This window comes from Galeopterus variegatus, unplaced genomic scaffold (genome assembly GCF_000696425.1).
Source record: "Galeopterus variegatus unplaced genomic scaffold, G_variegatus-3.0.2 Scaffold902, whole genome shotgun sequence".
Taxonomy (NCBI): domain Eukaryota; kingdom Metazoa; phylum Chordata; class Mammalia; order Dermoptera; family Cynocephalidae; genus Galeopterus; species Galeopterus variegatus.
In genome coordinates this window covers 1-55,689 of record NW_007727013.1, presented here as the reverse complement: position 1 = coordinate 55,689, position 55,689 = coordinate 1, and the positions used below count along the sequence as shown (strand labels likewise).

General features: G+C 37.4%; 2 protein-coding genes across 5 annotated transcripts; one reads left to right on the top strand and one right to left on the bottom strand.

The window, feature by feature from the left end:
• Nucleotides 1-20,524: 20,524 nt before the first annotated feature.
• Nucleotides 20,525-31,298, bottom strand: ANKRA2 (ankyrin repeat, family A (RFXANK-like), 2). 3 transcript variants are annotated; one of them, XM_008573312.1, is made up of 9 exons: nucleotides 30,910-31,298; nucleotides 28,406-28,794; nucleotides 27,559-27,717; nucleotides 25,272-25,337; nucleotides 23,257-23,354; nucleotides 22,632-22,757; nucleotides 22,249-22,315; nucleotides 21,639-21,719; nucleotides 20,525-21,009 (listed from the first exon to the last, which is right to left on the bottom strand). In XM_008573312.1, the coding sequence occupies exons 2-9, from the start codon at nucleotides 28,692-28,694 to the stop codon at nucleotides 20,954-20,956; spliced, it is 942 nt and encodes a 313-aa protein (XP_008571534.1). In that variant the 5' UTR covers nucleotides 28,695-28,794; nucleotides 30,910-31,298; the 3' UTR covers nucleotides 20,525-20,953. The 3 variants fall into 3 exon arrangements, with proteins under 3 accessions (XP_008571534.1, XP_008571535.1, XP_008571536.1); XM_008573313.1 differs by having other exon boundaries at nucleotides 31,037-31,298; XM_008573314.1 differs by lacking the exon at nucleotides 30,910-31,298 and having other exon boundaries at nucleotides 28,393-28,564.
• Nucleotides 31,299-31,492: 194 nt separating this feature from the next.
• UTP15 (UTP15, U3 small nucleolar ribonucleoprotein, homolog (S. cerevisiae)) lies at nucleotides 31,493-49,570 on the top strand. 2 transcript variants are annotated; one of them, XM_008573310.1, is made up of 13 exons: nucleotides 31,524-31,660; nucleotides 35,815-35,990; nucleotides 37,408-37,500; nucleotides 37,593-37,777; nucleotides 38,936-39,114; nucleotides 39,725-39,850; nucleotides 41,429-41,564; nucleotides 43,182-43,266; nucleotides 44,191-44,340; nucleotides 45,055-45,156; nucleotides 45,327-45,460; nucleotides 45,629-45,687; nucleotides 46,448-49,570. In XM_008573310.1, exons 2-13 carry the CDS (start codon nucleotides 35,901-35,903, stop codon nucleotides 46,663-46,665), a joined length of 1,557 nt encoding a protein of 518 aa, XP_008571532.1. In that variant the 5' UTR covers nucleotides 31,524-31,660; nucleotides 35,815-35,900; the 3' UTR covers nucleotides 46,666-49,570. The 2 variants fall into 2 exon arrangements, with proteins under 2 accessions (XP_008571533.1, XP_008571532.1); XM_008573311.1 differs by lacking the exon at nucleotides 35,815-35,990 and having other exon boundaries at nucleotides 31,493-31,660.
• Nucleotides 49,571-55,689: the final 6,119 nt, after the last annotated feature.

Sequence of the window (55,689 nt, the reverse complement as noted above, 5' to 3'; positions counted from 1 at the left end):
AAAGACAAAAAAAGACAAAAAAAGACAAAAAAAAAAAAAAAAAAAAAGCTAGTAGGAATGAGAATTTCTTTCTGTTAAGCTAAGAAGCTGGCTGAGAAGAAGAACCATCCTTAGATAAATATAGATTTTTTTAAAGTGTAACTGAGATGCATACCAGGAGTCATCTGAAGATGGTACTCTAAAGTACTTATCTTGTCAAAGAAAGGTACATAACTTAGTGGACACTGAGAACTTGGAAACCCTGGGAACCGAGGAGGACTAGTGGTGTATCACCGTGGAGGATACTAATATTTATAAAACAAATGTATTTCACAGGGCCTAGCTTCCAAAGCCCTGTAGTTTCAAGTATAACCTAACTTTTTAGAATTACATATAGAAATGTTAAGCTTGCAAAAGACAGGAAACTTTCCCCAGGCTAAAGTCTCTGTTGTAGATGAAGAATTGTAACACAGCAAAATTGCTGGCTCAAGGACAGATGTCCTTGGTGCAGGTTAACCTACTGATTGATATGTTAAGAAAGTTGCTTGATTTTTGTGTAAAAATACTAAGGAAATTGCTGTAGGAAAAGACAGTGTTTGCTAAGAACAAGCTTTTGTTGGTGGATCAACTTAACCTTTTACTAATTACATTATGGAATGTTGCTTTGTTTATTTCACTGATGTTGCTAGTTTCCATTTGTTAAAACTATACTTAGCCATAATTCTGCCCATATCCTTGTATTCTTTGTAATGATTAAATCAACTGAATTTTCTTGTGAAACTTCCTTGTCTTTACAATAAAAGGGAGAAGCTAACTTTGAATCGGGGCTGTCACACTCAGCTTTCTCCTCCTAATGGGGAAATTACTGAAGTGAAGTCCTTCTGGGCCTCTCAATGCATACATAGTGCTTTAAGTAATAAAGTAATTCTTTTTTTTGGTCTTCATTACACAGAGGGAAGTGTAACATATCACATAGACTTCCTTAGGGTGTCAATATCCTGGGATTACTGAGTGGCTAAAGGCCACTGGTTGAGGTAGTAGAAAAACAGAGAGCTTGCAACTTGCTTGTGGAGGAGATTCCGTCCCCAGGCTGCTGTCTGTGGTGATACTACAGCCTGTTCCTGGAAATGCACCATTGATTTAAACACCCAAAGAGCTAGAAATATTAAGAGCTACTCCAAATCATCAGAGTGGTTGGCTCTAACTCTAGCAAAAAATAAGCAAGACCTTTCTACACTGAAAAATGGTTCAGGATTTTTTTTCTTTCCAGCTCATCAAAGATCAGCTTTCAACACCAGAATGTTTTATTAAAATTTTTCTAATAGGCTTCATTGTTCTGTTAATCAAGCTTATCACAGGCACAGCATCTTTATTTCTGTATTGCTAATTGGCCTTTTCAAACCATGTCGACACTTCAGTTGCTTTTGAAATGCCTGCCTGCTTTTTTCTCCATGGAATAGGTCATGTCTTATTAGCTTCTTGGAAAATTGGTTGCCTTTATAGGGATGTTTTTATCATACTGATTTGTATGCTTATAAAACATGAAGTGAGGACAGATGGACAGAAGGCTGAAGTGGAAAAGAAGGAAATAATTCTTTGCCTCATGCTAAGTGTGTACTCGCAAGTTTCTAGGTATGCCACAGACTATGAAGGGGCATGAAATAATGGTGTGAGCCATTTAAGGTAACATAGTAGATAAATGTAAGGGGTTGCACATTTGTTTGTTATGAAAAACAGTGTCTGGCAATCAACTTCAGAAAGGTGGTTCAGCTTTGATTTTAAGAATGCCAAGTAAAGACTTCTATGCCTCCCTTCTTTCAGATATTAACCTGAAGAACAAGGAAAACACAAAACAGAAATGTGACTTCATTGTTAACGAAACTGGGTGACATGCATAAACATTAGTCACAACACATAAAGCATCTCAACCTGCCTCCTGAGAAAACCTCTGCCCTCAGCCTTCTTAGAGTGTCATCACCACCTTTACTTTCTCTCTGTCCCTCTGGTTTATGGGAAGTCTTTTGACTAAAAGACAATAATCTGCTTTCATTTTTTAAGCTGATTCAGTTTCCCCCTGAATTTCTGATTATCTTCACACTTCCACTGTGGTTTTTCCAGTCAGAGAGTTCCAGGAACAGGACTTTTCCCCAGGCTCTCAGGCTTGTCAATATTCTACTGAGTTATATTTCTCCACATCAATCCAAGAAGAAGATACAATCTTTGTAGCATATTTGGTTTTTATAAGGTTGGGGCAATGATGGGTACTTATAACTTATGGCAAATTAAAATTAAAATTAAAATTTGCCAAGACTGGAAATAAGTGGAAGTGCCTTCAAAAAGCTGTAGATAGGGAGACAGAAATGAACTCAGAGCCTCTCCTTGAAGACTGTGGCATCTTTTCAAGAAGGGCTATACCAAGGGTTAAAAGGAAGGAGAAATGGTCACTTTTTTAAAACCTGGGCTTTGTGATTCATTCTAAGGATTGTAGACAGCAGAGAGAGACTTTAGTAGGCAGATGAATGGGCCCCCAAAGATGTCCACATCCTAATTCTCAGAACCTGTGAATATGTTAGGTAGATGGCAACGGGGAGTTAAAGTTGCTAATCAGTTGACCTTTAAATAGGAAGGTTGTCCTGGATTTCCTGTGTGGGTCCAATGTAATCACAAGGGCTCTTAAAAAGTCAAAGAGGGAGGTTGAAGAGAGGAAGCTGTGATGACAGAATCAGGGCCAGAGGAAAGTAGTGCTGTTGGCTTTGGAGACGGAGGAGGGACCACAAGCCAAGGGCGTGGCAGCTCTAGCGGCTGGAAAAGGCAAGGAAGCGGGTTCTACCCTAGACCTCCCAGAAAGGAGCACAGCCCTGCAGACATCTTGATTTTAGCCCAGTGAGGCCCCTGTCAGATGTCTAACCTACAGAACTGTAAGGAAAAAAATTTGTGTGTCTTAAGCCACTATGTGAGGTAATCTGTAAAGGCATCAGTAGGAAACTAATACAGGGACTGAAAGTGATAAATTTGTAATGCTGACCCCACTGTCCAGTCTAGTAGAGATTTGTCCTACAAACTAATAGCTAAAATGTTTTGATTATAAACGGTATTGCCACTGATAAAAATGAACTCTAGGTTCTATGTGTTGGTTGATGATTTCTTCATAGCCTATTTTTCCCTCAATTCCTTTTCTTGCAGCAAGGCTTGAAAAAATATGTATGAAGGGCAGATGTCCATCATTAAATAATATTCAGTGAGGCTTCTAAAGCTAGGATTAAAAATAACTAGGGCCCTGGCATTATTATCTAAGCCTCATTTAAAATCAACTCTTGCTTTAGTTGTATCTTGCTTCAAGAAAGTCGTTATGTACTTCATAAAATCAAAGGTGCTTTGACGTTGATAATTTCTTGATCCTAACAGGTGTTAGTGGAAGATTTTCACATTACTACCTCATGACTGTCACCTGCTGGACAGTCATTGTATGACCACATGGACTGCACCCTGCCTTCAGAGCTGCATCCTGATTTCAGAGAGGTTGAAGCAAGGGGGAAAAAAGCACACGAGAATTACTGAAATAGAGCATATTTGCATAAAAGAAAACTTAGGAACTAATTGTTTATTTCCCGTAAATTTTATAGTAAGCCTTACACAATGATCCTGGTTCTTTAAAATATAATTTGACTTACTAAATCCTAGTTGATACACAATGTTGATGGAACAGCACTGTTGCACAAAGCAGGTGGCAATCATGCAGTTCAACCTCCTGGGAGCAGCACATATTGTCTGCTTTAACCTGCTGAGAGAAGGCTCTCATGTCAGTACATAAATTTAGTTATGTTATTCTTTTTTATCCCCCCCTTCTGGAAAATGTAGCTAGCATTCTCTCTTTCAAATAAAAGAATTAAAAGTGGATCTTATAAGAAAGGCTTACTGTTTTTTGAGTGTGTGCCTCAGTATCTCAGCTTGGAAAATGCTGAAATATAGTCCTCTATTTGTTTCTATTTTCGGTGTGAACAGAGCACAGTGTGGGAGGCCTGGGTGTTAGCTGTGCAAGTCTTCTGACTCCTTGGGCCTTGGTCTCCTCACTTGTCAAATCATTTCCTTCAAGTCCCACCAACTGAGGGAATCAAAAGAGGCCATAGGTGGAAGCATTTTGGTAACTATTAAAACTGTTTTACAAATGTATAATGAGAATCTCTAGAATAATATTTGGAGAGTGTTTTGGCAAGTGTCTGTGGCAGTTGAAACGAATCTTTAGTTAATTTTTTTTTTGATTTGTAAAATAACTAGGAAAAAAAATTAAAAGTTGGATCTAAATCTGTGTAAAGAACTTAGCCTATTTTTAGGGTTTAAAAATGATGACAAACTGTTATCCTAAGGGACTGCCATCAGGCCACTGGCAAGGACTTTAAAGTCCTGCTCAGTGAGTGGATTAAGGGATACAGTTTGGTGTACAGGCCTCTGGGAAGTTACCCAAGAACAGCTTCAACTTTCTCCCAGGCATGTGGGGACCTTCTAAGCTACAGCAGATACCCCTCTGAGAATTTTAGGCAGTTAAACCTCAGATCCTCCCGTAGTTTCCGAAATGGGCCCTTCTAGAGACTGAAAGGAAGCTTGTGCTTTTGAGATATCAAAACTGGGTCTGCACAAAACAGGTGAACACAGAGGCTTCCTTGAACTGGTGTGTGGCATTGTCATTCAAGAATCCCTTGCTCCTTTTCCTTTTGATGGGCCTGATTTGGAATAATGCCTTCCAGGTCCTGACTTGCTAGGATTATAAATCAGTATGACCTTGACACCTGTAGACACAGAAACCTAATGCTCCTGTCCTGTGGCCTGTGAAAAGTTTGCTCAGGTGAAAGATCACAGAAAGTGGTCTTCAGCAGGAATAAGGATTGTTGCTGGATTTTATTCTTTCAAGAATTGTTAAGCCTATTTATAACTTCCAAGGCAAAAATTAAACAGTTTAACTATATATTTACTTTAATTGGAGATGGCATGTGTTTAATTAAGTATGTTGATAACTATATTAAAATATGTTTTTTTAATGAAAACTGTGTGTGTGTGTGAAATGTCAGTATATGCATATTGACATTTACAGAAAGTTGATTATTGGAAGTGACTAGCAGTGGATGTGACTGTGCTATTCTTGTACATAATTTCTGGTCCCTGGGAATCCTAAAGGACTAAGTGTGACACACGCATCAGGTTTGACTCCCACCAGCTTGGTCACATGGAGTTTACCTGCAACTGTCCTCCAGGTGAACCTCCCCAAGAGACAGAGTCTGGGAAATCCCTACTGATACTTTAGGTGGCCTTATGCCATTGTCTGAAATAGAGAAAAGTTGTTATGGGATGGCTTCTGGAACATGACTGAACTATTTCTGTTTGGCAAGGCTCTCATTTATTTCTGAAAAAAAAAAGTAGAAATGTCACCTTTTTTGTGATTCAGATCTGAAGGCATTTCTGCGTTGGAAAGAGAAGAGACTCCTGTCACCTACAAGAGAAGGAACAGCCTCGACTACACTGATGCACAGTGACTCATTTTGGGTTACAGAGCATACTGGAGTAAACATGTATACACCCACATAACCACCGCCCAGGCCCTGATATAGAACATTTCCATTATCCAGGAGCCTCTCTCATGCTCTCTTTTATTCAACACACCACCCGCCTCTTGGAGGTAACCACTATTCTGACATCTATCCTCATATATTAAATTTGCCTGTTCTTGGATTTCATGTAAATGAAAGAATATGGTATGCATCTTTTATGGCTGACGTCTTTTGCTCCACATAATATCTGAGCTTCATTCGTGTTGCTGAGTGTGTCTGTAGTTCTTTCTTAATGTTCATTTTACTACTAACGGTTAGTTGGGTTGCTTCCATTTGAGGATTATCATGAATAAAGATGTTATGAATGTTCTTGTATACCCTTTGGTGGAGTATACACTCATTTCCCTTGGGAAGCAAATACCCAGGAAGTGAATTATTTGGTCATAGGGTAGGCATATGTTTAGCTTTAATAGCTATTACCAAATGGTTTTCCAAAGTACTTGCACACTTACCAACAATGTATGGGAGTTCCAGTTGCTCCACATCTTCACCAACACTTCATAATGACAGTCTTAATTTTAGCCATTCTGTTGTGTATGTAGTGGTATTTTCTTTCTTTTTTTTTTTTTTTTTTTTTTTTTTTTGTCTTTTTCCGTGTCCGGCAACAGATCGCAACCCTCAGTGTTGCCCCCGCACCGGACCGGGGACCGGCAACGGGATTGCAACCCTTGGTGTCGCTCCCGCGCCTCGCTCAGCCAGTGAGTGGGAACCGGTCTGTATGTGGGATCCGAACCCTCGGGCGGGAGCGCCGCTGCACTTCCCAAGTGGCGCACTTATCCAGTGCGCCACCGGGCCGGCCCTGTAGTGGTATTTTCACTGGTTTTAATTTGTATTTTCATATTGACTTTTAGGTTGAGCACATTTTTATATGCTTATTGGCCATTTCTTATCATTTGTGTGTGTGTGTGTGTGTGTGCACATGTGCTTGTGTGAACTGCCTAAGTCTTTTGCTCATTTCTAAATTGGGTTGATTGCTTTTTTCTATTGATTTGTAGCAGGTGTTTATATATTCTGGGTACAAGTACTTTGTTGGATATATGCATTAAAAATATCTCCTCTAGTCAATGAATTGCCTTTTTACTCTTTTAATAATGTCTTTTATTTAATTTATTTATTTTTTATAATTTTTTCCCCAGCTTCGTTTGGGTTTTCCCCAGTTTTCATTACTATATTTTTTATTTTTATTTTTTTGGTGGCTGGCTGGTACGAGGATCTGAACCCTTGACCTTGGTGTTACAAGGCTGTGCTCTAACCAACTGAACTAACCAGCCTAATGATGTCTTTTAATGATGTCTTTTAAAGAGCAGAACTTCTTAGTTTTAGTGGATTCCAATTTATAAATCTTTTCTTTTGTGTTAGTGCTTTTTTTATACCCTGTTTAAGAAATCTTTGCCTATCAAAGATCATAAAGGTATCATTCTATGTTTTCCTCTAAAAACTTCATGGTTTTCGGTTTTTATATTTAGGTCTATGTCTATAATCCATTCTAATTAATTTTTGAATAAGATGTAAAGCTCTAATTTAATTTTTTCCTACATTGACATCCAATTGACCCAGAACCATTTTTTGAAAAAAACATTGCTGTCCCCACTGAAATATGGTGCTGCCTTTGTTGTAGGTCAGTAACACATACATGCAGGCTTGTTTCTAAACTCTCCATTCGGTTCCACTGGTTTACCTGGTAATTTAGGTCCTCTAACTTTGTTCTTCTTCAAGTTTTGGCTATTCTAGGTCCCCACATTTTCAGATACCAATATTAATGTGGCCACACCAGCATTCTTTTGGTTTGTGTTTACATAATATCTTTTTCAATTTTTTTACTTTCAATCTATCTGCCCTGTTATATTTAAAGCTTGTTTCTTTCAAATATCATAGAGGGCCGGCCCGTGGCTCACTCGGGAGAGTGCAGTGCTGGTAACACCAAGGCCACGGGTTCGGATCCCATATAGGGATGGCCGGTTTGCTCGCTGGCTGAGCGTGGTGCTGACAACACCAAGTCAAGGGTTGAGATCCCCTTACCAGTCATCTTTTTAAAAAACAAACAAACAAATATCATATAGGTGATTCTTGCTTAGCTTCTTTAGTCCAGTCTCTCAACCTTTGTCTGTTAATTGGAATGTTTAGTTTTTGTACATTTAGTGTTGGGTTTAAGTCTACCATCTTTCTACTTGTTTTCTATTTGTCCCATCTGTTCTTTTTTTCCCATATTCTTCATTTACTGCCTTCTTTTGAACCAATCAAGTATTTTTTTTAATTATTTCATTTTATCTCCTCTATAAGATTTTGCTTATCTGTTTAAGTTGCCTTGTCAGGGCTCTCCAAAGTGAATTTTATATATATTGTATTTGTCCCTCTCCTTCTTTCTTATTGAAATGCCAATGCCTCTCTCCACATAGCTCAAGTGCCCCAGAAGAAGCTGACCCTTAGCAGAATGTGTATGCTTGGTGGGTCTAAGTGTCATCTCATTCTCCATAAACTAGTTCAGAAATGAGCCTATGACCCAATGGCAGTCAATGAGACTAGAGGAGAAGTTTTCTGGATGCTTCTGGGGAAGCTCTTCCTCACTCTCCTGGAAGGTGTATGGGGTACTTCTTTCTCTCACTGGATGGGAATGAGGAAGCAAATGGCCAATTGTTGTTGGAAGCCACACTATGACCCTGAGGGGAACTAGACTTAGGATATAGTTAAACTGTGGTCTGCGGAGTGAAGAAACCCAGGTTCACATTGTTGGTCTGTTCAATCAACCAGCCCTGAAGTTCACCTCACTGGACTTCCCCCTATGTGAGCAAATACATTTACTTATTTAAGACATCTTAAGTGGGGTTTTTTGTTTGTTTGTTTTTTATAGCTGACACCACCCTAACAAATACAACAAGTATGTATTGCCTTTGTATTCAGAAAAGTAACAAAAACAAATTTTTAAAAATGTCTTAGTACCAGGGATTCTGACTTTGGCTTCCTGAGGCCACAGAGATAATTTTCTTCCCTAAATTCATTCCTTTTTGACATTAACTTTAGTTACTTATTACCTCATATTTCTTTGTGGTTAGCTAATTTGTGTTGTCTTCTCTCCCTAACTAGCTCCCTCAACCACAGTGGCCATGACTCCAGCACCTACTCGAAGCTTGACATTTGTGCTAGGTTCTTTCCTGTAAGACAACATTGGTTGATATATTGGATTTTTCCCCAAGTAGGGTGCTGTGTGAAGGCTGACCAAGCACATGATGCTCTCTTTGGGAGGGCCTTTTAGCATCTCATTAATGTAGGCAAGGGAACATTATTTTTCAAAGAAGAATCTAGAATGACACAGAGAGAGTGGCTTATTCTCTTTAGAGGGCAGTGAGGCCAAACTCTGGCTCCATTGGGTAGGCAAGTTCTTTAAATACTGACAATATGTTCCTGAAGCAGCCAAGGGACCTCTGAGGCAGGGGCACAAGCAATGGACCTTGTTGTTGTTGACAGTCTGCCTGGCAGAGGGGCAAACACTGGGACATGCAAGTAAGAGGAGAGAGAAGAGCTCATAACACGTGTCATGGAGGAGGGGTCACCTGGCCTCGTGGATGGACCCTGTGAGCTGGCATGAGTCCTGCAGTGCTGGTGCTTCAGTCAACACTGTGTCTGTGTTGTAGGAAATCCTGGAACAAAGGAATGACAAGACAAGCTCTTTAGTGTTTGTTGGCACAAATTATTGTACTGGATGTTCAGGACTCCTTTTCACCTGAAAAGTAAGCAAGGTAGGCAATCATGGGCATTAGACGTGAGCTCTGCTTTTCAGATGCAGATGAACAAAGGATGTTCCGCCATACTTAACACCTCATCCAGAGACAAAAGGTGAATTATTCACTGACAAAAGGTAAGATTAGTGTTTCAAAATTCTTTATTTTTTCACATAGGCTTAAAGGGGAACATGTTTATCTTTACAAAAGATCGTAGCAGGTACCAACAGACCAGAGATAAAGGATAAACAACTAAGTTCTTTCACAAGGTTCTTCCACAGGCAGGGTGGCAATGTGAGAGGCAAATGTTAGAATGTGATTTGGACTATACTGGTTTCACCTGCCTGGAGCTAAATGCCCCTAGAGCAGTGGTTCTCAGCTCTGACCGTACGTTAGATTCACCTGGAAAGCTACTGTAAGTCCTCATGCTAATTAAATCAGACCCTTTGGGGGTGACACCCAGGCCTCAATAACTTCAAGCCTCTCCAGATGATTCCACTGTGCATCTTAGGCTGAGAACCAATTGCCCTTGGAGTGGAACTTTCTCCCACTACTCCAAGGGCCTCAAGTCCTCTCATTCTCAGAGGCTTCTGTTGGTTCCATAAAGAGGACTGATACTGGTGACTCAGAAAAACAATTAGCATATGAGAAACTCAATAATGGGCAGATTAGAGCTGCAAACACACCTTGGTTGACATGTGATAAAATGATGATATGGACTCAAGCAGGCTGTATAGAAATTGCCTTGGGGAAAAGTCTTATGTTCCAATGTTGATATCCTATTCCTAAGTAAAAAATTTGTGTACATTCCTAAAATTGTTGATATACCAGTTAATGTATAACCTACTGATTTTAAGTAAAATAATGAACTGTTTTCGAGAGTAACTCAAGCAGGAAGCTCACTGCCTATTCTGCATGTAGACATTATTAGCCTAAATGTTGTAACCTGTTGCCAATAATTATAACTTTTGTATTTTACCCACCAATGAAAATGGGACAACCCTGGTATGAGGTGTTCCCTTCCCCTTTCTATAAAATCTTTCCAGCCTGTATGGACTTTGGAACACCTCCCAAATCTGTAGGCTTGTGTTTCCTAGGTTGATCCTCAGGCTTGGCTTTCAATAAACCTTTATAAAATTATCTTGGCCTTGACAACCTTGATTTTGATCCACACGTGACATGTTTAACTGGCCCCCAGGATGTATGAGTTAAGGGGAGATCTTTCTGAGACAGGCCAAACTCTCCTGGGTGGCAGATTAACTCTTAGGTCCTTAGGGCAGGGAACAGAGTCTGTGTGGGTCTCCACTGTGTCCCCAGGGCCCAGCCCAGCCTCTGCACAGAGTACATGCTCCATAAATGTGTGTTAAAGGATTGAATGCTTTTTAGGAGAAATCTCCTGTTTCCAACATTTAACCTTTTGAAAAAGAGATAGTCAACAAATCAACTCAGTGCCAAGAAGGCATTCATGACACTTTCTACAAATTGATTCTAGAGGATGTAATATAACTGATTGGAACCCATCTACAGTGGGTGTGAAGAGGGAAAATGTCAGAACATCTAAAAATTTAAGATGCTTTCCGGGCTTATAAAGTAATATGAGTGAATCTGTCACACGGAGAACAATTTCACTGAATTTATGAATCAAAAATAAAACATGGGGAAGAAATATGACATAGTGATTTGTACTCCATTTCACAGAGAACTCAGCAGGCCATGAGTTTGCAACAGTCTATTCCCAGTTTAATAATTATGTATCTGATTCTAATTTCAATTCTATAGAACATAAAATCACAAACAATAAATTTCTTGTGTCCATTCACTGATGTGATAATAAGGCAGGTGGAGGTGTTGCTGTGCATGCAGTTGGTATCACATGGCTCTTACTCTTAACAGAAAGGGCTTGACCATCTGAAGAGGAAAATCTATACAAAAGAATAAACCTCTGAAGTTTACTTTAATTGAAGTATATTTGCGTAATTATCTTTGGATTGTACCTCTTTTCTTAAATGGTTGTACTTCCTGTCTAAATGCACATCTAAAAAAGTGTCAGTCATATTACGGTCCTTTTTTGTATCTTTATATTGTTATTTTTATTATAAAACCAATATACACATACTGTAAAAATTTCCAAACAATAAAAAATAGAAAAAGTTAATGCTACCATTTTGAATTTTATCACTACAGAAGAGTAAGTTGGTAAATTTTTTTTTTTTTTTTGTCTTTTGTCTTTTTCCATGTCCGGCAACGGATCGCAACCCTCAGTGTTGCCCCCGTACCGGACCAGGACCAGCAATGGGATCGCAACCCTCGGTGTTGCCCCTGCGCCTCGCTCAGCCAGTGAGCAGGAACCGGTCTGTATGTGGGATCCTCGGTGTTGCCCCCGCGCCTCGCTCAGCCAGTGAGCGGGAACCGGTCTGTATGTGGGATCCGAACCCTTGGGTGGGAGCGCCACCGCGCTTCCCAAGCGGCGCACTTATCCAGTGCGCCACCAGGCCGGCCCCAAGTTGGTAAACTTTTGAAGCTCTCATTAGGTATGTAAATATTAGAAGGCCTGTTACAGAAAAAATTTAAATATCAAAGAGGAAGAACACTTAATTTAAGAATTTTATAATAGCCAGAGTTTATCCTGCCTTTCATTTTTTAAATTCAGCTTAAAACTGTCAGATTTGTAACTCATTATATTTATTACACAACAAATCACTTAGCTATAAATACATTCATTGCTACCTATTGGACATATATTCAATGATAACTTGCATAGTCTCTCTCTATATATATTATTTATGTCTTTATTGCCAGTTTGTTCTAACATGAGAATTTCAATTTTTAACTTTATGTATATATAAAGATAAAAAGGTATGGTAATGAAATCTTACAGAGTGTTTTCTAAAAATCAGGAGGCTAACTGATATTTTAAAGATTTCAATACTACAAACTTTAAAATCTTTATAGTTTAGTGGTTAAAATAATCCACTATATTTTCCTTAAAAACATATGCATTTATCCAAGCTACTGGCAATATTTTTATAAAGATCAAGAATATTAAAAATATTAACCTTTTTCATTCAGATGTCCTGTCTGCAGCTTCTTTCACTGTGGGTAACTCTGGAGTGAATTGTGTAGTCTAGTTAGAGGGTGATGTAATAAAAGTGTTGTCACCAACACTTCAGGACACCTATATTAGTTTACGTCTCAGCTGATGAAAGAAAGGAGATTAAGTACAAGGGTGATTACCTTAACCCCAGCCTGGCTCTCGCTGAAATACTAAAAGGTCATGTCACTCAATGTCATATGGGACAAAAGCCACCCAAGGATTATCTAGAGAAATGTAATTTGATTCAGTGTTTACTGTTTATTAAAGGTCCCAGACTTAGTGAAGTCACACGTTAATTTGGAGATTTTTGCCTGGTAAAAAAGCAAATAATTCCTGTTTTGTGGAAAAGATGCCCCTGATGGCAATTTACATTCCTGTTGGTCATTAACTAGGTTTGTATACAACCCAGAAGTCTTATCTTAATGTTGCCAAAAATTACCCAGCTTCTCAAATGCTCTTGGAGACAGTTTTTCTCCCTTTCTGGTTTCCTCATTAATTAATGAGTTGAATAAAATCTTCATCACGTGTTTATTTTGTTGTATGAGAGAGTCATGTTTTGTAACCTTTTGAAAATTATATTTGATCAGTTTTGAAGGTCATGCCCTGAAATATTTGAGGAGACTAACCTGATGGAGCCAAATAAATCGATTTGCCAGCACGTCTTTTCTTGACTTCAGGAGTGAATCTTGGGTGGCAACAGAACTTTAACTTTTCTGACTCTAGTTCTTGTTCTCTTTCTATCCATTTTATGTATTTGTTTTTGTTTCTGGTTTGCACACCTTGAACAAGTTATTCCCTACTGGTGGCAGCAATGATTGGGGATTTGCTTTTATGTCTATTTGGTGATCTCTGTTGGATCAGTAATGGAGACCTGTTCTCTGTTGGATGAGAGATGATAAAGAATCCAATTTACTAGTCTCTCTCTCTCTCTCTTTTTTTTTTTTTTGGTCTGTTTGTCTATTTGAAACTTTGAAACAATTAAGAATCATACACTCAGTAGACAGGAAAATAACTCCTTGCTTGAGTTTTTTGACCTATAGCCAAAATTGTAGATCTGAAGCTATATGCTCCTTATGTATTTACAAGTCTGCATGTCTGTGATTGAGAAAGGTCTTCATCTCTCATTGTGTAAGTATGAGATATTTTCCTAACTCTGGAAGGTATTAATAAACTAGATTATAATGTTTCTTAAGTTAAAAGAGCATCGTCCTGATTGGCTTGTAGATATATTCACTTACATGAGTCAAATGTTCTCCAAATCCCAGAAAATAAACTGAGCCTCTAATACTTTAAATGTGCTAGAGTTTTTTTTAAAAAAAATTTGTTCTTACAGAAATCGTGAGCTCAGAAACATTTTAAGAATCCAAATTTACATAATGAAGGTGAGTCTTTGGACAAATTAGCCTCATTTAATAACTTGGTTTTTAAAAATAATAGCTATATGTCTTTACCCTGATTTTTATCAATATGACATATAATACAAGCATACGTTTAATTGTTTTAATTAAAATTTGACTTTATCACAGGAAAAGACGAGTTCATCTGAATTTCCTAAACTTTTATAATGGTTTACTGATTAAATAAGATAAAATATTGCTACAATGTTTAAGATTATAAAAATGTAAATTTGTATTCAACTAAACTGGATCATGATTTTGACAAACTTCCAATACACCAGTAATTATGTTTTATAGTTTGTCTGCTTAAACATAATTTCCAAGCTCCTTCAGTAACTTAAAACTCGAAGTAATAATAAATTGAGTTATGAATAAATAATTATTAGATATTGTTAACAAAAAAGAGGACCAGAGGATCCGCTAAAGAGAAAAGGGAGATGTTATTCTCCACAAAAAAGACAAACTGTGGGTTGGGGAGGACGCACCTCGCCAGGACTGAAAGGCAAGCCCTCCAGCAAACCGTGAGAAGGCGTGTCTTTCTGCCTTCTAACGTCAGGTTCACATGCATATTCAGTGCGCTTAGAGGAGCTCTATGAATATTTATAAGGAAGGCTGTCCGTATGCGCGGCGAGTGAGCATATCGTAAGGACGTGTTATTGCGCAGGCTCTATAGGTCGGCCGTGGCTGGTTTGGATGTGGCGTCTCTTATCCCAGAAGAACGTCCTTGGAGTGTGTTTTCTGCTTAACTGGGCCTCCAAGAATGAGGAGGAGGCGGGTGATGACTGGCGCCAGGTGGGCTTGTTGAAGATCAGTGTAGAATTCCCAGCTATGGCTGATTTGGCCTTATCTTCTGAGGGTTGCCCTTGTTTAGTTACAGAAAAGAAAACTTCCTAACAGGTAGTAAGATGCACACTTGCAGGCTGAAAAATGTGTTTGCCCTTTTCCTCTTTGAATGTCTCCTTCCCAATTTGAATGTCTGTTTTAATCACAGTGAGTCCATTTTGTCTGTCCTTTAGGGTACATTTTAACAATACCTAAATAATTTCTAAGTAAGATATAATATTGAAACATTGGTTATTAAGCATAATTTTAGGTTTATGTAATTTTGCTTTTTATTTTTGTATGCTACAGAGTGGCTGTATCTTTGGGACACATAATGAATGAGTGTTCATTTTTACCACTTTAATAGAGTTTAAAAGGAATGTCTGTAGCTGTAGAAAGTTGTATGTTTATTCATGAGTTTCTCTGCCCTGCTAAAATGCTTGTACAAGGAGCCCTCAAAAAGTTCTTGTAAAGATTATTATTATTTTTTAAAGGTTTACATCATCTTTTTTATTTAATGGTGGCTGCCCAGTCCAGGGATCTGAACCCATGACCTTGGGGATTATCAGGCTGTGCTCTAACCAACTGAGCTAACCGGCCACCCCTGGTATTATCCTTCAATTCCATTTTCCACAAACCTTTTGAAGTATCCTCATATATGACAGACAATTCTCAGTTATTTACCTCCCAGTTTTCTCCATAAACTAGAATTATTAGTTTAATTAAAAACTGTAATTGATGTAGCTGATTGGAACTGTATTAGAATCAATAGTGGCAGAGAAATGAAATTGTGTACATGCTTTTGCTTTTCAACCAAAAAAAGGTAGGTAGTTTTGACTTAAAGTATCAGCTTGTTCTAGAATATGAAAGAGCAGAGGGAGAGATAAACCTTGAAGGTGTATAACAAATTGCAGAGAGGATGAGAGAAGGGAATTTTATTTCCCTTGGTTTATAATACCACTGAAAAGAAGGTATATAAATGTGTTAGAATTTTGGCAAATTTCTCTCAGTTATGATGACCACGTATACAAGGTGATTTAAGAGAAAATAAAGCTTTCAAAACTTTAACAAATTTTACATTAATGCAAAGCTAGAATTTTGTTTTCTCTCTGTTAAAATGATAAATTGATCTTAGAGCTCTTACCCAGTGGCAGTAAAAAGTTATTCTTTACCTTTCGTGTAATGTGTAGATAGCAGAAATTGGAGAAAAATGCAAAGATGATTTTTGTGTTTCTTTTATTGTTTGTTTTCCAGCTCCTACTTATTAGTGAGGACATGTGGTATTTCTCTTTCTGGCTTATTTCACTTAACATAATTTTCTCTAAGTTCATCCATGTTGCTGCGAATGGCAGAATTTCGTTCCTCAAAGATGATTTTTGATCAAAAGAAGGCTGGTTTTGTTAGGTTCGGCCTGATTATTTACGTACATGCACCAGAATAGTTTCTCTGCTTTGTGTTGACTTTATCACACCCTTGATTATTTAAAAAATAAGTAAAAAGCAAAGTTTCCTCAGTAGTAGAAGTGCTAAGTTTCTTATAATTGTGCTGTCTTCTTCTATGTTGATCTAAAAAATATTTTATTGTCATTTTGATTAAATAGGTAACCAACTTTTATTTCTCAGCACTCATGCTACATTTAAATAAAGTGTCTAAATCCTCTCTGGTAACTTTTTAAAGTTTTGCCTCCCAAGATCAGATTCTAAATTTAGAAAAGAGCTATTTCCAGGATATCTTGTATACTTACAGTAACTATCTTTGAGATTTCCTAGAGGGCTCTTGGAAGATTACAAAGATTATTTCACTTTAAAAAAGGAGGGATGCTGGAAACAATCAGGTTTATATGGTGTTTTCCATATTTCTCAATTAGCTCAATACTAATAAAAGAACAGCATGAATAGAATTGTCAAGTCAGAAACAACATTAAGCCTTCCCGAGGTTAAGTTTGTATGGGTAAAATGCTATTATAAATAATTAAGATATTGTACATTTTATGGAAAGGCCCTGGAGATTTGTTCTTACCCTCGGGGGAAATATTGGTCAATTTTTTATGAAATAATTATGTAGAGTTCCACAATAGAGAATTTTACTTTCCTCCTTTCACTAATGACAGTCATTGTTTCATTATCATTTCTGCTTTTATCAGATGCTTGTCTGAAGATTCTCCTCTAAGCTTAAAGCCTCTAAGTGTCAGAGCCTCGTAGAAAGCATTGTAGAAAAGATAGCTAGAGTATCATATATTCTTGACCATTGGTACTATAAATAATAGACTCTTGGGTACAGGATTCTCGGCTGACATCGCTTAAACACCTTTCAACTGTACCAGTAGACTGAGTCAGAATTTATGGATTCCAAGATTCCAAAGATTTCCTTCAGTTCAGTTTTATGGCAGCTCACTTCTTGTCCCAAGATCCTGAGAAATAAGAATTAATTACAAAGGACTGACTGAATGGAAGAGGGAGATTTTTATTATGGTTGTTTGTGTGGAATATCATTTTGCTTTTGATGTTTTATTTTTTATGGATACACAAGGAAGCCCTTTCTCTTTCATCTTAAACTATCTCTGACCTTCAAGTTAATTTACTGTGTAAGTAAACTAAAATGAAACATTGTAAAATAGTATCTGTTTCTCACTGATGTCCTCAGGATTCAGAAACAAATACTTTTAGTGAGACTCCTTACTTGCCATGACAAAATAGTTATTTGCACAGGTTCAATAAGAATCTGTCCTTCTTTTTACCAAGATATTATTGGACAAATTGCTCAACCAAAGCCATACCCAGAGGGTCATAATTGAAATGATGCTCCTAATCAGAATAAGAAGTTTAAGTTAAGGAACAAGGGGTTGACTATATGTGGAGCCAAAGTCCTCCTCTCAAACTGGCCTTGGTGCTTGCCTCCATGTCCCAGGCTTACCAGTGGTGAGGAAGGTCACTTCCTTAAAAGCCAGGGACCTTAGCAAATTTTGCAGACAGATTTCAAGAAGAGAAGAATTTATACTGATGTACTGACACTGTAGGTAAAATCTGGTACAGTTTCTTGGGCTTTGGGCCCTAGCTTTGGGATAGAGGAGCAAATAATGGGGGCTTTTAAAAGTCTGAGATTCATTATGAAAGCTTCTGAATATAAGGGTAATTATTTTTGGCCTTAGTAGTTGCCTAATAACCTAGGGCTCCAGATTTGCAAAGAAAATTGAGGCCTGTATAGTTGAACTGCTACATATAAATAAATAATCAGGCCAAACCTGACAAGACCAGCCTTCCTGTGATCAAGAATCATCTTTGAATGTTATTTATGATTCCAAGGTGAGAGACTGTCAGAAAAATTGTCTGAAACTTACAAACAAAAAAACAAGAGAGGCACATCCTTTCAATTTCAAACTGGGGAGAAGGCCATCCAGTGGAAAAGATAACTTCAAAGGTTATGGTTTATGGCTTTGTTGGACATTAACCAGATTTACATCTAACTCAGCAATATTACACTAACATTGCCTTGAGTACCTGGCTTTTCTAATGGTCTTGGAATAAGTTTTGATGTCATGCTGGTTCCCTTGCTAATTGAATAAATAAAATCTTTGACAGGTGTTCATTTTATATTTACATGAGAATAATGGTTTTTAACCATTTGAAAATTATTCTTTATCAGTGTATTTCACACTGTGGTGGTAATGACTCCTAATACTAGGCAGTGAGTCTTGATGGCAGGACAGTGTCTACAGCGTCTGGTACCTAACTCCATATAAATATCTGGGCAATCCATAAACACTACCTAAATGGTATTAGATTTAAAAATATATACATATTTATTTATTAATATATATTTTTTACATTCTAAGATGTTGCAGAGCAGTTGCGGATTAGAGGGAGAGGGAAAGGGGGAGGGAAATAGGGTAGAAGGAGGAAGGAGGGAGGGTGTGGTCGAGACCTGTGGCACCCCCCTCATTCTGGCCGGGGAGACCAGGGGGCTTCCAGCGGCAGCTTGGTCATTGCTGGGTTGGATGCAGATGTCAGGGGGGTGTGGCTGAAGCCCCTGGCCCTGGTATTTGATTTTTAAAAGAGGAGTTTTATAACTGACCCTTAAACATCATTCCTGTCATTTTAACTTGTATTATTGTCTGTTTCTTAAGGAAATTTTCTAGGGTATATTATCAGGGAACTTTGCTAAATGGTGGCAGAACTGGAAAGTGGACTGTCCTTTAAGAAAGATATTCTCTGAGATCTGTTGGTTGTCAACCATTGAGTCAGACTAGGGGTGAAGTGGTTATTCTATATTTAATTCCAGCATCGGTTGTTTGGTTGCTCTTTAGTAAGGAAAAGTATTTGCAAGTAATAATTAGCATGATGTGCCCAAATGGATCATTAGATTTTGTTGCTGTTTAATATGAACAGGAACAAACACTTCATGGATAAGTACCATTAATAAGAAAAGGAACCAAATGGAAGGGTAAATCGTTTTAGGTTTAGGTTATTGATGGTTTTTAAATCCATCAATAGTGCTAGGAAATCAATGTAAAGTATACAGTGTATCTTACTGACAGTGGGGAGACACTAGCACCATTTTCACATACTATTTAGATTGCATTTGGAATGAACATCTATTGTTTTTCTTTTTCCCCTGGTGTTCCTTTAGGCAGCCTTTGCCTCCTGCATTCCACATGGTCTGGGAGCAATGGCAGACATTGTTAATCACTCATCCCCTTCTTCCATTAACTCCGTATAGTGGTACATTTATATGTCATGCTAAACAGATTTCTGCTTCCTGAGAATTTAAATCCTGAGCAGAATGATTAAGGCATTTAAAACTAAACATTATAGGGCCGACCCTGTGGTGCACTTGGGAGAGTGCAGCGCTGGGAGCGCAGTGACCCTCCCGCCGCGGGTTCGGATCCTATATAGGAATGGCCGGTGCGCTCACTGGCTGAGCGCAGTGTCGTATAACTTCGTATAATGTATGCTATACGAAGTTATTACGAGTGTTTTATATTTAGCAGGTATTCAATAAACATTACAAAATATTTATTTTTTATTCTGATAAGAACCAGAATGATTTTCTTTTAAGTAATGTTAACCTCTTAATTTTTTCCCCCAAAAAACTAAACATTATAATAACAGCATCCAAAATGACTGGCCATGGTTTCCTGACTAAGATCCCTAGCCTACTTTCATTCCTTGGGACTACCTGCTCATTCAGCTTTTCCTAACATTCTGTCTCTTTCCATTAATTCCCTTTTGCTTAAATCAGCCAGATCAAGTTTATGTGGCTTACAACCAAAATTTAACTGGTAAAATATCTATTTTCCAGATGAAGTGATTTAAGTCAAGTGCTACACTCAGTGGTCAAATCAACGTCCAGCCCATGGCTCTCTCTTCTAGACTTTGGTGAAACATGAGTTTATAGCACCTCTCTAGTAGTATTAAAGAGCATTTCACTGTATTGAAGAATTGACTTTTCTTTCACAGAGGACTTTTCCTACTGAAAAACTTACAAGAGAAGAATATTCTAAATAGACTACTAGAAATGGCAATCAATAAGTCTTTTTTGATTGACTGATTTGCTTTCAATTTATTTTAATTACATATATTGTTTGATCTAATGAAGTATCTTTTTTTTTTTTCCTTTCTGTCTTTTTTCGTGACCGGCAATGGATCGCAACCCTCAGTGTCGCGCCCGTACCGGACCGGGACCGGCAACGGAATCGCAACCCTCGGTGTTGCGCCCGCACCTCGCTCAGCCAGTGAGCGACCGGTCTGTATGTGGGATCCGAACCCTCAGCGGGAGCGCCGCCGCGCTCCCAAGCGGCGCACTGTAGCAGTGCGCCACCGGGCCGGCCCTAATGAAGTATCTTGGTAGGGCATAATGGTTAATCTAAAAATCCTGAAGAAACCCTTAATAATCTTATATAATTAAAAAACTAGTATGAAAACTGACATAAAAAGTACTTTATTTACTTATAATACCACTTTGTAAACAATCACACTGTGCACTTTTAAAATTCAACAATAACAGCATTTTTTAAGTGGGTTTATAGTACAAGAATGAAGATGAATAGGGCAGAATAATTTCTGAAAATGTCAAATTACAACACTTTATACAAAGACAGATAACTATATGTACCATAAAAATTTACAAACCATGAAACATTAATTTATACTTTTAAATATGCAGTAAAACATTTATAAAAAAAGCATCAACATTAAATTTATTATAAACCAGTGAATTACTCAGAGAAATATTTATTAAAACTTACTAAAAATCAGTAAATATTGCAACTGAGGTAAAAATTTATAAGTAAACAAAACTATCATTTGTAAAAGTAAATGGCAGGGCAGACATTTTTGATGACTATGTCTACTCCTTGATATTTTGAAGCAGCTTCAAAAAATGTGATTCAATAACCTGTTGAACTAGAACAGATAGGCATTCAATATCATACAAAATTTTAAAAAATATATCAAATTTAACTTAACATCCCCAATTTTTTCCTAAAATAAGGTTGTTTCTAGGTAGGATACACTCATAGTCTGAGGGCAACAGTGCAGGGCAGTACTTAAAAAAACTTAAAACTTAGTCTGTCACTGACTTAGTAATTGTCCAAGTTACTGGACTTTCTGTGCCTTCATCTCTACTGAAACTGAAGGAGATTCCAGAGTACAAGGCTGTTCTAATGTTGTTCTATAAATAGTTTGATAAGAAAATATTAAATAAATCTTATTAAGTAGGTGTGCACTTCTTCTCCAGTAACTAATTATTTGGGTTGATGAAAAGTACAGTAACAAACTCGTTTCTAAACTATGTAGGAATTTGTTGACTTTGCCCCACAGTTAAAAGTACAAGGGTACTTCAAAAAGTTCGTGGAAAAATGGAATTGAAAGATAATACAAATCTTTCCATCAACTTTTTTGAAGTGCCCTTGTATATGCTGGGAGTTAGGATAACATGTTTTATGACTCAAGTGGTAAAAATGATTTGGACCACTGGCTTATACTATTTACAGAGCTTTACTAAAATGAAACCCAAGTTCTAAAATACTTACCACTTCTATAGCCCAGAGCTACAGCTAAATCCATAGAATTATATCCAGAGTCAGTTTCAATTGTTGGGTCAGCTCCATTTTCTATATCAAAATAGAAAAATCTACATAAATAAAATGAAAATGTGGATATGTTTGTCTATTACTTTCTCATGTGCAAACAGCCGGGGCAGATTTTCAGCAAATTTGGAGGGTATTTTCAGGATGGTCTGACAAAGTACAGAATACATGGGGTATACAGAATTCACTTTGGTGTATTGCAGGGGAGCCACTTCAAACAAACAGACATGATCCAGAGTGGCTGAAACTCATAAACAACTGAAGACAGAACATATGCATAAAGACACTGTAGATGGAGAAAACACTGGATTCAAATGGGAACCCCCAAATGAAAGCCACAAGGATAAATCTCCAATTGCTGATGTGGTGTGTGACGGAGCTGTTTCTCATGTGGAAACTCAATGGTAGTAGGTGTTTGAGGGGTGAACAGCAGCAGGATCAATGTACTTAGCAATAGTTTCTGATTCTCCTAAGTAATACCAGGGGAGGCCAGGTTGAAAAAAGTAGTGTTCCCATGGCATTTTCTAAATAACTTTTACTTTTATCTGCTTACCTAAGAGCATCTTTACACATTTCACATGATTTCCATGTACAGCATAAAGCAAAGGTGTCCCTCCATTCTGTAAATGGAAAAGGTGATTGATAGTTTTTCAGGGTAAGCAATATTCGAGTAATTTAATGCTGCTGTGAGAAGTTTTACTAAGAATTGGACATGTAAAAGTAGATTAACATCATTTTAACATTTTGTGCAGAATACTTAGATCAGAACTAAGAACTGAGTTTATGACATTCATTAACTTTTTCTTCCAGATATTCAGTTAATTTAATTATTTAATTATTCTTCCATGTGTTTAATAACATTTATTATATCTTCCCCAAACCAAATAAATTCTAGAATTTGTTATTGTAATTTTAAATTCAGTATCGTAGACTCACCCAGTCATATTCATTCACATCAACTCCACAATCAAGCAGCATTTTGACAATATCTGTATAACCTTTACTACAGGCCAATGACAGTGCACTTTCTCGACCTTTTCCTAAAAGTTGGGGATCAGCACCCTGGCGTGGGAAGGGGAGATAAAAGACTTTTCAATTAATTTAAACAAGAATATTGTTATTTCTGTCAGTAATAATTACAGTTCAACACTTAAGTCAGGTAATGTAGAATTAATAAATAATGGAAAGTTTATTCATGATGTCCTTGTTATCAAGATTGTTTGGATGCCTTCCTACCTCCCCCTGTCTATCTTAATCCTAACTATGCTTTCACTCTGGAGTCAAGTCACAGCTCATCCATGAAGCCTCCTCCTGCACAGCAGACAGTACTTTTGTTCCCGGTGCACTTAAGGGGGCTGGGCATCAAGTTATTTTTCACTGTTTCATGTATGATCAGTCTTGTCTTCCCAACTAGATCCAAGTTCCACAAGAATATGAAAAGCATTAAAAAATTTTTGTATCCTCTGTCATATTTAGCTCTTTGGAGATACAAAAACTTTACTGAAGACTTAACTGAACTTATATAACTGTACATATACATTTTCTGAGTCATTTTCCTTACATTCTGAAGTAGAAACTCTACCACAGCTATTTGCCCGTGTGCTGCAGCCCACATCAGAGGAGTAAATCCTTCTTCATCCGTGTGATTGATAACATTTTCTATTTAAAAGAAAAGCAATTTTTGTGATCTAATTTAATGACATATTGATATCACTATGAAAATACTAACATTCCAAAAAGTTGATTATATTACTCAATGAAGTTCACTTTCTGCTGACTTTTGTTCCTGAAGTCCTATTATGTGCTACTGTAATTTGCCATCTGAATGTATTAAAGTGTGCCTCAATATATATAGCTGAGTTCATACAGCATATTATTTAAAGTATAAAAGTACCAGACATGACATAATGCTAGGTACGAGGCAGTCAACAGAACACTGGTCTCAGAATCAGGAGACCAGAATTTGCATCCTGGCTCTGTCACTTTCCAGCAGTGTGATCCTGGGCGAGTCACTTAATTTCTCCAATACACTTAATACCTTCCTTATCTCAATGTGTAGTTGGGACAATCACGATAAAAATGAAATCATATGATAGCCCTTAGCATTACATAAATATATATTATTATAAAAACTCCAAAATCTTATTAAAGCTATCTTCCACTCTATAGCTAACATTGCTGCCTGTGAATTTCACTTATTCTCATGGTTTGCTACTTAATATGTGAATGAAGATTGAGCCCCATTTTATTACCTAGATTTAGTCTAATAGTTACAAAGTCCACAGCTTTTTTCCCTAAACTTATTTCGTAGGTTGCAAATGAAACCTCCAAATATTTTTGAGCAGAAATATAATGATTACATTAAGTCTTTCTTACAAAAGAATGACATGATTAAGAAAAAAATAAAACTTTGACCCTGCTCCTATATTCAATAAATGATGTTGGGACAACTAGCTAACTTTATGAAAAATGAAAATAAAAGTAAAACTCTATCTTTACTTCATTACACCAAAACATATTCCATATGAGTCAAAGATTGAAATTAAAAAAAGGAAACCACAGACGTTGTAGAATAAGGAATGGGTGAATTTATTTATAATATTGGAGTCAGAAATCCTTTCTAAGCAGGATATAAGACCCAGAAGTGACAAAGAAGAAAGTAAATTAACTACTTAAAAATGTTACACCTTTGTCTGAAAACATCACAAAGAAAGTCAAAGGAAAAGTGACAAGCTGGAGAAAACTATATGCAACATAAACAATAAAAGCTAATTTCGATAGAGTTCATATACCAACATACAGCAGGCAGTTCACACAAAAGAAATTCAAATAGACCATAATTTAAAAAACATAAATGAAACTACTATGAGATACCATTTTTCACCCATCAGAGTAGCAAAAATTAGAGTCTGATATATCCCGTATCAATGAGAGTATGGGAAATAACTCTAGCTATGGTGTGAGGACAAACATCCAGCAATGTATATAAAAATAACAATTCTTACACTTTTACCCAGCAAATCTACTTGTAGAAATGTATGCTATGGATATACTTAAAAAGAACGCCAACAATATTGATATTTAATAGCAACAAACTAGAATCAACCATCGCTAGTGGTACGGCTTAAAAATTTAAAAAATAGTATATATATATATATATATGCAATATAATACAAAATTACGGAGCTATTAAAAGTAACTAGATTTTTATGTGCTTACACAGAAAGCTCTCCAAATATTAAGTGAAAAAAGTAAAGTACAACGTACTGTATACAATATTTCCCCTCTTGTATAAATAACAACCATATACACATTCTCACATATTACCCATAATGTAAATAAAAATTTTCTGAAGATATAAAAAACGTATATGTTTTCTTTTGGAGAATAGAACATTGTGGTAAAGAAAGTTATAACCTTTATTCTTTACTTTTTGTACTGTCCATTGGGTTAACTGGTGAGATTATGCAACTATTTGTTTTTGTCTTTATTCTTTCCAATATTAAAAAAACCAAACCAAATGTAATAAATTCTATTGAATTTGTTTTAAATAAATATTTTAAAGTAGGCTATTACCTTGTTCAATACGAGTAGCCAGGTAGAGCATCTCTCCCTGAGCAGCCAACTGGTGAACAGACAAAGCTAAAACAATACCATAAAATGCTTCATGTATATCTGTAGGGTACACTTTCACCATCCCATTGTTCATGTTTGTGCCACAATTTTCTTTTCCCAAATAAAAACTATCACCATAAAAATTTAACTTAAAGTATATCCTAACATTACAAGTACCCATCCTATAATTGAGAACTGACTCTTATATGTTCATTTAAAGTAATTCTGACATCTGCAAATTGTTATTATCAATGAGATTTATTCTGAAGAAATGGTTTAGGTACTTAATTTTTAAAATGCTATTTCTGTATCCAAACTTATGAGGAGGATAGGTCTAAAAGATACTCTTTTTGTCTTATTATTGACTCTATTCAAGTCCTAAATATTCTTATTTTAAAACTCCATGGGTTTTTCATTAGTAGGAGTGAGGTAATAAATGGAAAACTAGCCTTAAAAATAAAATCTTGCCTGTAGGCCTAGCTGTGGCTAATTAGCTGTGTGATCTTGGATAACCAATTAAACACTTTTTGTCTGTAACATGAGGGCTGTGAACCAGATGATCTCTAGGTATTTCTTTTCAGCTCAAAAATTTTATGGTTGAACAGGCATTGTTCTATGAGAATTCTCCTTAAAAATTAGTAGGACTTGATTGATTGTTGACTTCAGTGATATGACTGTATGGCCTTAATACAGAAAGGAAAGCAATTAGGAGGCATATACAAATTTATTTAAGTAAACTATTAATGGTCAATAGCTGAGGTGAGAGTCCTAGAGGAATACTCTTCCTGGCTTAACTGCTACTGCATGTGATTCAGAAATCAGGAGGGATTTAGTATTTCTAAAGTAAAGAGAGTGGGCTGGCCTGTTAGCTCACTTGGGAGAACTTGATGCTGACAACACCAATGTCAAAAGAAGGGTTTGGATCCCTATACCAGCCAGCACCAAAAAAAAAAAAGAAAAAAAGTAAAGATAAAGACTTCCCCATGTATTAATATAAAGATACATTTATATTATATTCTCAAATACAGTTACTAACATCAAATTGCTAACTGGTTTTCTCTGATTAACATATTCACACTGTACAGAATATTTTCTAGTTTAAATATGAAAACTTTAATTCATTTATTTCCTCTAGAATGATTCTACATTTTAAAAAAATGTGGATTCAAAGTTTTTAAAATGGTGGTTTCAAATTCATATTTTATATTCAAATTCAAAATTAGAGTACAAATCACTCAGCTTTTACTACAAAATCATCTGTTGATCAGTGATCTACTTAATAAGTAAATATGAGGCCTTGCACTTCAAGAACACAAAAATACTGACGTCTTAATTTGCAGAGTTCAAAATAACTCATTGTTTTTATAGATTTTAATAATATTTCAATCTGTATTTGTTCTCAACAGAGAAATATAAAACATGAAATATTTTAAAATGCAGTAATACAAGGGTTCTTCAAAAAGTTCCTGGAAAGATTTGTATTCTTTTAATTCTATTCTTTTAATTCTATTTTTCCATGAACTTTTTGAAGTATTCTCATAAATGAAAAAGTTTTAAGTTACTAAACCTAATAGAACATCACTTAAGCTTTCAAAAAGAGAATAAGCATTTATTTATTTAAAAATTTTCATTTTTAATTGACAAATAATTGTATATATTTATGAAGTGCAATGTGATGCTTTGATATGTGTTTACATTGTGAAATGATTAAATAAATCTAATTAACAAATCCATCACCTCACATACTTATTTTTTTGTGGTGAAAACATTTAAAATCTATTCTTTTAGCAATTTTGAAATATATGATGCATCACTGTTTATTAAAGTCACCATTCTGTGCAATATGTCATCGAAGCTTATTCCTCTTGTCTAGCTGAACCTTTGTACCTTTGATCAAAATCTCCCCTTTTCCCATTCACTTCTCTCCCTCAGCTTCTGGTAACAACCATTCTATGCTCTACTTCTGACTTCTACTTTTTTAGATTTCACATGTAAGATCCTGTGGTATTTGCTTTTCTGTGCTTGGCTTATTTTACTTAGCATAATGTCCTCCAGGTTCATCAATGTTGTCACAAATGACAGAATTCCCTTCTTGTTTAAGGCTAAATAGTATTTCACTGTGTATATATACCACATTTTCTTTATCCAGAGAACATGCATTAAATGGAAACAGTGTTTCAAAGCCAAACTCCTGAAACAATTATATTAGTAATAAAAATATTTCAATACATCAGTGGCAAATACTTACAATTTGCTAATAGAGGTGTGGTAGAGACCTCATTTCCTCTGTGTTTGTTGGTTAAAGTAGTTGACTGTTTTATGGGTGAGAAATGTTTTGTTGTAGAGGGGGTGTAGACATGCCTTACTTGAATTCCCGGAGACGGAGATGTATGGATATTGCATTCAGCTAAGTAAAAAAATGTAGACACAGGAAAACATTGTTTTAAGCTTATTTAAATGCTTATGGACAAAACATTTCAATAAGAGTTCTATGTCAATGTCTATATTAAAAAAGAAATACATGAGGTATAATAGCTTCAACTCAACTGTTTATCAAGCGATATTAAATTAGTTTTGTCATAAAACTCTATACTACTATAGTAAAAATTCCAGAACAAAAAATGTATTAATCTTGAGCAATTTCATTCTAAGACATTAGTTTTATTATTCAGTAAATCTACAGCATGATGACAGACTTTACTATATTAAAGCAAAGGAAGCTAAAGCAAATTAAATATTCATAGAACAGGGAATATTAAGCTAATTCATTTCTAAAAGACACAAGAATTTTTTTTCCCTGATCTTAAAATAAGGAACTTCATTAGAGAATTTGTAAATAAACAAAGGTTAGGAAAGAAATTTTTAAAAAATCAACATGTACTTCCTTTAAGCATTATATAACATGAAATTATTTAATTTTAGTTTCTGTGAGATTCTAGAAAATCATACTAAACATGACTTCCAAACTCTCTTCCCAAACTCAAAATCTCATGGTCAGAAGAAAACAAAAAAAACAAAAGCAAAAAACCAAAAAACACACACCCAAGTAAACAAAACCAAAATCAAATGTAGATATTTATACCATAACTTTCAACCTTTAAATAGGACAGATGCCACCTCCAGGTCAGAGTTAACCTGATCTTGAATGTTTTTACTATCCTCTTCATTTAAGGACTTCACAAATCGAGAACACACATTCATATCGAATCGGTTAGGCAATATGAATTTCATTCCCATGGCAACACCCTGAGCTGATCCTTCTTCTGCATTTGGGTCCAGTGGATGTTCTATTTTAACGTCTGGCATGCCAGTTAGACTATAACTGCTGGGACACTCTTCCACTATCAGTTGGGCTCCAATATCCAGATTTGCTGAAGTAGCCATAATTTTCACTGTAGACTCAATTAAAACATTTCTTCATGACTTCCTCTTGGTTTTATAGAGCAGTATCCAGTGTATTCTTGGAATCTGGATATTAAAAAATCTGCAAGAAAAAATTAGAAAATTAAAAGTATTGTATCAATTTAGGTAAAAGTACACAAAGTAGTCACTTTCAATCAGTACTCTTATACGCACCTATAACCTAATAGAAAGTATACAATGTTCAGAAATTGAAAAACCTGGATACAAATCTAAACTTCACCATTTATTAGCTGCATGACCTGTACATGTTACTCAACTTCTCTTATGCCTCAGTCTCATTTGTAAAATAGGAATACCACCATTAACCTTACAGGATCCTGGTGAAAACCAAATGATATACAGTAACATTCTCATCTCTACCACTACATTTCAACAAATTTTAGTTGTTTCTCCCCTTTCCTATACTTGAACATAGCCAAATGGATAAAAGATCAGGCTAACAATGAAAATAAACTTACATGTTAAAACTTTAAGCTCTTACCTGAGGTTTATTTTTAAAACACGCTATGTTTATATAAGTGGCTTTCAGTTTGAATTTAAGATATAATTCATGATGTATCCAAGTTTATTAGTATTGTTATCTATAACATCTGTGATTCCTAGACAGTGAAAGACTTTACAAAGCTTTGGTTTTGATGAACTGAAGGTATATTTATCAGTTTTTGTTCAAATCAAGCATTGCTAACTTACTATATATTTTTATAAAAAATAAAGTGTGTAGATTATGGATTGGCTTCCTAAGATATGTAATTGTCCCAGATGTATATAATCACTTGAGACAGGAAGAAAATTAATAATACCCAGTTAATTTTTTCATGATAGGGTTTATTGGTTCCTAGAAATTTTGACAGGGTGCAAGGTGATTTAAAATTGGAATTAATAGAGAAAAATGCATTAGAATCACAGTGGGGAAGGGGCCGGCAAACCATAACATTTTACGGATGACCACTGTTTACAGTTTTAAAAACATTGATTGATCCTTATAACAATCCTTTGAGTAGGCAGGACAGGTAATCACCGTGTGCACCCTAGAAAGGAGAAAAGGAAGCGCATGTATTATAAGAGACATATCGACTCTTTTGACTCCAGCACCCATGACCATTAAGACAAGCAGCAGCACTAAATTAATCCATTGGAGAAGAGTTGAAGAAGTAACACATGGTAAGAAAAAAAAAAAAGTTAATACACTTTAGAGAAAAGAAAGAAGGAAACCGGAACAGAAAATTAGTTCAGTGATTCAAATGGAGATGTAAGTGCAATGCAGAGGTCCATGGGTCCTTAAAAGGAATTGCACAATATGAACTGTCTTGCCTGAGGGAAGAACCATCTCCCCAACCCTCTAACCCAGGGGTGGGCTAAGTGCACGTCCCCTGAGCTCTCTCAGCACCCTGCATATATCTACTTCAGTATTTACCATTGCCTTGAAAATTTCCATTTAAACTCCCACTAAATTGAAAACTCCTCTAGAATGGGGACCACTTTTACTAAACTTTGTACACAAAACAGTATTCGGTCCTAGAAGGTGCTCCATAAATGTTTCCTGGTCTGAACTTTAACAATTTTTCCTTTTCTTTTCTATCCTGAAATGACCGAGAAATGCTCAACAAACATTTGCTGATTAGATCTGGCTTTCCATTCCCAACATTGCCACCAACTAACTGTGAAACCCTGTACAGATAAATCATATAATTTTTTTGAGATTTATTCATCTGTAAAATAAAGTGTTGAAATAGGCATTTTAATATTCTTTCCAGCTTTAAACAGCTTCCAAATTATAAATCAGAGTTTATAGACGACACTAGTCTTTGACGGGAGAACAGCAAGTTTGCTTGGCGGGGAGTGGTTGGAAACAGAACGCTTATCTTGGCACTACTCTAGAATGGAGAGGCAAAGTTGATTTGTAAGCCAAAATTTTGAAGAATAGGAGAAGGAGGGGAAAAAAGACTGAACAGAGGAAGCTGTGAGAAAAAAGAGGTAAGGCCAAAGACAGCTACGATCACTTCTGGCAGAGCCCAGGCATGAAGGGAGAGAGAGCCTAACGAGGCAGAGTGGGCAACTGTGCTAGCCCCAGTGAATGCTAATAACAGGAGCCCCTTCCTCGCTCCCACCCTGGTTCTCCATTATCCTGGAATTGTCCTACGAGAGGAAAGTGCTATGAAAATGAATGATGCCTCACTGGCGACAGGTGTCTCGGCGTCCCAGGACAGGAGCCCGCTGGAGGGGAGACGCTTGTAGGGAGGGAAGTCCGCTCTGTCGCCACCGGCTAGCTGTGCCGGAAAAGTCCCAGGCTGAAACTCGCTCACCCGTGGTGAGCGGATGCCGGGGACAAGGGCAAGAGGCCGACCGAGTGGGCGCGCAGAACCTTGCGACCACCTTTGACAGCAGAGAGCGAGTCGGGCCTTCCCGTTTGTGGTCACAGATTGAGCACAGGTCCCCAAGACCGGGCTTGTTTTCGCCACGACGTCACTTCCGATTTCTTCTTTCACCTTCTGGCAAAAAAAACGTGCCGCAGCCAAGAGGACTTCCAGGGTTTCTTTCTTCGTTCCTTTTTTTTTTTTTTTTTTATGTCTTACGCTCTACGGTCCATCCTGCCCAAATACTACGGAGACAGGGTCATTGCAGTTGGCCGCTCTGGCCGCTCTGGCCGCTCTGGGTCACCAGCGCAGGCCTCGCGCTCTTCCGGCCACGCCTCCTCCTCCGGATCTCCTAGCCCGCCTCTGCGACAACGGGCTGCGTGGGTCTCGTGAGTATGCGCCGTTACGTCATCTTCGCGCGACGTTTCGTTCTTCATGTGTGTCGGCGGGGCATTGAGGGTCCGCGTGATTCCTGCAAGTGATCCAGAACGGTCCAGGGTAGGGAGCTGGCGGAGTCCAAGAAATTGTCCTTGAAGGTGGGGTGCCCCGACGGACCCTTGGGGCCCAGCAGAGGTAGGTGAAGGCGGCTCCCACTGGGAATGGACCGGACTTACATCGGGCCTTCCTGTGGAATCTGGTATGCTCCCAGGCTCCACAGAATGGCTACGCTCCTTCACCGACCTCTCAGGATCCCCGCAATTTTGCTTCGACCTAGATTTTCCTCTTCTACGATCATACTCCCTCCTGCCCACCGTTATTAGTCCCTGAAGTAATCTGCACTCCTCCAAGGGAATGGACAGAATCCTATCTCTGTCTTTGCTTAGGAGGTTCCCTCAGTTTCGAATGGCCACCCCCGCATCTTCCTTTCACCCACCCCCCCTTCGCCTTTGCGCCCATCTCAAGTGGTGAAGCAGTTCTAATGTTATACTTCAAGGTCCAGTTCTAATGTTATACTTCAAGGTCCAGCTGAAATGGCACACTTTACGGATGCCTCCCAGATAGAATTATGTCTTCCCCTTTTGAGCTCTCAGTACTCTGCTTTACTCAGAGCATTTATTTGACGTTCTGCATCGTATCACGGTAGTATCTGTTATTCAGTTAGTCCCAGTGTTATAGGCTCTGATTTCTCCCTGATCATTTTCTTCCTATTCCTTCTCATATAATTTCTTGCCTCATGCTATTTGCACTCCCTCCCCCCACCCCACCTGTCACCCCCCACTCCCCGCTGTTCCTCTCTGTGTAATCTAGCAAACCACTGCTACCACTCCTCACTTCTTTCCTGTAAAGTTTTAAACTATTTCTGGCAAGGCAGAGTTAGGTACTGCTTCACCTATATTCCTATACTATAATAAGAGGCAAAAAGGGGGCGGGAAGGGGAAGATCTCGCCTGGTGCCTGTTTTTGTGTATCCAGTGAGTCAAGAATGATGTTTACAGATGAGTGTTCGCAATCTGTTTCTTTTTTTTTTTTTGTCTTTTTGTCTTTTTTTTTCCGTGTCCGGCAACGGATCGCAACCCTCAGTGTTGCCCCCATACCGGACCGGGGACCGGCAACGGGATCGCAAGCCTCGGCGTTGCTCCTGCGCCTCGCTCAGCCAGTGAGCGGGAACCGGTCTGTACGTGGGATCCGAACCCTCGGACGGGAGCGCCGCTGCGCTTCCCAAGCGGCGCACTATCCAGTGCGCCACCAGGCCGGCCCTCGCAATCTGTTTGATGATGGGAAATACTGACTTTAAGCCTGAATTAAGCAAAACGTTATTCCTCTCCCCCAGAGAATACCATTTTTCCCATTCATAAACAAAATTATAATTATTTGGGGGGATTGTTAATAAATATTTGGGATATTTTTTTTCTTGTTATATAAATAATTACATAATATTCTTCATTTTGCCTGTTGGCCCACAAAGCCTAAAATTTTACTATCTGGTTCTTTACAGAAGTTTGTCAACCCCTGCTCTATAGCAATGTTCATATTATAAGCATCATTTGTAATTTAATTTTTTATTTTCCCATAGAACTCAGTACAATGCTTCCTTACTTTGCTTCCACATTCTTTCAGCGCTTTCTTTTAAATCTTCCTGACACAAAATGATCAGTTTAACAGGGAAAAGAGATTGTTACAATGCAGTGTAATTATGGGTATTGACAGAGATATGCAGAATCAAATAGGATCATAGAAGACAGGTTCCTGACCCAACCTTGGTGATCAGAGAAGTTTTCTTGGAGGACATGATTGCTGAGTTGAGCCTTAAATGATAAATAGGAAGTAGGTAGAGGGCATTTCTGGCAGAGAGCAGAAGTGAGCAAAGATATTGAGCCAAGAAAGAGTGTGGTATGTTAAGGGAACAGTAAACAATTGGGAATAACAAGAGGTGAGGCTGGAAAGGTAAGCAAGGGTGAGATCAACAGAGGGCCTTACATGCCATTTTAAGGAGATTGGGCCTTATTTTCTAGGCAGTGTTGGGTTTTGTAGCAAAGGACAGCTGGTGGCTATTTGGAAGATGGACGGGAGTCGGTGAGACCTTAAAATGATGTTGCACTAGTAGACGAGAAGGCCTGAATTAGGGCAGTGGAACCTAGGGGTGAAGTGGACGCAAAGAAGTTTACAAAGATTTGGGAGGTAAAATCAGCAGATCTTGCTAACTGGTTTTTAGGAGTGAGGAGGGAGGACAAGTCAAGGCTGAGTCAGATTCCTAGCTGGTGCTGATCACCAGCCAAAATAGAAAATATTGGAGTCCAGTCTGCCCTCTGTATCCGTGAATTCTGCATCTATGGATGCAACCAATCTCAGACTGAAAATACAGCTGTCTCTCAGTATATGTGAGGGTTCTGGTTCCAGGCCCCCTCCCCTCTGAGTATGCCAAAATCCATGGATAATCAAGTCCCACAGATGGTTCTGTAGAACCTGCATACAAGAAAAGTCAGTTCTCCACATATTCTAGTTCCTCATCCTCCAAATACTGTGTTTTCAACCAGCTGTTGGTTAAAAACTCTGCATGTAAGAGGACCCGTGCAGTTCAAAACCATGTCATTTAAAGGTCAGCTGCGTTCTAAAAAAAAATTGTGTATGTACCAAACATGTACAGGCTTTTTCTCTTGTCATTATTCCCTAAACAATATAGTACAACTATACTTATATACTTACATAGTATTTACATTGTATTAGGTATTATAAGTAATCTAGAGATGAAAAAGTATAGGGGAGAATGTGCATAGAATCTATGCAAATACCATGTCAGGGAGAATATCCATAGGTTATATGCAAGTACCATGTCATTTTATGTTTTGTACTTGAGCATCTGATTTTGTTGTCCTTGGGTGGTCTTGGAACTGATCTCCCATGGATATCGAGGGACCACTACTGTATGTGAGGTCACAGACCATGTCTGCTTTACTCACCATTGTATCCCCAGTGCCTAGAACAGTGTCCTGCACATTATAGGTACTTGAAAGAACAGAAGTTTTCCCCCTTTAATCACTGTTTGCCATGTTTCATCAAAACAGCCTTTAAAATAATGTCATGCTTATTTATTTGATGTTACATCAGTAACATTACTGAAGTAATGTTTCCAGGCTTTTTGGAATAGATGATGATTAATGTAACACTTCTGGAATCCTTCACCCGCTAACATTGAATCTCTTGCAATTGAGTAGTTTTGTGTGTATTTTTTTTTTTTTTTTGGTGGCTGGCCGGCATGGGGATCCGAACCCGTGACCTTGGTGTTACAAGGCTGAACTCTAACCAACTGAGCTAACCGGCCAGCCCCGCAATTGAGTAGTTTTGGAAAGATGTTTAGACTTAATTACATGTTAGTTAAAAATTTTAACTTTTTTTTTCTCTATTCTGTCTTTTAATTTAGAATTTAATTTCAGAATTGCTGTTTTCTGGTTTTCTTTCCTACTCTTTAAATCTTGTAAAATTAATTTAATTTTTAAGTTTCTTTATCAGAACATTATCTTTTAATTTTATTTTAAACTTTTAAATTTAATTTTAAGCTTCTACATTAGAATGTTCACTTTGTTTTCTTCTTGGCATTTTTAGGCTTTCAGGAAGTCAAGTCTGTAGACTATATTTTTATAGATTAAATACCATCTTAAGCTTAGTCTCAGCAAACTTTTGTGTTTGCGGTTTCATCCTAATGTTTTCAGTTGTCATATAATGAACTCTCTAAGCTAATGCACTTCTGTCTGGTTGGGCTACTGGCAGGCTGAGCCAGATTTATTCCTAGGTGTTATAAACAGGTTGGTTAGGTGTGAGAACATTTGTGTATGGTCTCTGTGTACAGCTGAGTAGATGGTGCAGTATGTTAGTCCTTATCTGCATTATTTCTGCTTCCTTTAGATACTCTCTTCTCCCTTTCAATTAAATGGTTTATTGTTCACTAATCTATAAACTTCCACACATCCTTTTGAAAGAAGGTAGAGTGAGCCGGCCCGGTGGCGCACTGCTACAGTGCGCCGCTTGGGAGTGCAGCGGCGCTCCCGCCAAGGGTTCGGATCCCACATACAGACCGGCCGCTCACTGGCTGAGCGAGGTGCGGGAGCAACACCGAGGGTTGCGATCCTGTTGCCAGTCCCGGTCCGGTACAGGCGCGACACTGAGGGTTGCGATCCGTTGCCAGACACGAAAAAAGACAAAAAGGAAAAAAAAAAGAAGGTAGAGTGAAAATCATAACTCTGTGTAAAAGTTTATGATTAACCCATGTATATAAAATATTTTCTTTTTCAGACTTTTAAAGGGAGAATCACTATAATTATTTCTAACATCAAATCCAAACTACTGACCCTTGGATAACAGTGTAATTATATGAAATTATGGCTGGTTATAAACCTGTAGCTATTCAGACATATCCTATACTTGGTGAAAAAATCACTCAAGATACACTGTACTGGAACAATTATAAGGTGAGTATGGGAGATAATGAGTGAGGAGGGGATTAGCATTATGCCAGTTTCTCCAGCACATGTTGCACTTTGGATACTCTAACAGAGAACTAGTAACTAAAAATAATCTATCAGCAGCTTATAGTTTGGGTGGATAATTAGACATCTGTTTTTTCTTGGAATTTTATGAGAGTCCATACTGCTTGATCAGTTTAACGATACAAGTGCCTAGCACAGAATAGATGATTAGTCAAGCCAAATGAATTAAATTTTAGAATTGAATCTCATATGCAAGAAGATATTTTCTTGCCTTTTTTTTTTTTTTCGTGTCCGGCAACGGATCGCAACCCTCAGTGTCGCCCCCGTACCGGACCGGGACCGGCAACGGGATCGCAACCCTCGGCGTTGCTCCCACACCTCGCTCAGCCAGTGAGCGGGAACCGGTCTGTACGTGGGATCCGAACCCTCGGCGGGAGCGCCACCGCACTCCCAAGCGGCGCACTGTAGCAGTGCGCCACCGGGCCGGCCCATTGTCTTGCCTTTCTTAATCTAAGGAAGAAGTAGTGTGAAATTAGTTCTTCTGTACCATCTAAAAAGGCTTACAAATGACTTTTTAAAAACTGAAGAACTAAATAGAAAAATTGACAAATTTGGAATTGGGAAGTTTATGAGAAAAGAAATTTAAATGGCCAGTAAATATATTAAAAGAGACTCAGCTTTAATTGTAAATAAAGAAATACAAGTTAAGACAATAATTCAGATACTATTTTTCATCTATAGGTACCAATGAAAAATTTTGGTCATCATTGCTACTTGAGGGAGGGAAATTGGTGCAAACTTTTTGGAGGGCAATTTGGCCATATCTATCATGGTTTTAAAAATGTACATACCTTTTGGCCATATCTATCATGGTTTTAAAAATGTACATACCTCCCAAAAGATTGCTAAAGTATATGTATAAAGATGTTCATTGAAGTATTATTTGTAATATTATATCTTGAAAAACCTATGTGTATTAATAGTAGACTGGTATAGTAAATTATGGTGTGTCTTATAATGGATGGTAAATCTACTGCTCCTATGAAAAGTTAGTTAAGATGTTTTATCAAGTGAAAAAAAAGCAAGGTTTGGAAGAGCCTGCATGGTATAATAACCTTTGTGTCATTTTTAAAACATGATAAAATGTATGCTGGTATAGGCATAACTTTTTTTTTTCCCTGTGGCTTTCTAACCATAGATTTATTTATTTTAATGGCAACAGGGATAGTATGGTTGATGGGATATGGACCTTTTTTGCTTTCTTCATAATTCTGTATTAAATGCAACCTAGTAAATATTACTAAGAACAAGAAGAAATCATCTGTAAAAAATTAAATAATGCTTACATAGGACTTACCAGTTGTAACTCTGCTAATATTCTGTATTATTTTTCATTAAGACCCCTGTTCAGATCAAGGAGTTTGGAGCAGTATCGAAAGTAGACTTTTCTCCACAGCCTCCATATAATTATGCTGTCACAGCTTCCTCAAGGGTAAGTACAATATTAAATGTCTTTATTTTTCTTTTGTACAGTTTACTACTGACCTTGAGCCATCTGATGAAATACTATTTTTTATCTTGTAGATTCACATTTATGGCCGATACTCCCAAGAACCTATAAAAACCTTTTCCCGATTTAAAGACACAGCATACTGTGCTACTTTTCGACAGGACGGTAGATTGCTTGTGGCTGGCAGTGAAGACGGTGGAATTCAACTTTTTGATATAAGTGGGAGGGCTCCCCTCAGGCAGTTTGAAGGCCATACAAAGTGAGAGACAGTTTTTATGTGTTTTTGTTTTGTTTTGTTGTAAGTTCTGTTCTTTTTCTGGGCTTTGAATAAAAACAGAACAGTTCTATGAAGATTATGTACTTGTATGTACTTTATTTCCTGGTTGTTCTAAGACAGGGTGCTTAACTTGGGTTCCGTGGTCCAATTTCATGAGGCTTATGAATTCCCTAGAATTGTACGTGACATTTTAGGAAATGTATGTTTATCTAGGGAAATGTTCTTTTATTAACTCCTCAGTGGGGTCTGTGACATAGTTGAAGTTAAGAATCACTGATCCACAGGCAACCTCACAACTATTAATGACAGCTTTATAGCCCTGGACTATCTTAGAGGCTGTTATGTTGAAGCCAAGTCGGAAGGTGGATTTTCCTTTTCTTCTTGGATTTGTAGTATTTTGCCCCTTGATAAAATTGAATGGCCACTATAATTCTATATTATAACTTTGTTTCAGGACTACCAATATCATTGCTGAAATTTGCTACTGATTTAAAAATCTCATGTGCTTTTTATTGTGTATTATTAGGATGGTCTTTCCCCATCAGTAAAACATTTAAAATATAACAAAATTCACTTAACATAATTCTACTTAGTGGCAAGTCTTTTTAGAGTTAAAAATTTTTTTTTAAATTAAAAATGCCTTTATTTCAGCATTTATTTTTATTTTTTTTTAATTTTTGTGACCGGTAAGGGGATTGTAACCCTTGGCTTGGTGTCGTCCGCACCGTGCTCAGCCAGTGAGCGCACCAGCCAGTCCTACATAGGATCCGAACTTGCAGCCTTGGCGCTCCCAGTGCGGCACTCTCCCGAGTGAGCCACGGGATCGGCCCTATTTCAGCATTTAGAATATTCATCTTTATTAAGCAGCTAAGTAGAGTTGTTAACATACTAGAAAATATAATTTTAAGGCTGTTGTTTAGTATTCTTATTAACTTCGTAGTGCAGGGATATTTACATTTCTAAACTGTCTTGGAGGCAGACATCTGTTTTAAAGGTTTTCTTTTTCTCTCATAATTTCCCTCTACAAATACTTCCTGGAACTGAGTTGCTTTTTTTGTTTTCTGGTAAAAGAGCATTTTAAGTTAGACAGTGCTATAATATTTTTCTTGCTTTTTAATAAACTGATCCTTGATCTTTCAGAGCAGTTCATACAGTAGATTTTACAGCTGATAAATACCATGTGATCTCTGGAGCTGATGATTATACAGTTAAATTATGGGATATTCCAAACTCCAAAGAAACTCTTACATTCCAAGAACATTCTGATTATGTGAGGTGTGGATGTGCTAGTAAATTGAACCCGGATCTCTTTGTAACAGGTTGGTGAGCTCTTTTCCCTCCTGAAGTAGATAATCTTACTGGGATATACTTTAATGTTGCTGTGGTACTCTTTTGGGATGGAGAGGTGTAAACATTTTTTATAAAGGAATATGTTTCTGATTAATTATCCAATTGTTTTTTTATTTTCTTTTTCTTCTTTTGGTGGTTCTTGTCTTCCAAGTGTATTTGGAAAAATCAGGCTGTCTTGAAAACATAAACTGTCAGAACTGTAAATGGGTTTGGTGCTCTGGTTTTCAGAAAACCTCTAGCAGCCAAGAAACAAATACTGCAGTTTAGCCTTTGTGGGTGGGTGCCTATGCAAAGATTCCCAGATGATTCAGTAGTGACAGTACTCTGAAGATAGGAATAATTTAAGATCAGAGCAAGTTAAATTCTGTGTAATATAGTATAGTGCTTCCTCAGAAACAATTAATGGTAGCAAAGGGTTTAAGAAGTATTGTGTCTTAATGTATATATGTATAATATGTGTCTTTTTAAAATTCCACCTATGCTTTTTTTTCTTTTAAAATTGACGTCTGGCTACACATACACACACACACACACAGTTTTTGTTTGAAACTCACATGATACAAAAAATTAACATTTTAGGGTCATATGATCATACTGTGAAGATGTTTGATGCACGGACAAATAAGAGTGTTCTTTTTGTTGAGCACGGGCATCCAGTGGAGAGCGTCCTGCTTTTCCCTTCTGGAGGTCTTCTGGTATCCACAGGTATTTCTTTCAAAAATAGCTTTCAGTATTGTTAGTCTTGAATCAGTTATTTCTTTATCAATTGCTATTATAATTTATCAGTGTAATTAATTTTTCCAAGGAAAAGTGGGTAAGTGGCAGATCTGAAATCACAGAACTCGAGAGCCTGTATTATGTACTTAACCTGTACCATTTTCTTTGACCCCGGATATCTAGGTCATACTCCTTCTGTTATTACTACCTAAGATATTTACGGCAGTTTTTGAAAACAGGTTATTTCAGATCTAGAATCAGCCTTGTCTCTTTTTATGTGACTCTCGTGATTGAAATGCCCTTACCCAGCATATCTGATAGTGCTAGAGGAGGAGATAATGTGAAATCAAAAGGGGCCTTGATACAATTTCAACAAGTTGAACTTAGGTGTTTTTTTGTTATGTTGAGCATAGAGCATTTTCATAATTATAATGGAAGAAGTAAATTGGCTTTTTTCATTTGCTAATAAAGTAAAAATGTGTTGACATTAGAAGAGTGTATAGGTTGTATGTATACTTGATAGCATATATATGGCTCTAATTTTTCTTAATTAAGCCTTTTTTTCCCCTAATTCTAAAATCCAGGTAGAAATTATTCTGTTTTATACTCTTTTCCCCAGTGCCTGTTTGATTTAAAAATAGGCTGGCTGGTTAGCTCAGTAGGTTAGAGCACAGTGTTGTAATACCCAGGTCAAGGGTTTAGATCCCCAAACCAGCCAGCCGCCAAAAAAAAAAGTTGATAACATTGTGAGGTGTATCTACTTTTCTTGCTGTTACTTTGGGAAATGGAAATAGATCTATTTGAACAGGAAGAATGGATACCTGTGTGCTAATCTCCACTGTGCCACTAGCTAATTGTGTGACTTTGGGCAATCGTTGAATTTCTCTAAACCTTGAAAATGTGAGGTTGGACTAGATCAGTGGTTTCAAACTGTAGTCCCTCTCATGAGCTGCCACATGTGAGTGGTGGGGTTCCAGACCCTGTTCCCCAATCAGGGTAGATAAGAACCTCACTCTTCCTTCCCACTCCATTTTCTGTTTTTTGTACTAGACTTTTGCTTGATGTTTTGCTGAAAGAAGATGTTATATTAAAAAATTCTTTTTAAATCATTGAATTAAATTACCTTTAAGGATCTTTCCAACTCTCAGAATAAAATTATAGGGAAGTTTTTTAGTTTTGTTGGGGTTCACAAAATTTTTTGGAAATAAAATCCACATTATTCATTTCCACGGTTATACAGAATTTCTTTTAAAGATTGACTTTATTATAATTTTCTTAAAATGAGATATTTTTCAGTCACACTTTTTATTTTGCTAAGCATTTCTATGTACTTCACAAATATGAAATTATTTGTCATAACAGTTCTGTGATGTAGGAACTTCACTATTATTATTGGTCACATATCCAGTAAGTGGCAGAGCCAAGTATTTAAACCAAACAGTCTGGTTCTGGAATCCCTCGCTCAGCCTCCGTGCTGTGGAGTGTCAGGTGAACAATACTTTTTAGATCTTTAAAATTTTGAGTATATCGGCAGAATATCAAGTTAATGATTATTTCTTTTTATAGGAGGTCGCTATGTTAAAGTCTGGGACATGTTAAAAGGAGGACAGTTGCTAGTGTCTTTGAAGAATCATCACAAAACTGTGACGTGTTTATGTCTGAGCAGCTCTGGACAGAGGTTACTCTCTGGCTCACTGGATAGGTTAGCATTTTAATTTTCTTTGTTCATTATTATTAGTGTACAAGTGTTTACCACTTGAGGAAATGACTTATTTCAGCAGTATTCGTAATAAGTATTCCAATAATGATTTCCATGAAAAAAAATCTGTTGAGTTGAAAATAGTTTTGACCTATAATTTACATAGTTACTTATTTTCTCCTTTTACATAATTTGTTTTAACTTACATATTTGAGCACTATATTCAACCATACAAATGATAATCTTTTAAAATAATTTTATTCTATAGTTTCTTTTAAAATCATTATTATGCATTCATGGATTTTGAAATTTTTATAATGAATATAGGTATATATTCTAGTTTATATCCTTTAAAATTTGAAATTTTGTGTGGACATTTCTACACATTAATGTGATCCAAATATTACTATTTTAAATAGATATTTAGTACTCCATTAGTTAATGTTCTAGAGTAGTGCTGTCCAGTAGAAATATAGGCCACACATGTAATTTTATTTTATTTATTTTTGGGTGGCTGGCCAGTATGAGGATCTGAACCCCTTGACCTTGGTGTTATAATACCATGCTCTAACTAAGTGAGCTAACTACCTAGGCCCACATATGTAATTTTAAATGTTTTAGCAGCCACATTAAGAAAGGTTAAAAAAAAACTAGGTAAAAAATTAATTTTAATAATATGTTTTGTTTCACCCAATATGTAATACAAAAGTAAAATATATATAAAACATATACAATATTTTAATATGTAATCAATGTAAATTGTAATTAAAATTAAAGACTTTGTTCCTTATTTTCACTAGCCACATTTCAAGTGCTGGATAGCCACATGTGACTAGAACTGTGGCACAGTTCTAGAATTTACTTTTCATCTATTGTTGGTCATTTTATTTCCATATTTCCATTTTTTCTCCCATTATGAAAAGCCTTCGTTTTCAGTATGTTTATTTTTTAAAAATACATATTTTAAAAGCTAGAAAATATTTTTTAATAGAGAAGAAGTTATCATGTAAATGTATGGCAGATTCTTTGAAATAGTGTTACTAGGCAATTCGGAACTTGATTTTTAGATATATCCCTAAAAAGCTAAGGGTAAATTGGCTCTGTTTGCTGTGGTTCTCAACCCAGAGTGATTTTTATCTGCCAGCGGGCATTCAACAATATCTGGAGACATTTTTGGCTTTTGTCACAACTTCAGGGCATGGTGCCTTTACTATATGGCGGTAGAAGTCAGGGGTGCTATTAAACATTCTACAATGCACAGAACAGCCCCTACAACAAAGAATTCTATGGCACAAAATGTCAGTAATGCTGAGGTTGAGAAACCCTGCTGTTTTGACTTCAAATGTACTTTCATTGCTACTTTTTCTTTACTCTTTATCCTCAGATAAGAGTGATTCATGGTCTATCCTCTTTTAGAAGTGGCTAGTCAAAGTCATGCAGACGTTATGATTAATGCTGATATACTGTTCACTTTTTTTTTAAGGGATTCAGTGATGAATTACTTTGTAATTAACATTACTAATTGTTTTACTTCACTGTTGTGTAAGTTTTAGTATTCATATTTTGAGTTTCATGCTCATTTCCAAGAGGATTTATGACAAAGCTTTTCTTTTTTATTAGGAAAGTGAAAGTATATAGCACAACTTCCTACAAAGTAGTTCACAGTTTTGATTATGCAGCTTCAATTTTAAGTCTTGCACTTTCAGTAAGTACTTTTAGCTCTTTTTAAAGCTGTCACTAACCTTGCCTGTTAAATAAAACTAAATGGAATTTCAGGGTTTATCTTGGATTTGAAAAAGTGTTCTTGCACATTTGATATTTAAGGTAATTGTTAGAATATGTGACCTCCCCTAATAACTTAGCATAAATTCAGGCTTAGGTCCCACTCACTACATAGCTTTAAACTAAGTATAGTTCTGTAGGCATTGTTAACACTAAGTACAGGACCTGGGAAGTTGATAAATCTCTCTTCAACCTATTTAACTCAAGGATATTATAATACTCTGTAAAGGCATTTGGCTCTCTGAGCAGACAAAAAGGTGGGTGGAGAAGGGGTCAACAAAATGAAATATCTTCTTTTCTTTATTAACCATTCTTTCTGAAATGTATGCTGTCAAGTTTCATCAGGACCCATATTGGGCAGGAAGACATTTTAATATATTATATAGAAGTCTGAATTGGGGCTGGTCCAATGGTAGTGGGTTATCAGAACTTACTAACATTAGTGTCACTAAAATTGGTATACAACCCCCCACTGCTAAATTTGACTGGCTGTAAAAAAAAAATCTTATTTGGGAGAGGAAAAGCTTATTAAAAAATATTTTGAGGGGGAAAGATTGTAGAAAGTCATGCCACCATGTAATCCTTGATGTTATTACTGTGTATTATTATACAAGCTTTGCCAGTGATATTTTACAAGTGCAATAAGTTCTGTCAACACTGTATCCCAGAGGAAAAAATGATTTTGCTCTTTTTGCATAGATCATCGTTAGGCAGAATATCTGTCTGAATGGAACTGTTGGTGAAAATATATATTAATAGCAAGCACATTACAAATGTTATTTTGAATTAAAAGTACTATAAATTATGAATTAGGAATAGATTAACTGATTTTTCTAATTGCTGTTAGCATGAAGATGAAACAATAGTTGTAGGAATGACCAATGGAATACTGAGTGTTAAACATCGGAAATCTGAAGCAAAGAAGGATTATCTTCCCAGGAGAAGACGACCTGCATATCGAACCTTTATTAAAGGAAAAAATTACATGAAGCAACGGGTATTTGTGTATTTTGCATATTTGTTCAAAAGGTGAAATTTGTTAGAGTAGCCAACTCCATTCCCTGCACGTTATTGGAAAGCATAGTTCACATGGCAACTAACTTTATTTTGCTTTTGTCTACATCAGAATTATCTTCAGATTGATAGATTGAGTAATCGGGAACAAGGACTACTTTATTTCATACTCTGAATCATAACATAATGTTACAGTGCTTTATCACATGCAAAATAGTGTCTTTCACATGCTAGCTGATTTGATCTTCTGAACAATGCTGAAAAGTCATAGAGCCAATAAAGTCCCCATTTGGCACCTGAGAAAATTGAGACACAAAGAAGTTGTGATTGATCCAGGGTTTTATTACTAGTATCTAGAGTTGTTGAGACTAGATCTAAATATCTCTGATTCTTGTTTTAGTTCTCTTTGTACTAAAGCACACTACTTGCCATGTAAAGGGAATTGAAATGAGTAATTTTTGCCCAGAATTGAGGCAATTGTGTTTGTTGTAAGTTAAAATCATGAAAGAGTAAGAACACATTGATTTGGCAGATTATTCCATTTTCATTTCATCTGCATTATGGGCATATAAACATTATTTGTGATATAGTTCAGGGGCACCCTGGTTAAAAAAAAATACCACTCCATTAAGAAAAAGTTTATTTTGAGTTGAGCTTTATGCAAATTGATTTTTCTCCTCTATAATTTACTTTTCAGGATGACATTTTGATCAACAGGCCAGGAAAGAAACACCTAGAATTGTATGACAGGGATCTGAAAAATTTTCGAATCTCTAAGGCACTTGACAGAGTTCTTGAGGTGAGCGAGGAGCATTTTTTAAAGAATCATTTTATCACTTGCCTTGTGCACTACTATGACTTGGGACTGTGAAAGGAAAAACCTATTCAAACTTGGTAATTTAGTGCAAGACAGTGATTTTTTCCTTGTGTTGTCTTGTCTGCTCATGTTGACTCTGATAATTTTTCTAGCCTGACTGTACGATAAAGACACCTGAAATTACAGTTTCCATCATAAAGGAGCTAAATCGAAGAGGAGTCCTTGCAAATGCCCTTGCAGGTCGGGATGAAAAGGAAATTAGTCGTGTTCTTAATTTTTTGATAAGGTATGTTTTATGTCTATGAGACACTTGTATTTTGCATCTGAAGTCCTTCTTTATCACCAAATGAAAGACGTTTAGTTTGATCTTTGTAGAGAACTGACAGAACATTAGATCTGTTTTAAGAAGTTTTAAAGTTACCAATTTTCATTAAATAGAACTTTTGCTTTGTAGGAACCTGTCTCAGCCAAGATTTGCCCCTGTTTTGATCAATGCTGCTGAAATAATTATTGGTAAGTAGTTGTTAAAACTTGAAAATCCTAGGGGCCGGCCCGGTGGCGCACTGGATAGTGCTCCGCTTGGGAAGCGCGGCGGCGCTCCCGCCCGAGGGTTCGGATCCCACATACGGACCGGTTCCCGCTCACTGGCTGAGCGAGGCGCGGGAGCAACACCGAGGGCTGTGGTCCCGTTGCCGGTCCCCGGTCCGGTACGGGGGCAACACTGAGGGTTGCGATCCGTTGCTGGACACGGAAAAAAGGATAAAAGACAAAAAAAAAAAAAAACTTGAAAATCCTAGCATACTTGCAAAAGTAGAGTGTCAAATAATAAAATCAAATATGGAAATCAAGTAGATCAAATTATTTTGGTTTTATCAGTTCTCCAGAAAGGATCTTCATGGAGCAAACAAACGACGACACCAACAATAGTTGATGCAATATAAAATGGAATAAAATGTTTACAGTGGTGTGACTTTGAATTGATTGGCACTAGGGTTATGATTAAATTTTTTTTCATGAACATTTATAATGGTCAACTATTTTTTTTTAATGGGAGAATGAAAATAAATCAGACCCTTCACTCTGTACTTTAATTATTTCTTTTTGAAATAAATTTATCTAGACGGATCATTATGCTTTCTATAAATCATAAATTATAAAATACAGATTTTTTCAGTGCCTTTATATTTAATATTTTTATACTTTATCTAACTATTGCTTTTTACTTATTTGTATAAAGATGTTCATAGTTAATGTGTTTTCTTTCTCTTTTTAGATATCTACCTGCCTGTGATTGGTCAGTCACCTGTAGTTGATAAAAAGTTTTTGGTACTTCAGGGACTTGTAGAAAAAGAGATTGATTATCAAAGAGAACTACTAGAAACCTTGGGGATGATGGATATGCTGTTTGCTACCATGACAAGGAAAGAAAGCACTTCTGTGTTCAAACATACAGCTGATGGATTTCTCGAGAACAAGCAGATAGAATCATAGTGTCTGCTTAATAAGACATAAGAACTCCTAACTTGGAACAGATTTGACTCTATTAACCATTGGAAAGAGAATCTCTTTGATACATTAAGAAAACTATTTACAGAAGCAGTTTTTTGGAAGAGACTGGAATAATTATGATTGGTAAATACCTATTTTAAGACATGGTTTTTCATGTAATATTTGGAATTATTTTATGTCATCTTCAGCTAGAAGATCTAAATTGACATGGTCACACTATATATCTACATTGGATGAGTTGATGTTAATTTTAATACAGCAAAGTTTTCTATCTACACTTGGGTAAGCATTAAGAAGGGAGTTCAAACATGGACCCTCAGGAGAGGGTTCCAACTGGGAATTCTGCCAAAGGAACAGAGTCTTGTTTTTTTTTACTTCTATCCTGGAAAACAACAAAAACAAATGGCAACAGCAACAAAAAACTCTTCACTGTAATCAGTGCCCTTGGGATTTCCAGGCTCCTGCTTAGCTTGCCTCTCCTCTCCTTGATATTGTCACTTGTCTTAGATCACGTGCTAATCTGCTTCAGCTGGTAATAGGACGGTATGTGTTTCAAGTGTGGCAAATCAGGGGTCAGCTCTTAATAATCAACACTAGCTGGCTAAAAATTGTGCTCCATCCCAGGTTTTTCTTTTTACTTCTTTAATCTTGATTGTCCTTATCAGAACAAGGTCTACAGATAGACCTTATTGGACCACGTTTTTTTCCCCTTCCTTTCAGTATTCAGTCTTTCTACCAAATTTTCATTTTTGCTTAGGTCAGGGGAATGACCTTTCAGCCTATTTTATATATTTGTTTGGAACTTATTTTGTAGCCACCTAATCCTCTGAGAACTATTTTCTCTGCTTTGTCTTTAGATTTTTTTCCCCATTGTTCTTCATAATCATCTTGTTTCAGAACCCCAAACTGGAGCAGTTTGCTTTGAAAAATAGCTGTGTTTTTGAAAGTTCAATATAAATCACATTTTTTTATAAAGAGATTTTTATTTTCTTATTGGCTTTCTGAGATGTATTAATTCCTGATGGATAGTCAATGGATAGTGACTCTTAGCACACTGATGTCACAATTGCTACCTCTTCTACCTTCCCTCTATTCTTACCCCACCTCAATTAATTAATAATCTGTAAAGAAAAATGTCTTGAGCTAGAAGAATCCTTAGAGGAAGATTTTGTAATGCAAATCTCTCATAATTTTAGTTCTGTAAATTCAGCTTTTTTTAAAGCAGAAAAAAGTGGCATACTTATATGTTCTAGTAATGGCATATGCTCAAAATGTTCTAGTAATGGCATATGCTCAAACATAGGGTCTAGTTTCTCTTCTGCAAATTGATTTAAGCAATCCATGTAGTACAATGGCTTGTAAGATATCAGGAGTTTGCTTCCCTGAGTAATGAGGTTAGTCAAGATCAGAAACTTCAGGTTGAAGAGAGTTAATTTATTTAAACAATTTCTGTTGAAAAGCTTTTAAAAAAATAAACTTCAAAAGTATGCTGATAATTTGCATACTAGTAAAAATGAGAAGTTGAAATTCTATCTAAAACTATAGCTGCCATCTGGTAGGTGACATGTGACAGGAGTTTTCCCATACATTATTTCATTTGATTCTACAACAACCATCTAAGGTTGGTATTATTCTCAGTTAAAATTGAATTAACTAAAGAAGTTCATTCACTTGAAGTTCCCAAACTTGAGTGCTTCATCATCCCAGCACTGTGAACTGGTCTGCCTGCTAAGGCTAAACTACTCAATAAAACCTCACTGAGTGCTATAGTTCTCAAATGAAATATGTAATTATAAATTTTCAAAAAGGAAACAATCCCCATAATCATAAATACTTTAATGTTAAGTTCAGGAGTTTTTTACATTCATTGAGACAAACTATAGTATTTACTATTTGAAGTATTTAAACACAATTGGCATATTACAGTATGTGACATTGGCCTTAAGATTCTAATTAAAAATGCCTAGCAGATTTTTACACTTAGAATTTTTAGTTCAGAGGTATTTTTAAATGTTACTAAGCCTACAAAAATATTGAAATGTTTTTCAGAACTTAGAAAGTCACTGTATGTTTAATTTATTATATTTATAAGAGTTAAGCATCCAGGAAGGTTTTGCTTGTTGGGTCAAACATTTGAAGTGCTATTTAGAAAAGAATCAGTCTATGGCCTTACCATTCTGAACGTGCCCAATCTTTTCTAAAAGAGAATTACATTCCTTGAACCTATAAATGCTATTAAGTCATTTAAAAGAATTTGAATTGTAAATGGGACTGTTAAATTTAGTATGTTCAACTTAAATGAATTCTACCAAACAGTTAAAGGCTCCCTTGAAAGTGAGTATTAAAGTGTATTCATTTTCTAAGTAGAATATTTGTAAGTTAAACTTACATGCTTAAGGAGATATTTTAAATGCTTTATTTTAGCTATTTTAAATGCTAATATTTTAGCAAGTAATTAGTTTTTCCTATGAACAAAATGCCCTCTTAGACTCTGAAAAAAACACTCTTATTGGTAAGTAGGTGTCAGCATGACTATTCCTTCAGTCATGGGTAACTGGACCAGAAGTGTGGGTCAACTGACTCAAGCCTTCTCTTACCAGGGATTTGTAACTGGGACTTATAAGTTATTCATGATCTTGGAAAATGTGGGAGGTGGGGAATGCTGTGTTTGGATCATCAGGAGAGAAAGCTTGTCTGCAGAGAGAAGGGAGAATGAAACCTAGTGCAGAGAAAATAAAGACAGATCATCCTACCTTAGGATGAGACTAGATGAGAGAGAAACAGTCTTAGTTCCTGATGGCTATGTCCCTTATTCTGGCTGTACTTCCTCCCCCCAGAGGTCCATGAGATTCTTTGGAACCCCTCTAATAAATTATTTTTGCTTAGATGCGAGTGTGTTTCTCTTTTTTACAACCAAATGATTCCGAAGACACTAATCCTGATGTTTCTTCAGACACATTAGAGGCCAGGGAATTGGGGTTACAGCAAGGAACAAAACAGACTCAAATTCCTGCTCTCTTGGAACTAATATTTTAGTTGCAGGAGATGTTGAATAAACAAGTAAAGTATATAGTGGATCAGATAGTGCTGAATGATGTGGAGAACCACCAGGCAGGTGAGGGAGATAGGAAATGATTGGGGAGACAAGTGGGTTGAGGTTTTAAATGGAATAGTTAAGGAAGGCTTTGCTGGGGTGACAGTTGAGCAAAGTTCTTAAGGAAGTGAGGGATCCTTGACATCTAAGGATCAAAGATCCTGAGGCAGAGGCATGCCTTGGGAATTAGGAACAGCAAGGTGGCCAGTTTAGCTGGTGTGGAGCAAGGGAGAGGAGATGGAAAGATAAAGTCACAGAAGGGCTAGAAATTGGAGACTGTTTAGATAGCTCTTTGGATAGTTTTACCATAAAAAGGAGTGGAAAAATTGGGCAATGGCTGGAGGGATATGGGGTCAAGAGGTTTTTTTGGTGTTTTTTTTTTTTTTTTTTAAATTAATGAGGTGTAGTTAATAGGCTATAAGCTACACATATTTAAAGTGTTCTATTTGATATATTTTGACATATGTACTTCCATGAAACCACCACAATCAAGATAACATGTTCGACACCCTCAAAAGTTTCTTCCTGCCCCTTGGTAATTCCTCCTTTGTCTCCCCGCCCCTCCTCCCCCGGCAACTATTGATCTACTTCTGTTACCACTGAATGGCAGTTTAGTTTGCATTTTCAAGAATTTTATACAAATGGAATCAGAATTTAGGGTGGAGGGGTGGTGCCTAGCTTTTTTCACTTAGCGAAATTGCCTTAAGATCCATACTTCATTTGAGATTTAAGTTGGGAACAATGACAGAATGTATGTCAGTGGGGATAATCCTGTAGAGAGGGAACATGATACAGGATGGGGGGTGTGGGGGGGTGCTGGACAGCAATTGCTGGAGCGATGTCCTTAGGAGGAGGGATAGGGCCAAGTGCCCAAGTGGAAGGGTTGGCTTAGATAGAAGAGTGACTGGTTTGGGTATGGTTCAGAAGGGAAGACAGTACATACAGGCACAGATGAAATTTGGTGGGTAAATGTGATAGTGGAGGTTTGTGGAAGTTCTTTACTGGGTACCTTCATTGGCGAAAAACCAAAATGATAACCAACTGAAAAAGGTGGGAGGAGGAGGAGGTATTGGAAGTTTGAGGAAAGAACAGAAAGTATGACATACTCCTAGAAAGGCTGAGAACTCAGACTTCAGCACCATTTGCCTGGATTTGAATCTTGGCTTGACACTGTGATTTGGGGAAAGTTATTTTACCACCTTGTACCTTTTTCCTCCTCTGTCAATCAGAAACAAAATTACATAGGATGGTTGTGAGAATTGGGTTAATATCTATAAAAGTACCTAGAATATCCCTGTTGTTAGCTATTATTATGATGATGGGGGAATAAATGGACTAGACAATGAAATAGGATTACCAGGAGCACCAAGGATTTTGTGTTACTGTAGTGGATTTACAGTGTGACTGATTAGCATGATTGTATGTTTTTCTCTGTTCACATTCAGCTGTGAGAATGCAGATGTGGAATAAGCTGAGATATGGATTTAACCAGCTTTGGAGTTTTCATAGGTGAATGAAAAGTAATTGAAAAAGAGCAAGGGTGGTGAGATTTATGCAAAGGAGCGATTATGATTCCATGGAATCTAAGCTAGGGTAAGTAAGGAAATGAGGTCACAGGCAAGTGAGGACAGTGAAAACATAGCTGGGTCAGTAGACTGTGGAGCTGAAGAAGTGTGTTTTGCCTACTAGAGATAGTGAGCTAGAGACATGAAAGATCTTGGTGAGAGAGCAAGAATTATGACAGCAGTAGTGTTAGAGGGGCCAGGAGCTAAAATGTTCAAGAAACAATGGGGAGTGGCCCAGTGATCTGTGATGACCAACAGGGTGGGATATTAAGGACATAGTCCAATGAACTGAGGATTCAATAGAGAGGCCTTCTTGGGAAGGAGAGAGGGAGAATGGTCTGGAAACAGCATTAAGGATCACCTACCCCACCTATTAGGGCAGTTGTATGAGGTGTAGGAACAACATTAGCACTTGAAAGGACTGTAGACAAAGGAGTGTCATCAGTGGAGAACCAAGTTTTAGTTAGATCAAGGACTTGAGAATGTCCAGAGCAGAGGTTGAGGATGTAAGGGGTATTGCTGATGACTGACTGTAAGAACCAGAGAGCAGAGGCAAGGGTCTAGGAGTTGGAGAAGGATAGAAATGGAGGCAAAAGAAAGGATGTATGGAGTCTAGAAGATGACAAATGACCTAGAGGTCCTGGCCTCTTGTGGTGATGACTGGCATAGAGAGGGCTAGAGGTCATTATGGCATTAACCCCGATCATCTTGACATAGATGCTGGGTGTGAGGAAGGGAGAGAGGTGAGATCTTCCCAGGAGCTTGTAGAATTCTGGGTACCTTCTTCATACCTGCTGCACAGGTGTTGTGGAGGGTGGGAGGGGGCAATCATTTTTAGAGAAACAGGAGAACAGGTTAAGTTCACTCAGCACCGAGTAAGTTCACTCAAGTTCACCCAGTTTGTGACAAAATTAATATTCAAACCCAGGCAATTTGGCTTCAAAACCTGGACCATTTACCATGAGGTGAAACTGCCTCATCCTTGTTCATCTCTCACTTCCTCCCCATATCCGAGCAGTCTCCAACGTACTGCCCAACTGCTGCCTCCTGGATGTCCTCTCATTTCTCCAACCCCATTGCCATTCCCTTAGTGACCCTAACTAATTCTTCTGTCGACTACATCAGTGGCCTTTCTTACAGCTGCCTCCAATCCATCCTCCATATTGCAGCTAGAGTGGTCTTCAGACACACATTCAATCTCATCACTCCTTGAGATGGTGTATTGTGGAGTTAGGGAGACTTAAAAGGAGGGAGTAACTGAATGGAGGGTAATGATATTGGAGACATGTGATGAATAATCAAACCGTCCTTCACTTTAGACCAGGCAGCTTCCATGTGGAAGGCTCTTTGGCTTGGGATACTGATGATGTTTTCCTTGGCTGGAAATTTGTTCCTTGAAGACCCTGATGCTGGTTCAGAGCCTTTCTCCACTTCTTTTTTCTATGGATGTTTCTTCCTCAACTCTGTTTACGTCTGTTCAGTTTCTTTCTCAATTTCTTTTCATACAGTCTGAACACCCAACTACTCCCCATTCTTACCTGTCAGAACTTAAGGGCAGGGACTCCTGCTGACATCACAGATACACTTTTATGTTACTTAGCTTGGCAGAGAGTTAAAGCCTTGAGCTATCCCTCCTAAGGGTTTTCTAGAGTCTTTTCCCACCTAGGCCCAAATTTTTTCTAGCTTCTACCTGCACTGTATTATACAGTAGTCACTAGCTACATGTGGCTATTTAAATTAAAATGAAAAGATCACTGGGCCACTCCTTATTGTTTCTTGATTTTAATTAAGAATTATTAACTCAGTTTCTCAGTCACACTTGCCACATTTTCAGTGCTCAATAGCCACATGTGGCTAGTGGCTACTGTGATGAATAGCAGAGATATAGACTATTTCCGCCATTGCAGAAGGTTCTGTTAGACAGCCTTGGGTCCCTGAAGAAGTGTGATCTCTTCCCATCTGGGGCGTGGATCCACTTCCTTAATTTGGTCTGAAACATTCACTTGGCAACCACTTGATCCACCAACCTGCCCAGCCACTGGCCTTGGCCCTTCCTGGCTGTGTGAGGGTTCTCGACAGAAATAGAACCAATAAGACTATATCTATATCTATGTCTATAGCTATATATCTATATCTATGAGAGGATTTATTAAGGGAATTGGCTCATGCAGTTATGGAAGCTAAGTTCCATGACAGACCGTCTGCAAGCTGGAGAACCAGGAAAGCCAGTAGCGTGCCTCAGCCCAAGTCTGAAGGCCTGAGAACCAGGGGTGCCACTGGTACCCCAGTTCTGGAGTCTGAAGGCCAGAGAACCTGAAGTTCCGATGTCCAAGGGCAACAGAAGGAGGGTATCTCAGATCCAGGAAAGAGGGAGAATTCTCTCCTCTGTCATTTTGTTCTATCAAGACCCTCAGCTCAGTAGATGGCGCCCACTCACATTGGGTGAGGGCGGCTCTTCTTTCTCAGTCCACTGATGCACATGCCAGTCTCTTCCAGAAACACCTTCACAGACATACCCAGAAATAATGCTTTCCCAGCTATCTGGGTATCACTTAATTCACTCACACACCTAAAATTAACCATCACGCTGGATATGGCCCCTCTACTCCTTACTTGTGGTCCCCGGCCCTGAGCATCCCAGATCTGCCCCTGGGTTTTCTTCCTCTCACTGATTCTTACTCTTAAACCCTTTCCGTGGCTTGATTCTTCCAGCCCATGGCTTGATTTTTCCAGCTGCTTTGCACCAGCTTACCAGGTATTTTCTCCAGCAGCTCATGAACCCACAGGTTTGGAGAGAGGTCCCTTAGGACTGCCGCTCTGTGCTTGGCAGCTCCCCTGGCCAGGCTGGAGGGGCCCTCCCCACCTCGGCAGAGCCTTGAGTGGTGCTCAGGCAGCATCAGAGGCTCACATGCACCCACTGGCATCCTTCTGTTTATTCACTTAACAACTATTCTAGATTGCAAACTGTGTGCCCAAGGTCTTGGGGCTGTGATAACAGGGTGGATGAGGGCAACCTTCTAATCTTTGGAGGCTTCTCATGTTGAAGACAGCCACACCCACGCCCCGAAGTTCTCACCACTCTCTTCCTTAACTAGAAATGCTTAACTAGCATCCTCTCTGTGCTAGTGCAGGTAGCTGCACACTGTGATTGAGATTCTGTCAACAAGAAACATGGAAACAGCAGGGTGGGTTCTAGCAAGCTCAGGCCACTGCTGACTTTCCCCATTTTCCTCAGCCTCCTGTTGATACTCCACTGCTCTCAATGGCTGCCCTCTCCCCTTTCAGAATTGTCAAGCCCTTTCTCCCTCCCTGTCCCTTCCCTGATCAAAAGAGAAGATCCTCTGGGCTATTTTCACTACTGTGTCTATGTTTTAGTAAGTGCATTTGAAATTTAAGTGCTGTGACTAATTGTGGACTTTATCTTTGACATCAACAGGTAAGGGAGAGTTGGGACAGGGGAAGAGAGCTTCTGCTTTTGAAAGTACAATGTTCATTGAAAAGCCCAGCCCTGAATGTAATCCTACTTTTGATAGTTTCCTTTGCCTTGGCAGAAAGAGGATGGAAGGGAGATTGGAATAAAATACGACATACTATATATTATATATTACATACACATATATGTATATATACGAGGTACTTCAAAAAGTTCATGGAAAGATTCATATTTTATTTTATTTATCTTTTTTTATCTTTGAATCTTTTTTTTTCATTAAATTTTTATTTTGTCAATATACAATGTATATGCTTATTATGGCCCATCACCGACACCTCCCTCCCTCCTCCCTCTCTCCCCTCCCCGCCAAGAATGTCCTTTCTGTTTGCTTGTTGTAACAACTTCAAAAAAGTATAGTTGTTATATCTTCTCCCCTGCCTCCCGGTTTTTTTTGTGTATGTATGTGGGTGAATTAATTTGTTTATTTTTTAGCTCCCACCATGAGTGAGAACATGTGGTATTTCTTTTTCTCTGCCTGACTCGTTTCACTCAATATTATTCTCTCAAGGTCCATCCATGTTGTTGCAAATGGCAGTATTTCATTCGTTTTTATAGCTGAGTAATATTCCATTGTGTAGATACGCCACATTTTCCGTTTCCACTCATCCGATACGGAACGATTTGGGCTGATTCCAGCTCTTGGCTATTGTAAAGAGTGCTGCAATGAACATTGGGGAACAGGTATACCTTCAACTTGATGATTTCCATTCCTTTGAGTACATTCCCAGTAGTGGGATAGCTGGATCATATGGTAAATCTATCTTCAGCTGTTTGAGGAACCTCCAAACCATTTTCCATAGGGGTTGCACCATTTTGCATTCCCACCAACAATGTATGACAGTTCCTTTTTCTCC

What these genes read in the sequence shown, in the direction of transcription:
- ANKRA2 (XM_008573312.1), bottom strand. Translation starts at nt 28,694, where the DNA reads ATGGCTACTTCAGCAAATCTGGATATTGGAGCCCAACTGATAGTGGAA. An exon ending in CACACCTCTATTAGCAAATT is followed by an intron (nt 25,338 to 27,558) that starts GTAAGTATTTGC and finishes GTATTGTTTTAG; the next exon opens with CTTTGTCTGTTCACCAGTTG. An exon ending in AGCTCTGGGCTATAGAAGTG is followed by an intron (nt 21,010 to 21,638) that starts GTAAGTATTTTA and finishes TATCTGTTCTAG; the next exon opens with TTCAACAGGTTATTGAATCA.
- UTP15 (XM_008573310.1), top strand. Translation starts at nt 35,901, where the DNA reads ATGGCTGGTTATAAACCTGTAGCTATTCAGACATATCCTATACTTGGT. An exon ending in CAGTTTGAAGGCCATACAAA is followed by an intron (nt 37,778 to 38,935) that starts GTGAGAGACAGT and finishes TTGATCTTTCAG; the next exon opens with AGCAGTTCATACAGTAGATT. An exon ending in GTTCTTAATTTTTTGATAAG is followed by an intron (nt 45,461 to 45,628) that starts GTATGTTTTATG and finishes TTTGCTTTGTAG; the next exon opens with GAACCTGTCTCAGCCAAGAT.